This window comes from Anastrepha ludens, chromosome 5 (genome assembly GCF_028408465.1).
Source record: "Anastrepha ludens isolate Willacy chromosome 5, idAnaLude1.1, whole genome shotgun sequence".
NCBI lineage: Eukaryota > Metazoa > Arthropoda > Insecta > Diptera > Tephritidae > Anastrepha > Anastrepha ludens.
The window spans coordinates 89,775,653-89,847,741 of record NC_071501.1 but is presented as its reverse complement, the minus strand read 5'-3'; the positions used below and the strand labels follow the sequence as shown (position 1 = coordinate 89,847,741).

The 72,089-nt window shown below is 34.5% G+C and overlaps 1 protein-coding gene across 1 annotated transcript; it reads left to right on the top strand.

Moving 5' to 3' along the window:
* The first annotated feature begins 15,518 nt into the window (after positions 1 to 15,518).
* On the top strand, positions 15,519 to 71,476 carry LOC128865193 (uncharacterized). The gene is made up of 2 exons (XM_054105291.1): positions 15,519 to 17,250; positions 69,575 to 71,476. The coding sequence occupies exons 1-2, from the start codon at positions 17,151 to 17,153 to the stop codon at positions 70,741 to 70,743; spliced, it is 1,269 nt and encodes a 422-aa protein (XP_053961266.1). The 5' UTR covers positions 15,519 to 17,150; the 3' UTR covers positions 70,744 to 71,476.
* The last annotated feature ends 613 nt before the right edge of the window (positions 71,477 to 72,089 follow it).

Genomic DNA, 72,089 nt, shown 5'->3' with positions numbered 1-72,089 from the left:
AAGAAAATTAAGAAAAAAAAACGCGATGAGACTGTTACAACAGCAACATGAAATGTTCTATTTTTTTGCGAAATTTTTACGAAAATTTATTTAAATACATAAAGTTCCTCACAAATTCGCTTTTGCAATAAAACTTAAAACAAGAAAATAATATTTTCAAACATTTTCGAGATCGCATACTATAATTGTTTTTTGATTTTCACACATTTTTGGATACAAATTAATTGACCCATTTATGCTGAGGTGTTAGCCACTGTACGGCAACGAAAGCTGATTGTATTGTCTTTCCAACAGCTGATGCTGCAACTACAGATGCTCTCATGCCGACATTCAAACAATCATACAAAGCTGTTAACTATGGTTTGTTTGATGCTGATGCCAAAGGACATGTAATGTGTGCATACATACACACACACACCCATGCATACAAGTAATACATACAATGCAAAGCTGTGCCGGTGGTTGGTTGATGATAATGGCACTGCTGCTGATGGTGACGGTGGTGGCGCTGAGCTCAAGTGACACAGGCAGTCACAAATGTGCCAGTATTTACATATATATACGTATTTAAGGCCGTGTGAGTGTGTTTTGGATTGCATGGCATTTACTGAGCTCCATACACGTGTCACAAAAGCTTGCTACTTACTGCTCTACTCAGCCGCGACGGTCGAGCTGCTGTTGTTTGGCTGGTGGCATAAACAAATGCACGATTCTGGGTTGGGTTGGACAGCTAGTGTGGCATGCAATGTGACACAGCGCGCACATAGCAGCACAAACATATATAAATGCAAACACACATACATACATATATGTAAGTATATATTCAAGTTCGCTGGCTGAAGCTCTGCAGGCATTGTAAATTGCCCACTTCGTATGTTGCATTGTTTGCCTGTTTGCATATGCGTATACGTGTGTGTGTGTAGCTGTGGCAGGCGCTTTGGGAATTGCTGGCACAAATGTGCAGACAAATCCCTTATTGCTCTTACTCTGCTCGCATTCATCTCGTACATCTTCTGGTTGTTAGTGCTGTTGCTGCTTGTGTTTCTGCTTCTGTTGCTTTTGTTGTCGTTGTGAATTGTTGTGCCGCATGCATGAGCCCATCTTTGCTCGACAGCCATTTGGTTGCTGAAGCTACTGCGCGTATTGAGTGTGGCGCGCTGATAACTTTGAAAAGTACGAAAAGGTGGCGGCTGGCGGCGCGCGGTCGGTGGATTTGCTTGCTCGTGCGGCTGTGCTGTTGTGCTGCTGCCACAGCTGTGCCACTCAACGACTGTGTCATGCATGCTGCAGCACAGCCAATCTCAACCCTCATTCTTGTGGTCATGTGTGTGTGTGTATGTGTGTGTGTATGAGCTGGTAGGCGTTGATATACAAATAGAAAAAAAGAAATTTTCGATAGCATTCGTCGATTCAATTTCCATTTTCATTTCCATTTCCATTTAGATTTCGATTTTCATTTTCATATCATTGGGAGATGTGCGCGGTGATGAGGTGCAGGTTGGGTGGAGAGCGGTTTGCGGTCAGAGTAAATAAAGCGCGCAAGCGAGGGCAAATATACAACGAAGCCAACAGATGCTGCTAGAGTTGCCGGGTTTTAAGTTGCAAAGGGAAATTATCATCTTTAAGATGGATGGTGCGGCAAAGCTCGGGAAGGCCCATTTTGAAATTTCTGTCCCAAAAAAAAAAAAATTATTAGCAAACTTAACTTTGATTATGGGCAGAAATGGCGTTCCCAGAAACATTTAAAAAAAAAAAGAAACATTGTCTAATGAAGCCACTACTCTGAAATCTGAGCCGAACTTTCACTCTTTTCTGCGAATGCGTTGAGTGCTGGAAAACTTTGTTCGTCCATATAAAATATCTGCCATATTGAGAGCTCGTTTCGGGAAATATAACGATTTTTCGGCCAAGTTAAATGTCCAAGACCAAAACTGAGAAGCGATTGCTAAGTGGGATGCCCACCTACTTTTAATTGCTCAGCCAATTACGAGTCGTGTTTTTAAAGTAAGTACCGTTTTTAAATTACGCCGCCACAGCGCTGCGGTCGCCGTTTAGCGCATGCGCGTCCATTACGGAACCACCCGATCGAGCCTAAATCTGTTTGCGTGATTTTAAAATGCCTTCACTTATTGAGAATCCCGCGGAGTGTGAAGTGTGCGCTGTAATAGGGTTTCTCTGTGCTCAAGGCTTCAAATCAGTTGACATTCATCACCAAATCAGTGAAGTGTATGGTGAAAACATTATGAGTGATGGAATGATGCAGAAATGAGTTAGGGCCTTTAAAGATGGCCGCACAAACATTCATGATGAGGAACGAAGTGGGAGACCTTCAGTCATTACCCATGAACTGATTCAAAAAGTGGACTGTAAAGTGAAAGAGAGCAGATGATTCACGACTTCGTCCTTGGCTCAAGTTGAGTCTCCTGCTGTCTCAAGATGTGTTCTTTCGAAATTGTGTCCGAACGTTTAAATGATCGGAAATTGTGCTCACGGTGGGTGCCAAAAATGTTGACTGATGAGCACAAAACCAAAAGATTGGGCAGTGCCTCCATACAGCCCGATCTAGCGCCGAGCGACTACAGAAGCATCTGGCGGGGCAGCGCCATTCCGATGATCACAAAGTGAAAACGACTGTGAAGCAGTTAATCTTCTTTGACGATGGCATACAAAAGCTGGTCCCAAGATATGATAAATGCCTCAATAGTAATGAGAATTATGTAGAAAAGTAGAGTAAAGTATGGCCTTTCATAAATTATTTTTGGAAAAAATTTACTTGTTGTTTTTGTATGTAAAAACGACACTTACTTTAAAAACCCGCCCCTCTCTTTCTCTCTCTCTCTCTCTTTGCATATCCTCATGCAACATTTTTCACAGGTTGGTGCATGAAATGTTGAGTTGTTGAGTTCGATGGCTTGTCAATGGATCTGGAAGGAGTTTCGTACTCTCGACTACAACGCAGCAATGTAAATCCCAATTCCTGAATCAAAAGAAGAGATTGGAAACTTGAGTGAAACTTGGAAACTCTGAACACTGCAGTGCCACATGAGTGTTGTAACTGCGCATAGCGAGGTTAGGGTAATGCGGGAAGCTTGATTGGATGTGGCATACCGCGGGTGGATTTGTTCGTACTTACTTACGTGCAACGGCAAGCTATCCACATTGAATGCTTGAAGGGTCACTGCTACTGGACTCGACATTGTCCTTGTTGTTGCTTTTGCAACTGTTGCCATTATTGTTAAAGCTGCCGCCACTGTCGGCATTGAGTATTGCCATTACTTTTGTGATCTTGTGTTTGTTATTGCTGCTGCTGTTACTGTTGTTGTTTATGCCACAGTTGTTACAGTCACATTCACATTTGCTTCTGTTGCCGCATTGCCACTGCCAATTTATGCGATTGCAATCGCATAGTCCGCCGCCACTACTGCTGATGCGGCTGCTGCTGCTTCTTCTTCCTTATTATTATTATTTCTGCATGTGCGCCCTTTGTTTGCGCCCGCCAAAAGCAATTCCAATAACAATAACACTAACTGGATGTGCTGGTAGCTGCATCCAATAGCCAACAATCTGCAGCCAGCCAGCCAACAGCCATTTGGTACGTGTCTCTTTCGTGGCGGCGGCGGTGAACTGCCGCATCTGTGTCCAAATCCCAATTCGATTGATTTTGTGTATATTTTGTTTGATTTTTTTCTGCCTCACAGTGTTGGTTCTTCGCTTGTGGCAATGCCGAATGGCCGCATTGTCATTTGCAAGTGTGTTTATTGTTGTCGCGTTTGTGCGCGCCAAAGTCGCCACACCATCACGCCGTACCGATCGGAAGCAAAGCAAAGAAGTAGAAGCAACCAGCAGCAACAGTCGCAGCGGCGTGCCCAGTCACCAGCGGCAGTTTTGGAGCCAAAGTCGTCGCCATCACCAGCATCACAGCCACCGCCAACACCACCGCCTTCATCAGTTACGCTGTTTGCTTGGCTGCACTTGAATTTCTGTAGATTTTGGCGCTTCTCCGATACTCTTCTTTTTTCCTATTTGCGGGAGTTTTTTTTTTGTCTCTTTCTTCTGCTTTCGTGCATGCAATCATGCAAATCATGTTTTTGTTATTCCACAACTGTCAGCCCCAGTCCAGCAGAGCGCAGTCAAGCAACAAAAGAGTCCATCCAGCAGTCGGTTAACTGATGCGCCATCGAGAGTCCTTCGATTTGTCGACTATTGATCTACTCCGCACATCCCTGCATATCCATGCTTGCAACATTTGCACACAAGCGTGCAAGCGACGCACAGTTGCACGGGCTGCGAGTTCGATTACCCTGGGACACGTTCCAGAGTGGGTTGCTTGCTTGATTTGACTGACTGTTATTCGCATTCGTATTTAATCCATTTCTCGGTTTTTTGCTACTCTCATTGTTGTTGTATTTATTCGTGTGCTGCAGATGGTATCCATTGCCATTGCCTTGGTCGCCATAGAAGTTGGGAGTGAGTTGATTTTGAATGCATAAATGGGAAGTTGTTTTTGTCTTTCTTCTGTTGCTGGGAACAAAGTGTGAGAAATTTTGTGTGGGTAGCAGAAGTAAGAAGCAATTGGATTCAATGCGAATGGGCTGGGATATGCTAAGCCATTTTTCCGGTATTAAATCTATATTCAATTATTTCGGAAATATACTAGAATTGATGAGAAGAGTAATGAAGTATGGAGATCCCCGGAAGAGGAGGTTAGATAATGAACAATACTGGGATGCTTAAACACTTCATCCATATGCCAAACGAACGAACGATCGATTGATACCAACTGAAGCAAAGTTGAACACAGAACTAGCCGCCTCTTCAATGTAGATCGGCTTTCCTTGGAAAGCGTATGGGTCTTACCTCAAATGACTTTTGCCGCATCTGCAGAAACGAGGACGAAGTGAAGAGTTTTGAACACTTTGCCTGCCCTGTCATGATCTTTGACAGAACACATGCATATATATATAATTGGCGCTTACACCCTTTTTGGGGGTTTGGCCGGGCTCCTCCTTCTATGTGCGGTGCACGCCTTGATTCCACAAATGGCGGAACCTACAGTTTTAAGCCGACTCCGAACGCCACATATTTTTTACGAGGAGTTTTTTCATGGCAGAAATACCATCGGAGGTTTACCATTACCTGCCGAAGGGCGACCGCTAATAGAAAAAACCTTTTTCTGTTATTTGACGTTCATGCACTGAGACTCGAACTTATACACTCCCGAAAGGTGGTCATGCACCAACCCATTCGGCTACGAGATGGAGGCTCTATGAACCATAGAGGAGCGATCCCTCTCCCCAGTTGGCTTCCCAATGTAGCTTGGACCGATCAACCATATCGAGGGAGCTTTTTATAGCCGATTGCCTTCAAAGGTTTTTTCGGGCTTTCTCCAAGGACACTTTTTACGGAGTTCTTATTATTATACAAGTATATATATGAAAATATTCCCGTCGCTCCTAGGTTAAACATAGGACCTCAAGAAAAAATTTAAAATTAGATTTGTTTAAAGCTAGCTATTTCACTTGCCGCCAAGAGCCACCTGCTTGTAGTTATATTGGTTCGACTAGTCGTCCTTACGTGCTCGATGATCTGTTACATCTGCAACTTCCCTGCGTGTCTCAGCATAAAGCTGCTTTGGTGAGGTTTTTATTGGGTTTCCGTAGTGTATGGTCAATCTATTTCCATTTCCGATGCCGAATTTTAAGTTGGAGCCTTCTTTATTACTTGAAGAAATAGGCAGAAAAAATATATGAGAACCAGCTCGGATTCTAAACAGCCATCACACAGAAATTTTTTTTGTGAATTAATCGTAATGTTATATAAGACTGACTTCCATCAGCGAATCGCTGCTAAAATTAAGCCAAGACAAATTTGGAGAGAAGCTTTGTCTCACTACGGCGCAGAGAACTCAGAAGGTGTGGCCAACATCAGACCATTAAGGGGCTCCAAGCGGTTTTAAAGGAATTGGCTGAAGTAACAACGGTTTGTTTACCTTAAAACTGTGATGGTGTTTGTGATATAAGAAGAAGTCAACACAGTTATCACTGACATCACTTCGTTGCCGTCTGATTGGAAGTGCGTAAGAATACAAATGGAATTTGCGGACAGAATTCTGCTCCCGAATCCCCTACGACGTGGCAAGCGAAGTTATTCTCACAATTTAGCCTTCGATCTGACTACCTGCCCAGCACAAGGTGTACAGCAGTGGTCGCCAACCAAAAGTCTGAAAATCATACCAGTATTAGCAAATTTCAGAAATTTTCATAATAAATAGATAAACAGCGGCAACACTGCGGTAAGCGATTTCGCGCCGACAAACACGGCGCGAAGTCGCGTCTCCGTTCTAGGATCGGCTGGAACCGATTAGCGTGTTCGAGAATTTTTTGGCTTTATATTATATATACGCAATGCACGTCGACATTGCGCTCAGTTTAATACTGAACGGCATTATCAACGTCCTGCGTGCAGCGGTTGGGTTAGAGTTCGAAACATTATGGCAAGCAGTAGTAAGAAGACGAAGACATACCATTTCCATTCGGAATGGGAAGACCAATACTTCTTCACAGAAGTTAAAGGCAAAAGTGTTTGTTTGTTATGTAATACATCTGTGTCAGTTCCTAAAAAAGGAAATATTGAGAGGCATCATAAAACTGTACATTCGAATTTTGAGAAGGCATTCCCGTTAAATTCTGCCACCAGAAAAGAAAAACTGAAACATTTAAAAATCCAGTTAATTGGAAAACAGTCAATATTTTTGAAAACAATCGACAAAAATAATGCTGCATCTGAAGCATCTTATCGTGTTTCCCAGATAATTGCACAAAAGAAAAAACCATATGAAGACGGGGAAATCATAAAGCATTTTTGGAAGCTGCAGATTCTTTATTCGCCAACTTTAGAAATAAAGGCGAAATAGTGTCTGCTATAAAATCTATGCAACTTTCTGCTAATACAGTGATGAGGCGAGTAGAGGTAATGAGCAATGCTATTTTTTTACAGTTAAGAAGTGACTTAGATAACTGTATTTATTTTTCACTGCAACTGGATGAATTAACAGATGTAGTTGACACCTCACAGATGGCCATATTTGTCAGGATGGCTTTTAGTGATTTTACAATTAAAGAAGATCTTTTGAAGTTTATTCCACTCAAAGGACATACTACTGGGCTAGAGCTGTTTTCTCATTTAAAAGATCTCATCTCTTCTGAGAAAATTCCAATATCAAAAATGGTAGGCCTGACAACTGACGGTGCTCCAGCTATGGTGGGTTGTGTTAAGGGGCTCGTGGCGCTATGTCATAAGGATGAAAGTTTTCCACAATTTCTTTGTTACCACTGCATTATACATCAGCAAGCATTATGTGGAAATTTTCTAAACTTGAACAACGTTATGAAACTGGTGGTGAAAATTGTGAACAAGATTAGAGCTCAAGCGTTACAAAGAAGATTATTTAAAACCTTGGCTGATGAAATTGACTGTCAATACGGAGAGCTACTTCTTCACTCTGAAGTGCGATGGTTTAGCAGAGGACGAGTGCCCAAACGTTTCAATGATGTCCTGCCTGCTATACACCAATTTTTCAAAGAACGCGATGAACCGATTCCTGAACTGGAAAATTCGACTTGGCTCAGAGATTTTGGTTTTCTTGTGGACATTACAGAGAAATTAAATGAGCTTAACTTGCAGCTTCAAGGCAGGGATAAAGAATTAGCGAAAATGATTTCTGATATAAATGCATTTATTACAAAACTTGAATTTTGGGAACAAAACCTAAAAAACCGCGATACTAAGCATTTTCCTATTCTTTCCGAAAAGATATCCAAAAATCTATTAGAGTCCTATGACAGTAAATATTATATGGAAATAGTTTCTAACTTGAACGAAAACTTCAAAAATCGTTTTAAGGATTTCAGCAAAATTGCTTTAGTGACGCAATTTGTTGTTTCACCCTTCATGGACATTGACATAAACAGTTTGCAACTTGTGTTACGAACAACTTTGGCGAAGACATTGCTGTGACAGAAATGGAACTGATTGCTTTTCAAAGTGACTTGACTTTAAAATCTTTAGGTTCAAATACAAAATGTATATGGACTTTAGTAAGTAAAGATAAGTATTCAGTTTTATGTCGTGTTGCGTTGACAGTGAAAGCGTTATTCAGTTCAACTTATTTGTGTGAATCTTCTTTTTCCAATATGAAATTTATTAAAAATAAATACCGCAATCGGCTTACAGATGTACATTTGGATAACTGTATTCGAATGACTGTATCAAATTATACTGCAAATATTAAAAAAATTATCGATGAGTCAGAATGGCAACCTTCTCATTAAATATGCTCTTTTTATCTGCCCATATTTTATTTATATAATAATGTACTATTACTGTTTTGTTGTTTTTTTAAGTCGCTTGTGATTTGCCATTATGACTGCCAAAAAACTTTGTTACGATTGACAGGTGTGAACATGGATGTAGTTATGCATAAGTATAAGCACTATAAGTCATAAGTTTATTATATATATAACGTATATTAGTAAAATAAATACATGTATTGTATGTCGAATATAACTGTGTATTATTTAATTTATGTTGGCTTGTGCAAGTAGCTCGCTGTTTATTTCAAAATCTTGAAAGTAGCTCAACACATTGAAAAGGTTGGCGACCACCGGTGTACAGGATACCAAAGGTGCGACCTTCCGAAAACCGCTACTTGTCATCACATGGAATAATACAAAATAAAAGGAAGACAAATTAGATGATGGTTGTGGTTATGCAGTGAATGGCTTGATGATATTGTGAATTTAAGGCTTGTGATTTTTAAATTAAACGAACTAATAAAAATGAAGCGCCGCATGTTACATCTCGGCATGGTTAGAAGCATACTGAACGCCAATTATATCTAATTCAGTTTATGTATTATGGCTTGCATGTGAACACTATCTAAAACTTGATGTTATAAGCTTGTTGAGAATTGTAGAATATAAAGCAGGTGGTGAATAAATTTAGATTGAATTAGAATTTATATTTAGATAAATAAATTAAGATAAGAACTACACCCCATTTTGTTTCATGATCCTTATTAGTTATACGCTATTCTGTTGGGTCATCCAAATTATGCAACTACGTAGAATATTAATAATATGGTAGATATGGTTGGTTGGTAGAGGTGCTGTCTGAACGACACATCCCAGACTTAATGAGCACAAAAGGTTCCATTTTTTTACACCGCTGGTAGAACCACTGCCGTTATTTAGTCAAACCAGCTTGAATTGACTATAAACCTACGCCATTCTTTGCTGCAATTCTTACCAAGTTGTTCATTGAGAATTGCAGCTTTATATCTAAAGTTATACGGCAACCCCACCTCCCTGGCATGAGCTACAAAAGACCAGTAGCCGCTTATTGTTGATGTTATTTTGAATAAGTCTGCTTGTGGCTTTCTTAGCAACTCGTCCATTCTGTATTTGTTGAAATTGGGCCGCGTTTGTTTAATTATTTTGCAGGTATCCATGTTAGTCCATCTGTTAACAGGCTGCTTCTGGAACTGCATGAAAGTTTCCATTTTCTTGCCGCGCCAGCCAAACAGATTATTCATTTCTATGTTCCTATATTTCTTCCCTACCCAACGCATCAGCCGGCTTTTGCAGAATTTAATTTCTGCATAGTCAGCTGATGGTCAGGCCCCAGTTTTCCTATCACAGCCACAGGTTGTGGGCTAGCAGCCTTCTCGCTATAAGATGGCTTGGCCTTTAGATGTGCTTGGGCGAAGATCCAGCTTGTCATCCTCCAGTGACGAAATTTTCACTGGGCAGACAGCTGGGTTGGATTTGTTGCCGAGGCGGCGGTTAGACCGTGGCTCAGCAGAACCATCGCCCGCCACATTGACTGGCGCCGATATCACGCTCGTACCTTGGAGGGTCGTGGCGCGGATATCAGCATCAGCCTCAGGGCAGGGAGGTGTGCTGCTTTCAGGCAACCCTTCCTCCGCTTACGTCTAGAGCGAGACAATTTGGGAGTACCCACCGAGGACCCGTTGGCTTCTGTTGGTGTGACTTCCGCCGATTGAGGCCTTTTGGAGGACACAACCGCAGAAGGGCCGACAGAGCCGCATGAGGATTTCTCCCACATGAGCCTTGCCCGCCGCTTTCTCCTTTCCCTTCTTGCCACGCTCTTCGATTTAACGTCTTCTTTGGGAGGTCTCGCCGCCACCGAAGCAGCCTCACAACTCAAACCCTCCGAAACCGGGAAACTTTTTTCTGTCTCTGAAGAAGAGGGCATTGCGATAGCAACCCCTGTCTCCTCCAGTATGCGCTCTCGCTCATAAAGCTGAGAGACTTGGCTAATGGTTGGGGCCTCCAGAATCCATGCCCTTGCTGCCGAAGCGGGTGGATTGCCAGTTGTGTGGGTTCCACCTGGAGTATTTAATCCATCGTTTTCCATTACCTATTCGGTTTTTGTTCGGGACTCCCCCCTAGCCAGTTTGGTTCGCGGATGGCACCCTAATTCTATGCCAACTTTGAGTCATCACCGAGTGTTGGAACCTAACCCAGCTGGGAAGGCCACTATTATGATGTCACGGCTTGCCTATCCACCCTCTGGGACGCGCCCGATGGACGATCAGGCAACTCCAGACGGGATGGTCTGACGATTTTTGAATTAGTTTTTGGTGACTTTATAGCTAAGATGGCTGCTTGATTATCCGTAAAATAGATGCTTCTGATAGTTGTTGTAGATGATTTCTGATTATCCTACAAACTTCCCTTGACAAAGAACCGCTGCTTGAAAGATGCTATTCCAATTTGCCATGTGAAAGGACTTGGAAGTTTGAAGGTCTTTCGAATACACACCCCCGTCGACGCCGGAATCCATCTGGATGCATCGGGGTAAAGTGCGGTGATATCCTTCCATAACCTTAAATTCTAGTCTGAAGTCTAGGGTAGCAGTAATGCACTCTGATTTATTGCCGTTTAGCCTTCGGTTATCAAGAATTGTTTTATGATCAAACATTCTGGCATTCCAATAACCATCCCCTTTTATTGTTTTGGCGGTGTAACTGTTAGTAGCAAATCTATTGGTAACAGGTTTAGTAAGTCATTCAGTGCCTCTGCTGGACGCGATTTCATAACTGCAGATATTTCTGCGCAGGCTGTTCGTTGTGCGCTAGTATGTCAGACACACAAACCTGCATATTTTCCTGGCAGTGATCCTTTCATCAGGGGATATGTTTATATGTGCATAGGAACCTCCCATTAATAGGCATCTCGGCGTACTCTCACTAGACCTGCTATTTAAAATTGCCAAGTTATCCCTTTAGTCAGTGGCAGACGTTTTACCAACCGCTTTAAATTAAAAAAATGTCTATGTACATGTATGTCGGTCGCCGTGCGTACATACAAAAAACCTAAAGAATAAAAAAGCTGTGAAAAGTAGATTTCTAATTGAATATGAATAGAGTTGAATATGGCAAAATTGAAATATTTAAATATAAAAAATTCCGTTGAAATTGTTTAGGCAGCTGTCTAATCGGGGACTAAGCAAACTGTGGCAGACTGGATATTGTTATTTTTGCATTGAATAATATTTAGCTCTAGATTTACATATATTCATTAAACAATTTTATAATAGAGCTGTTTTCCTTTCAGATCATATGTACAAATATTGCTAAGGTAAATACATACACACATATATATGTGCATACATATGTATATCAGTGTTTACGTAGATACTTATATGCGTTAGGTATGTATTTACTTAGGTGCATTAAAATATTCACAGATACTTAGAAGGCTAAGAATCGAGACATAAACCTTGTTCGAGCAGTCGTAAGCTACCCACATCGCAGCTCAATTTTTTCATATAATTTTTATCACAAGAGTATTCATTTGGGCATTTCCACCAGAAGGTACGCCGCAGACGAAATATTTAAAGTTAATAAAATTACTTTGTTTTAGCGTATTTTCTTAGGGGAACAATCAAATTTTATGTAAGCCAATTTAATGTAAATATTCATAACAAATCTCGAGATATTCGAAAGCACTGTCGTGCTAGCGAAATATTCTTATTTGAATATTTCTATTGCATCAACGTTAGCCGATTCGACTAACACAGTTTATAATTCGCATCATAGATTTTCTCTCACTTTCCCGATCGCGTTCAAACATCGTGCAATCTCAGTAGCCGATGTTAGCATATACTGCAGGATGCCGTAATATCATTGCAGAAAGTGTTGTTGCTTTGTAGTAATGAAGCTCGTATTACTCGGTTCGTCTAATAATAAACATTTGTAACTTTCAGCCTTCTTTTTAGCAACATTGCTCTCGACTTAAAGGAGAGAGCTTGTGTTTCTGTGCGTTTGCTATTTCAAATTAAAAGTAAAGTTTCTTTTTTAAAAGAGATTGACAAGAAGTTTAAAAGAGTAAATCGGAAAGTAAAAATTTTTCACTGCAAAAGCGGCCAAGTGTGGCCACACCATTCGCAATACGCAAGTGCTCAAGTCGTGGTTTAACACACTCGAACAAAGAAATTTATAGCATGCGAGAAAAGCAGGTAATCTATTGAGTAGCAACAACAAAGCAGCTGATTTCATTCATAAAAACGAAATGTAAGACAAAAAAGACTAAATAGCAAATGTTGGAAGGGGCAGTGTTGATAGTGTTGCAACGTCTAGCGAACGAGCGAACATGTGTGAAAGGGCTGTTACAGACTGCAGTGGTATATGAGCGAACATGTATGATAAGGAGTGATACAAATATATGGGGAAAGTATTGAAATAAAATCAAGTCAAATAAAATGTAAACGAACAATAAATATGAAAACGAAAAACATATATGAAACTAAAAATATATCAATGAAGAATAACATCGTAGTGTAAGTGATTTTTTGAGGGAGAGGGTTAATTTTGAAGGGGTTTAAAGAAATTTGGGCGAAGAAAAAAATATTTAAAAATTTTTAAACCAAGTCACTCTATATATGCATATTTGTTTATTCGTCTACAGAGGTTCTTACTGATTAATGAAATAAATTATGAATTAAATAAATTTATCACCTTAAAAAATTCAATTAAAGTTCCATACATACCTACATATATATATGCACTTAAATTAATATTTATAACTTCGGAGTAAGTGTTGCAAAGTCCGCTGCATCTATTCGGCTCAGTTACATCAAGAATCATTCGGATATGCATCAGAACCAACTGTGAATTTCCACTTTCCATTTCTTTACGACTACAGCAACCTTCTATAACTCGAATCAGCATTACCTCATGAAAATGCTCGACTTATGAAGACTTCGAATCGCAGATTTTTTTTAATTTTTTTTGTTTAAATTACCATCATAAAAGATGTAACTTAGATAATGAACTCATTTATTAATTCAAAATCAAGTTCAATATACTTAAATACTTAAAAGTTACAATACATTAATCAGAAATAATCAAAAACTAGTGACTGAAAACTTTTTCAACTCTCAACTTCTTTTTAAAGTTTTCAATAAGAAGAGGTTATAATTTGTTAAAAGCTTTACTGAGTTTCGTTTACGACTATAAATTCAAACTTCTGAAGCAGTTTCTTACACCTTCACCGGAAGGCTGCTGAATAATTTCTTTCACTACACTCACATTTTCGCCACTCGACTCCGAATTTGCTGAGTTAGTGCTGTAGTGCCTGAAATGATCAATAGTCCTCGGAAAACCTGCAATTCAAATTGATTAACAAACGTTGCACAAATAAGAAACGTCAAAGGGAATAAAATCATTCGCTTTCCAAATATATAAGAACTTTCATACTCAAACACTTTCATCGCTGAAAAAAAAACTAGTACATAAATGCTTATACGAATTTTGGACAATTTCGAGTTAAAAAAATTTGAGGTTTTGGTGGAAAATTTCGTGAAAATATATACTTTTTATTGCTCTCTAAACGCCAATTAATTTAAATTGCGTTATAAAGGGCGATCAATTTAGAGGTATCGGATTTTAAATTGAAATAAAACAACGAAAATTCCCATTGATGTGGGAATCTTTTTTACAGTTTTATGCAGAACCATTCGTGACATTTAGTTTTTAAAGATAATCCCTTTCAAATGTTGGTTGTAAATGCGACCATCCCTAAACATCAATTTTGAATGAACACCAATTTTGAAGTCCTCCAACTGGGCGGCCGCCGTGGCCGAATGGGTTGGTGCGTGACTACCATTCGGAATTCAGAGAGAAAAGTTTTATCTAATAGCGGTCGCCCCTCGGCAGGCAATGGCAAAACCTCCGAGTGTATTTCTGCCATGAAAAAGCTCCTCATAAAAAACAATATCTACCGTCAACATCAAGACGCACACCACAAATAGGAGGAGCTCGGCCAAATACCCAAAAAGGGTGTACGCGCCAATTATATATATATATCTCGTGAATAACTTTAGTTGGCTGAATGTTAGCTTCCAATGCCTCATGCATTTAGACCTTACATACCTCCACAGACAAAAGTTCAAAGGCCATGACCTTGGTGGCCAATCCAAGACGAGACGAGAAAGAAGTTACTCACGGGCTGTATAGCATTAGAACAAAGTCTTCTAAAAGTCTTACCGACTCAAGGAATTATGGACGCAAGGTATTTTGAGTGCATCGCGCATTTCGAGCGGTGATGCAAAGGTGTTAATGTATTTACAGTTTGAAAGTGCTCGATCGATTTAAACTATATTGCCAAAAATTCGCTTATAAATACATTAAAGTATTAATTCCACCAACAAAACTTTTCAAACGTTTTTTTGCCCCCGAAACATGTTCGCTTCGAACATATCCTTCGCTCTAAAGTCAAACTCTTCACCTTTTTCCTTTCCCACGTAACAACTTAATCAACAAAACACCCTTTGCAAAGCCGCATCAACACTTTGTCCTTCAACACTCTTTGATGCTTGTTTGCTAGTTATCTGCAAAACCCGCTGATTACATATACAACTGTCTACGATTTGTCCAACTGCAGCTAGCACACGCGCACACAACAAACATACAAAAAGCAAAACATTCAAACTCACTGCAATTGGATAAATTGGTGTTGTTTTTTTTAGTTTACCTACATGGCGCTCCATGTGTGAATGAGTGCGTGGTGCTCTTTGCTATCATCATATCGCTTTATCGCAAAATACAAACGGCTGTCTACATAGTGGCTTTGTTTTTGTATGACGTATGCAAAGCGAGCGAACGAACATTTGTGCCGGCAGCAAGCAGCAACCAACTCGTTGCCAAGTGTCTATAGGCGCACAATGCAATGCAATACAATACAATACAACACAACACAACAATCATTGTTGCCGTAAGCGTGTTCACTTTTATTTGGTTTACCGATCACGACCACGACAACGACGAGGAAGACAACTACAACACCATGCATATGATTGCCTTTTGCCTGACTGGTTGGTTGGTTCGTTCGTTCGTTGGTTGGTTGGGTTGCTAGTTCTGTGTTTGCTTGCCTGTCTGTCTGCCTGAATATGCTGGATCGTTGTCGTTGTGCTTTCGTTGCCGTTGTTGGATTGTTGGATTGTTTGGTTGTTGTTTGAAATGCCTGAATTTGGTGTGTCATTCGGTTTGGTAGCTCGTTCATAAACGGATGTGAGTATTTGAGAGCGGAACGGTTTTTAAGAAGAATACATCATCAACACAGGAGTTCAAGTGTGTTTTCGGTGACAACAACAGAACAATTTGATATTGTTGAGAAATTATAACAAGTAGAAGAGTGACTGAGTGGAATTGTTGTTTGTGCGTGAAAAATAGATGAAGAGCAAACTTGTCAAAATTATTAGCACACAATTTGTATTGGGAAACATGTAAATACAAACCGTTCGGCATTAGTATAAATAATATGCAAATTTATATGTACATACAAATGCTGTAAATGAGAATTGTTTAGCTGCCTGAAGTTATTGAAAGTGTTTTTGTGACAAGAGCAGGTGGCGCATACGAGAAAAAAGTGCTGGTCAAATATGAAAGTGAAATTAGAAAACAAAAATATTTTTGGGAAAAAATTGTAATTGTAAAAAAAAATACAAAACATAATTTGTTTAAAAACAACAAGATTTCAATTATCTGCATATTTTGTAAGGCGACAAAATTTCATAACAAATAAATGCGTTAAAGCTGCAAAGAAAACAAACTTTGTTCTGTTAAAATAAAAACAAACAAATTTTTCCTAACTGCAGTCATTAAAACTGTAAGAGTGCTAAATTCTTCAAAATCAAGCATCTGTAGTGAAAAGTAGCCGCGTTTGTGCGCCTTGAATTGAATGTGAAAATTTTGAAAATTCAATTTTTAAAATCTAAAGAAATTTAAGCCGGTTTTGTGCATGAAAATACCCATAAACGTTAAAAGTGCGGACATTTTTAAAACAACAAAAACGTTGTAGCTGCTGTGTTGTTATGGAAGCACTAAAAACATTTACAAAAAAAGGTGAAACTGCTTTTATGTATTGACGTACTAACCAAAAAAGTTCAAATTTGCCATCAGCTTGGGAGAATTATTATATTACAAATAGTTAAAATATTCAAAAACAATAACTCACCCTCAAGATAAGCTAAAAAAGAAACACAAATATTCAACTAAATTGCTTTAAAAGCCAATAAGCCAAAACAACTTAAGCGCAAAAAGTGTAAAAGTGCAATTAAAAAAAAAAACACACACAGTAATAATTCTTCCCTCTAAACCTCAGAGCTCCAACAAATTTCCAATAGTTTGTTGCGGAAGTGCAGAAACCAATTAGAACAATAGCCAATTCATCTTACTTAATCATAATCAGCATAGCGCCCGCTTCACACGTGAGTTGAAAGACAGCGAGCGAGAAAGATACATAGCGGCTGCTTGACAGCGGATTAGCGCGCAACATAGCAAATTTGTGTTTTTAATACTGTTGCTAAACACCAAACACTACGAGCGGCGTGCAACCAACACAAATCGAACATTAACCCCACGCAGAGTGAGTGACTACATCCAAACCAGGATCAAAATCGCTTGCAGGCGTCATAAGTGGACTATTGCTAAACTCGCACACTCACACACATACACAAGTAACAGTAAAACAATAATAAAATAGCAAGCAACTAAAAATATTAGTTTGCCGACTAAAGTGCGGATTAATTTGCGCACACACGTAGCCATATATACCTACACATATATGGCCAATATAAAAACGGCAACTACAACAACGATTAGCAGCGAGAATCAATTCTGCATGCAATTAAATGCTTCAGAATTAACAGCAATCATTATGAAAGGTAAGCGAAGAGCAATAAAAAAAATGTATATTAAAATGTATGTATGTATGTATAAGTACATACATAAAAACAGTTATACGAACCTTAATACGCTTAAGCAAAAGTCCATCGGATTTAAATATTGAAATTTTGAAAAAAAGAGTCTATTAAAAAATATATTATTTTTAAATAGTGGAGCGCTTTTTGATTTTTTGCTACAATACAGGGCGGTTGCTAAATTTTCAAGTTGCTTGAAAACTGTTGAGGCGGTTTTCCAGCCGCCGGCAAGTTTTAAGCGCAAGTTCGATTATACGATAGGTCCGACCATTAAGGGCTATGACCAAAGCGCAGCTGGGGCATAGTGGGTGGGGCATAGTGCACTAAATAATCAAAATATAACTACGAGTAAATAAATAATTGGCGCGCACACTTCTGCTAGGTGTTTGGCCCAGCTACTCCTCCTGTTACGTGCAGTTTTGAGCCAACTCCGAATGACAGATATTTTTTATGAGGAGCTTTTTCGTAGAAGAAACTCACTCGGAGGTTTGCCGTATAGTTAAAACACTGAAAAACTGTAGATTTAGTGATATAGAAACCCTTATTTTGATTACCACTAAGTCAAGTGAACCGAGCAGAGAGAGAGAGAAATGGCAAATAGAAGAGGCCTATAAACATACTCGCTAGTGGAGAATCGTTGTTGGTGCTTTCAATAACTTTATTGTTGCTTTCATATACACACTCTTCGTGAAGCGGAAAAAGCCCACTCTTAGTGGGTAGAGAAGTGGCGAATTGAATACGGGCCTATTGTTAATGGAGCCGAGTTTCAAAGGAGCCGATTTAATGATTCTGGCAACACGCCATAAAATCCTAATAGACTTGTGTACACAAACAAATTTTCCAATTGATAGAGCAGTTCTGGCCTTTGGTTTTCTCCTTTTTTTAAGAAATTTGATGTTGAATTTATATTTAAGTCCTGGTTTTTGATCTTATCCATTTTTCAAGAATTTTTATGATGAGTTTATATTTAAGTTCAAACTATTGTAAATACCTGAAAATAATAAATGAAGTCATATACATATATATATATATTTATATTCCAGGAGGACTTGAACTTTTATGAAAAAAATTTTCTATTTCAAAAATTCAAAACAATCCACTCAGAAATCAACAGATCGATCCAAATTCATAGAAAAAGCAAAAAATTTATCCACAATTAGTTTAGATTTGAAAAGGTCATTTTCTAGGAAGAGCCAATAAAATGTCACCAATAGTTGCCTTTGAAGAAGTCTGGGGATGTATTCATAGGTTTGTGCATAGAAAAAATGTGCTGATATTCAAGTTTAGTTGCACAATTTCAGTAAAATATAAGGTATCCTTAGGTTTATGAAACTTACATTTTCCAGGTCGTTTGTGTTCCAATTTATAGAGCAGTCCTCGTCTATTTTTTTGCACCTGAACTAGCTTTACTCCATATAAGACCCAGTTTAGAATGCTAATGATTCGCTTATATATGGAGCAATCCCCGGTAAGATTCTTTAAGTTACCAAACCCAAAATATCTCAACATTCTTAAAATTCACTAGCATTACTTGAAAGAACTTTTGTGATTATTATCTACTAAAAGGAAGTCATGAATTGGTTGAGTTGCTTTCAAGAGAGTGAATGTGATTGTCTGCCCATAAAATATTAATAAGTAATAGCATTTAGGTAAACAATACGCGAGTACTCTAAAAAAACTCATTACAAAAGCTGTATTCATGCCAAATGATGCTCGTAGACGCATCATTTCAATGAAATGCATTTTATTTATTTTGTTTTTTTTTTCCTTTTTTTATTTTTTCTTTTTTCTTTTTAATTTTAAGTTTTTTATTTTATTTTATTTTTTTTTCTTATTTTTCTCTAACTATTTGCTAACACCATTAACGGAAATATCACATCTGTGCTGACAATTTTCCTGCTGTAAGCAGCTGCACAAACTTAACAGGCACAAACACAACTGCAGCCCTACTTGACTAAAACACACGCTTCCCATACTTACACGCGTCTATATGTGTGTGTGTGAGATTACCTACTGCCTGTATTACATATTTCTCGTCTTCTGTTAATTAGCAGTTTGCGACGTTTTGTTATTTTATATGAGGAAACAAATAGGTGTGACCTCTATACTATTACTCCTATTACCCCTAAACTATTACTATAAGCACGCGAGAACGAGTGTGTGTATGCGCTTGCATGCTAAATATTTCATATTACTGTCACTGCTCCTATCTAACTAGATTTAATCGCGTAATTTTCACGCACAAACCGACGAACATTCATGTTTGAGTGGCCACACACCTATGCATACACAGAGCATCAACATGTTCATGTACACAATACATAACTACTACAAACGCTAATTGATAGGTTTGTTTTTGCACAGGTGCCTAGTCGTAAATATTAACAGCAGTAAAGAGTAGTAGTGAGTGCGCAGGCATATAACTTTTCGGCTAATGCAGAAGGTGCAAGAGGTTAGCGTAGAAAAACTTGAAGGATTGATAAAATAATAAGTCGAAATGTTAAAAATAAATGTTAAAATATTCATACATTAATGAAGAACATAACATTTTTTGTTCATAAAGCTTAAAACGACTTCTGCAAGAGCTGTGAAGTTGAGAAAGAAGCAGAGTCCACGCACCATTTCATGTGAGAACGACCTGTGTTTCGAAGAATCTGCTACAGATTTCTGTGGAAGCACTTCTTCGAGAACCTGGCTAATATAAGTAGTTGCAATCTGGTTATCGGCCAGTCTCACTTATCCGTAGAGGGTTAGGATTTCAGAAATCTTTTCTGGGTATTGCAAAAAGTGTGTGCGGCTGCTCGCCTCACATGACCTATTTTAAAATGTAAATATTCCGAGAGGTTATCAGTTTATTTGCCATTTTAACCACTTTGAGAAACTGAAAAAAATGTATTTTGGCGATCTTGTAGCAACGCGCAGGCCTGTTATTTGAGAAGAAGTATTACTAATATTTATTCCATGCTTACGGAGCCAACAAAAGTTTTCCAAACATTTATATCTCTAGCCATAGGTCTCAGTTCATTAAACGATTTTCCAGTTTCATTGTGAATAGTCCTTTGCCAACAAGATGAATTATTGATAGCTAATTCTTTTTGAGAATCCTCTGGTGGTCTACTTCCATATATTCACACACTGCCGTGCTTACTACTATACTCTTAACAAAGATAAGGCTTTAATATGCCTGATAGGACCGCTTCGATCGCAGGAATAAGACTTTCCTCTCTCTACTTCCCACAAAGAGCAAAGTTCTCAATGAGCTGCGCTAATGAAAAATTCGCGGAATAAATGTGAAATTGCAAAAAATATGTAGAGAAAGGCAGAAAAAGCAATAAGTTTTGCTTTTCATGAAATGTGATGATGAATTTATATTTAAGTTCAAATTAAATACGTGAAAATAATTAATGACATCATATACATTTATATTCCAGCGAGATTGGAATAGCTTTTATGAAAAAATCTCCTATTTCAAAAATTCAAAACAATCCACTCGGAAATCAACAGAGCGATTCAAATTCTTAGAAACAGCAGAAAATGTATGCAAAATTAGATTAGCTTTGAAGGGTCATTTTCTAGGAAGAACCAATAAAAGATTACCGATAATCGTCTTTAAAGAAGTCAAAAAAGTCAAAGAAAATATTTTCTTATTTCCAAGTGGCACAATTTTAATGAAATGTAAGGCATCCTTAGGCTTATGAAACATTTTTGAGATGTATTTTTCTAGGCCAGAAAGAAGTTTAAAATTTCGAAAAAAATCTTGCTTAATCATCATTGCTTAGTATCAGATGAGTATATTAATTCATGAATGTGCATATTTATATATATACCGTTATTTGCTGATAAATACACACATCACTCCTATGTGCTGTCGATCTTAAGAAAGTAAAATTATCAATAAACTCAACTGGTCTTGCGATTTCTCAAACACACTCACACACACGCCCTCAAAGAGCGCACACATATGAAACTGTATCATCTACTACATCTGCATATTTAATATATATAAGTGTATGTATGTATGTATGTATGCACGTATAAGCGTACAAAAAGGTGGCAAGCAGAAAATTAGCTGATTAAATACAAATAAAAGCAGGAGAAATAAATAAAGCAAAATCTAACAAAAAATTTTTAGTTTTTCTGAGCCAATCAAAATTTGCGTAGGTTGTGGTACAGACACCGTGCGGTGCCAACAAATAGGCGGCTAAATAATTTGTTGGCCAATCAGCGGGAGGGAAAAAACCAACATGAAGCCAAGACAATAAAAAAGTGAAGAAAGTAGCAATTTTAGAAATGGATTTAGCGAAGTATTTTTCTTTTTTTTTGCATAAATTTGCATAATGCGAATTAATAAAATGTTGTTGTTTTGTGAAGGGTCTGAGTTTTTGAGTGAATATAAAAAAATTCGGAATATAAAAAATCTACTGAATTGGAAAAATAAAAATAATAACAAACTTTGTTTTTTGAAAACTTCAGCTGAGAACTTTTACTTATACCGAAAAAAATTGTTGTTGTTGTTTCGTGATTTTGAGAGAATTTAAAATTGAAAAACTAAGAATCATAAGAAATAAAATGTCAGCTGGGAACTTTCAGTTGCAGCAAAAAAAAATATATTGTTGCTGTTTTTTTAAGAGTTTGAGTTTTAAAATAGCAAAATTTAAAGCCGCTGGAGATGATGATTTTCTGAGATTAAGAAAGTAAAATAATACATTTTTCTTTTTTTTTTTAATTCTTAAAAACTTCAGCTGGGAACTTTCAGTTACAGCAAAAAGAAATTGTTGTTTTTTTAAGAGTTTGAGATTTTGAGTGATTTTAAAAAAATTTCGGGATTTAAAAAATTAAAATAACTGAGTTTTTTTTATTAATTTTCAAAAACTTCAGCTGGCAACTTTCATTTACAACAAAAAAAATTTTTGTTGTTTTGCTAAGAGTTTGTGATTTTGAAGGAATTAAAAATGTTTCTGAATTTAAAAAATTAAAATAATAATTAACTTTTGTTTTAATTTTGAAAAATTTCAGCTGAAAACTTTGATTTACAGCAAAAATAAAAATAGAAAAAAAAAATTTAGTTTTGTTAATAGTTCAATATATTAAGTGACCAAATTTAAAGCTACTGGAGTTGATGATTTTCTGCATTTAAAAAATTACAAACATTTTTGTTTGTTTTCAGTTGGTTACTTTCATTTGCAGCAAAAACAAAAAAAAAAAATTTATATAAATAAAAATGAATAAATAATAAGAAACACTTCGAAAACATTTAACACAAATTTCGTAAAATATTTACCAACTCCTTCTGCTAAACGCGCGCCCTTCCGCACAACTGGCATGCATGGAAAAAAGTAGAAACAAGATATGCATGCTTGTGTGTGTTACTGCACTCCTTGCCACAACTTGTTGCTTCATTTCATGTTGCACAGCAGCAATTTCGTGTTTCTTCGTGCTGCTTAAGAAAGTGCCGGCAAATAAGCGGTGCCACAGCAACACCAGCAACAATACCTACACCTTGCGACACACACGCATACACACATTTTTACCATACACAAATGAGTATCGAATTACCAGCGCAACAACAATAAAAACAGAATAAAAAAATACAGGTAAAAGCGCAGAGATTTTGTTGTGCTGCCGAGAAAAGTTCGTTTTGTGAGCTGATTGTGTTGTTTTTGTTCTTGCTGCCACCAAACTATTGGCCTGTCGCAATGTTGCTAACGCATTGCCTGACTGCAGGTTCTGACTGTCTAAGTGTCACCACCTGTTGCCGTTTTTTGGGCTGCCTGATTTACTTCAGCTTTTTTACTTTCATTTGCACTTTGCGATATTCTGTTGTTTTTTGCACACCGTCGCATTTGCCAAATCGTAAATTAATAAATTTTTCAATGCTTTGCTATCAAATCGAATTAAATTGGCACATTGACTTCTCGAATTACAGTTGAGTAGGCAGAATTTTTCATGCAGTTTACAGTTTCTTTCACGAGCACATTTTTTCGGCTTGAAGTTGGTGGCGTAGTATTTCTTGAGCTTTTTTTTCGGAATTATTTTTAATAAAGGGTGTGTTGGTTGAAGCTTGCACACACTTGTTCGCGGATTCGATGCAAAGGTGAAAAATCAAATGGTAGAAAAAGTATTTTTGCCGTTCACGGTAATGTTGAATCTCCATGAAAAACTTGGTGATAAAAATCATCTGTTTTTCGGGGGGTGGCATAAAAGTGTAAGTTACCTGCATTTCGAGCGGTCTATTAACAAGCAGTATAACGGGAAAGCGTCAGACGAAAGATGTATGCGCCAAATATAAGCAAATACTCTCGTCAACAAAAAAGTCCCCACGCAGGAAAAAAATTAAACAAAAAATGTATGTTTTTTTGAGCCAATCAAAATTTTAATTTAATTTCTTACATTTAACTTTTTTAAAATGAATTGCAACTAATTTTTAATAAAAATATAATTTATTCTTACAAAAGCCATAAGAAAATGTTACAAATTTAGTTCAAAATTCAGAAAAATTCATTAGATTTTTCATCAAAACTTTCTACTTTTTTATCGGCCAAATACAAATACAACAATTACGTATACAAATTGCCTATGGGATGGGAAAAAGCCGTAAAGTTGCTTACAATATTTTATATCATTTTCGAAAAATTTGCAGGATTTTTTATTAAAGTTTTCGGTTCAATAGGTTTGGTTTATTGCTGCAAAAATGTTGAGTTTTGAAATTTTTTTTTGTTTTTTTCTCCCACTTAATTCGATTTGTTTTAATTTTATTTTTCTTTAATAATTTACTTATTTATTGCTTACTATTTAGTTTTAGTTATTTTATAATAGTTTTGAAATTTTTTTAGTTCATTTTCTCTCCCTTAATTTGATTCGATTTCATTTAATTTAACTTTGCTAATTTTTCTAAGTTTTTGCTTTATTCCTTTTTGTCAATTTTTAATTATTATTTTATTTAATATTTTAGCTTTAGTTATTTAATATTAGTTTTCAAAAAACAGTTTGATTTGATTTAATTTAATTTTACTTTATAAATTTTTTAAAATTTATATTTTATAACTTTTTCTTAACTCTTTAATTTTTTTAATTTTCTTATTTTTTATTTTACTATTTTAGTTATTTTTTTTATTTTATATTTTCAAAAGAAATTTTTTCTTTTTTCCCCATTTTTCTAATTTGGTTTGATTTAATTTTTTTTATTTTTTTTAAATTTATATTTTATTACTTTATTTTTTTCTCGCTACTTTGCTAATTTTTTAATTATCCTCTCAATTTTATGTTTTTTTTTTTACTTTTACTAATTTTTTTGTGATTTTACTAATTTTTGCTTTTTAATTTTACTTTTTTTTTGGATATTACTTACTTTTGCTTCTTAATTTTCTAATTTTTTTTATTCTAAATATTTTTTTTTTACTTTTACTAATTTTTGTTTTTTAATTCTACTATTTATTTTTTAATATTATTAAATTTTTTAATTTTTTTTTGTTTTCAATTTTAATTATTTTTGTTTTGTTTTAGTTTTAGTTATTTAATATTAGTTTTCAAAAAACAGTTTGATTTGATTTAATTTAATTTTACTTTATAAATTTTTTAAAATTTATATTTTATAACTTTTTCTTAACTCTTTAATTTTTTTAATTTTCTTATTTTTTATTTTACTATTTTAGTTATTTTTTTTTAATTTTATATTTTCAAAAGAAATTTTTTCTTTTTTCTCCATTTTTCTAATTTGGTTTGATTTACTTTTTTTTATTTTTTTTAATTTATATTTTATTACTTTATTTTTTTCTCGCAGTGCATTATAATTTAATTTGACGTGAGTTATATTAGTTTCATTTTACTTTGCTAATTTTTTAATTCTCCTCTCAATTTTATGTTTTTTTTTTTACTTTTACTAATTTTTTTGTGATTTTACTAATTTTTGCTTTTTAATTTTACTTTTTTTTTGGATATTATTTAATTTTGCTTTTTAATTTTCTAATTTTTTTTATTCTAAATATTTTTTTTTTTACTTTTACTAATTTTTGTTTTTTAATTCTACTATTTATTTTTTAATATTATTAAATTTTTTAATTTTTTTTTGTTTTCAATTTTAATTATTTTTGTTTTTAATTTTACTTATTTTTTTGTTATTTTTACGCATTTTTGTTCTTAGGTTTACTTCTTAATTTTACTAATTTTTTTTAATCTACTTATTTAATTTTACTTATTTTTGCTTTTTAATTTGACTATTTTTTTAATATTATTAATTTTCTAGTATTTTTTTTTTAATTTTACGCATTTTTTCTTTCAATTTTACTTATTTCATTTCAATATTCCTTAATACAATTTCTCGTATTAAATTTCCACTCGCTCGATTTAATTAAATTCCCTATTATAATAATTCATATTTTTCCCCATATGCATCCACTCACTGTTTACAAAGCCAATAACGCTGAGGTAACAAATTCGAATGCGAATTGCTCAATCAGTATTACAAATAAAAGTTTAGCGCGGTGAAGGTGCGAATTGTTTTGTTGGCGTTATAAGAAATGCAAATTTAGCCGTCAATCGTTTGCAGACGGTATTTTTCCTTACGCTAATTTTTTTATATTTTATTATTTTCGCTGTTTCTCTGTGTACACTTAACAAGTGAGTGCCAGACGTTCACCTGGTTACACGATTTTCGTCGACTTTGACTAGCCAATTGACCTCCGCATGTAGACAAAAAAATTATTTTAAATACAAAATAATAAAATAATGTTTTTGTACTTTCGTGAAATTTCGATTGTTTGGCATTAAAATGACAACAGCAGTGAATTGGATTTGATTGGGTGACTGGGCCATTATTTGTGACAAGCGCATTTTTATCAAAAGTTAATCGAACAGCACAAAAATGATTACACAAAACCACGATACAAAGTAAAAGTTTGCAAATAAAGAAATAAAAATAAGAATTATGTATATAAGCGCTTACTTAAGTGAAAATCATTTTAGACAATATTGTTTTTATTTATTTTTTTTCCTTTTTTCATTGATTTTGTCAACCTCTCGTTTTTTGCCCGCACCTTTCGATCCTGCTGATATTACAATTATTATATTCATATTCATTTGCATAAAAAAAATAAAAATTAAATGTATTTTTCGCATAAGCAAATTTACATACATAAGCATTTATTTGTCTGGATTAAACATTTTTCATAGTTACTACTTTTTTCTCTTGCCGCCTGTGTTGTTGCTTTGCAAATTTGTAGGTCATTAAACGCTACACTTCAAATCCGTATGCAAGCTGCGTTACGCTCATAAAAAATTTGCACAAGCCAAAAGTCAAGTGAATAACAACAAACAAAAACAAGTTGATTGGAAAAAACTGTTCGCGCAAAGAATGCAAGGCATGCGGCGGCGGTAGGTAGCCACTAGTAGAAATAAATAAATAAGCACAATAAAATGTCATTTTCATATAAATAGAGGCATTAAAACATGTTCGGATGAGATGTATTATAATTTAAAAAATTTTCGTATTAGTTAAAATTTTTTGAGCACAACACAGAAGCTCTTAACTAATGGCAAACCAATTTTCATATTCATAACACTTTGCTGCGCATTTGATTTGGGTTTTAGATATAATTTTGTGCTTATTTATTGATTTGATAATTTTTTTTATTTTCGTTCAGTTTAATTTAATTTAAAAAATTATGTATAATTATCGCTTGTCCTCTTTATTTGGTATTTTTCCGAGCTCGTCCTCCTATTTGTGGTGTGCGTCTTAATGTTATTTCACAAATGGAGAGACCTACAGTTTTCAGCCGGCTGTGAAGGGCAGCTGGCTTTTTTGTGAGGAACTGTTTCATGGCAGAAATGCACTTGAAGGTGTGACATTGCCTGCTGAGGAGCGGCCGCGATTACATACAACTTTTTCTATCATTTGGTGTTTCGTGCCCGGAGTTTCGAGCCCATGCACTTCCGACTTGTAGTCATGCAACAGCCCATTCGGGTTATATAGTATTAATTATTGAATTCGAATTATATTAATTGAATAAATTTTTGGTGTATTTTTATTTATTACGTTTAATTTATTATAAATATTTAATTTATGCTTAAGTTTTGAATTTAACCTTTTTCTTAATTTTATTTATTTTTTTGTTTAAATTTTCATTATTCAATTTAATTAAATTTCTTTTTTACTTTTTTTAATTTAATTCATTTAATTTTATTTAATTTTCTTTGGTTTTATTTTATTTTGCTTCATTAAATTTTTTTCTTAATTCTATTTATTTTTTTGTTTTAATTTTCATTATTCAATTTAATTTAATTTTTTATTACATTTTATTTTGATTTTTTTTTACTTTTTTTAATTTAATTCATTGAATTTTATTTAATTTTCTTTGGTTTTACTTTATTTTGCTTCATTAAATTTTTTGGTTTTATTTTAATTATTTAATTTTATGTTTTTTTTTAATATATTTTATTTTATTTTGTTTTAATTTGGCCATTTATTCCTTTTTATTTTATTTTATTCAATTTTCTTTGCTTATTTTATTTCATTTTGTTTCATTTCATTTAATATTATTTTATTTATTTTAGTTTTTTGTTTTAAAATATTTTATTTTATTTATTTTTCTCTTTTTTATTTTAAACTTTTTCTTTTTATTTTGCTTAAATTAGTTTTTATGAATTTATTTTTTTAATTTGGACTATTTTATTTTTTTTTTAGTTTTATTTCAAGCAATGCCTAAAGTTTACTTCCTTTTTATTTTACTTGTATTTCATTTTATTTCAGTTTTTTTAATTTAGTTTATTTTTTTAAGTTTTATTTTAAGCAATTTTGAAATTTTACTTGCATTTATTTTATTCGTATTTTATTTTACGTAGTTTTTAAATTACGTTTTTCTTAGAATTTTTTTACTTTACTTTTTTGTTAATATATGTTTCTTAATTAAATTTATTTTATTCATTTTTTCATTTTTTTAAGCAATTTTGAAATTTTACTTGTCTTTTATTCCATTTCATTTTATTTTACTTTAATTAAATTAATTTCATTTTATTTCACTATCTTTCATTCCCTTTTTTCATTCCATTTGTTCCTTTTTATTAAAATTTGTATTCCTACATTCCTTACCTACTTTTTTTAAATTTTTTTTTATAAATTTCTCGCTTTCAATTAACCTTTCATATCCGTCTGACTGTATTATTTCGCACAATAGCGCAATTATTTTAACGCCAATTTCTTATTATTGCTCCACACCTGTTTTAATTATGTTTTAAATGCGCCATTCTTTATATATATTTATTTACATATTCCGTTTTTTATAACACTACAGGCATTTGTATAAAATTATTGCAAATATAAACAAGTGCGCAAAAAAACCTACAAATATGATGTTGAGTAGCGAATAATCGTTCAACACCTCCTACATATCGGTCCGGCCGCTCTTCCACACGCGGTTACACATCGGTTATCCACAGCCAGCGGAGCCGGCACCTCCGCCACCATCTCTACATCTTCTACATCCACTTCAACCTCAACCTCGGCCATCAGATCCACATCCACACCCACAATGGACGCAGATGGAGGTAGTCAAGCAGCCAACATCTGTTTTCATTCGCTTCGCTAGCCATCAAACAGAGAAGAAATCGCCTAGTCAGCACTTTAATTCCTACTTTCTGCTTTCATGCACCCCAGCAACAACTTGTGCTCTTTTTTTTAATTCTTATTCCCTATACTACCTCCCTTGCACTCATTTCCATGTGTTATTATTGCCGTTCGTTTAATGGCATGTTGAAAATTTGTTAGCCGATACGAACACAAATAATTTCCGATATCATAGCGGGGGTGGCATTTTATTATGAAAACACACGTCGAGTCTGTGTGGTAGCAGCCAGAAGTAAGAGATAGGGGCAGTGGCGGGGATGGAGGCGGCAAAGACAATGAGCAAAAGAAAATTGTTTCATTTGTAAAGTATGTGGAATTTTGATTGTTCAGTGGTTTTGGGTTTATACGCCTATTGGTATGCTTGCTTATGTGTATAAGCCTGTATGTGGATATGTGTGTATTTGCGTATATTTGTGAATAGGTGCATATTAATAAGCTCTTTGGGATTTAATTGTTATTCTTTTATATAGGGACTGAAAATACACACAGCCATGTGGGTATGAATGAGTGTGTGGATGTGTATACGAGTATATAATTTTATACATTCACATATGTAAATTTGTATCTGCATAGAGGAATTTGAAAATTTGGTGATCAGAAAGTACATGCATGCGTGTGGGTGTGTGTGCCAGTACACGCATTAGTTTTCCTACCCATTTATACTTTTTACACAAACAAGGTCAATGTGGGGTATATTGAGCGGTATATTTATGAAGGTGCGGGTATATGTATGTCTGAAGTGCTACATAGAAGGCAAATTATAGAAAGTAGAAAATGAATAAAATTAAATGTGCTAATATAAAATGCGATGAAATAAAATATAATGAAATGAAATATAGTAGAAAGAATAAAAAATATAAAAAATGTAAAATAAAATAAAATCAAATAAAATAAAATAAAATAAAATAAAACAAAATAAAATAAAATAAAATAACTTGCTTGAGCACGACATACAAACTCTTGACGAAAATTATCGCTAACCGAATATATGAACACTGTGAAAGTAACAGCATTTTATGTGAAGAACAGAAAGGTTGCAGGAAGCGCACAATGGGCTGTAAAGATCAGCTTATTATAGACACTGTTATCACAGGAGTAGCACTGAGAAGAAGACGGAATTTAAGCGTCGCGTTTATTGACTACAAAAAAGCTTTTGATTCAATGCCGCATGATTACCTATTAGAGATATTAAGAATATACAAAATCGATGCTGCCACTGTTGCCCTCTTGGGCCGCATAATGAGCAAGTGGAATACAAAACTGGTTCTAAATGGAACTGTTTCGAAAAACATTTCAATCAAACGTGGTATATTCCAAGGGGATGCCTTAAGCCCGTTATGGTTCTGCATTGGTCTCAATCCACTTAGCAGGCTTCTCACACTTAAACAAAATGGCTTTATACTCAAAACTGAAGTAAGAGAGCACACGTTCAACCATCTTCTGTTTGTTGACGACTTGAAACTGTACGCAAGCAAAAAGCATAAGCTATATGAGCTGATAGATGCCACTAAAGCTTTTAGCGATGACGTGGGAATGGAATTTGGACCAGATAAGTGCAAAATAATACATTTGATTAGAGGTCAGCTTGATGAATCCGAAGAAAACTACGCAGTAGACCAAAATATTATTATAGACAACTTGCATAGCAGCGAATCTTATAAATATTTAGGATTTCTGCAACTTAAAGGAATCAACCACACGCTAGTAAAGCAAAACCTCATTAAAAAATTTGAGGCACGACTGAAAGCTATATTAAAAACTAGTCTGAACAGTGGAAATAAATGCAAGGCAATCAATACCTGGGCCATACCCCTTTTGACATACTCGTTTGGAGTAATAAAATGGTCTCAGACAGACATCCTTCGGATTGAAACGCTGATACGCACCACTTTCACAAAGTTCCAAAGCCATTACCCTCAAAGCGCTGTGGAAAGAATATCGCTTCCTCGAAACGTTGGTGGGAGAGGAATCATTAATATAGCGCGCCTACACTTTTCGCAAACTTTGAAGTTACGTACATATTTTCTAAGCAGCGAGTCCCATCTATTTAAAGCTATCGCTATGGCAGATAATGGCTTTACCCCGCTAAGTCTGATGGAGCAGAATATCTCAGTACCTGAGGGGGTTAAATCCCCAGCAGAAATGATCGCAGCATGGAAGGCAAAAACAATACACGGTGCCCATCCGCATGATCTCGAAATGGAATGGATAGACGCACAGTCATCCAATTTATGGTTGAAAAGAGGAAAACTATTTTCTGAAACAGAAGGTTTCGCAATCGCTATCCAAGACCGAGTTATTCCAACAAGGAATTTCCGAAGGTCGATACATGGCGAGGCAATAGAAGATAGATGCCGAAGGTGCGGCATTTACGGTGAAACAATCGACCATATAATTGCTGGATGTAGCGTACTTGCCCCCCATGAATATATCTTGAGACATAACAATATAGCATGATCCTCCACCAACAACTTGCGATAAAACACGGTCTCTTACAAGCAGAAGTCTTATATTTTAAATATGAACCAAAGGCAATATTGGAAAATGCAAATTTTAAACTGTACTGTGACAGATTTATTTCTACAGATCAAACCGCAGCTGCCAACAAACCCGACATCATCTTGTTCGACACGATAAATAAAACAATCGAAGTAATCGATATAGCGTTGCCCCTTAATCGCAACATCCAAAGCACATACTCCACCAAAGTATCGAAGTATGCAGCTTTGGCCATAGAACTGAAACAGATGTACAAAGCGAGGGAAGTGAATATAATTCCAATAATTATATCGTCCACTGGATTAGTGCCTAAGCATTTAATAAAAAACTTGAAAAAGTATGACTGCCAACACCTCTTAGAAGACATGCAGAAGTCGACCATACTGGACACATGTGCAATAGTTCGTAGATTTTTAAATATTTAAGCAATAGCAATCGCATGGACGTAGAACTTGGACTACGCTCCACCAGAGCACATTCTCTTGCAAATTTTATCCGGGATGTGTAAGCTCCGGCAATAGCTGAGATGGATTAAGTTCAAACAAAAATAAAATAAAATAAAATTAAATTAAATTAAAATGAAATAAAACAGAACATTATGAATTAAAATTTAATGAATAAAATAAAATAAAGTAAAATTTGAAATAAAAAAATAAAGAATTAAAATAAGTAATGGATAAAACTATTATTAAAATATAAAATAAAAAATAACAAATAGGAGGCGAATAATGAACTTATTTGGCAATAAACAAAACATATAAAATAAAATAAAATAAAATAAAATATAAAAAAAAATAAAAAAAAAAATAATAAAATAAAATATAATGAAACAAAATAAAATAAAGTAAAATTTAAAAAATAAAATGTATTTAAATAGAACAGAAAATAGTACAATAGAAAATAATAAAAAATGAATAAAATATAAAATTAAAATAAATAAAAGGAGTGAAATACAATAAACAAACATATAAATAAAAAATAAATACAATGTAATAAAGTAAAATAAAATGAAATAAAAAAGAATATAGTGAAAAATGATAATAGAAAATGTATTGTAAAAATTAAAATTAAATTAAATAGCACAAAGTAAGTAAGCAAAAAGTTGGGTGCCGCGCTACTGAGTCAGTAAGTATCTTTAAGCCTTTAAAATCTTCCAAAGCTTGCAAAAAAAATCTGTATTTAGAATGTTGAAGTATACCAGCATAAGCGAGTTTTTCACAAAGCAACTATGCTGACCTTATCAGATTATGCTTTTGAATCAAAAACTTCTAACCCTTTACGGAAAAATTTAATATTTATTTGTATTTCAATAAAACTCACAAGTTTAGTATTTAATTCTCCGTTGGACACCTTTTTTAAAACCTTCATTCGGGCATACGAATCTGGCCTTTTTTGGTCCTGTTCGAGGATCATTTTTAAAAGTTTATAGATCGATAGAAAATTAAATTTTAGGAAGCCACGTGGAAGCGCAAGTCCTTAGCTATGACAGAAATGTGTTAAATTCACGGCCAAAGTCGAGAAAATTCTGCTCAGACTTGCCCAGCGGAGGGTTAACAGGTTTCAAATGCTAAGTCGACTTAAATTGTTTTGCCATTCGTAGATAGGGTGGCCGCCGTGGCCGAATGGGTTGGTGTGTGACTACCATTCGAAATTCAGAGAGAGAACGTCGGTTCGAATCTCGGTGTAAGATCGAAAAATTAAGAAAAAGTTTGTTCTAATAGCGGTCGCCCCTCGGCAGGCAATCTCAAAACCACCGAGTGTATTTCTGCCATGAAAAATATCCTCATAAAAAAAAAAAATATCTGCCGTTCGGAGTCGGCTTGAAACTGTAGACCCCTCCATTTGTGAAACAACATAAAGACGAACACCACAAATAGGAGGAGAAGCTCGGCCAAACACCTAAAAAGGGTGTACGCGCCAATTATATATATTGTATATATATGTATATAGATATGCACAAAATTAATCATCGATCGTGTTTTTAAATAGCTTTTTTGCTAAATGGAAAAAAATATCTTGAGTGCTGGAAATCTTTATTTCGACCTTTGAACATCCATTTTTAGGCTATTTGTATACTGCAGCGGTCTAGCTCATAAGTGCCAAATGTGTTTGACGTACAAGGCCATTTGTAAAGATTATAAATCTTCCAATAGAGTGATTGATTTTGTGCCACCTTGCATGTCCCATGTATGTTTGACCATAACTTTGTGCCATCATAAGTGCCATATTTGTATGCATATAAGTAAGTTTACTTGTTTATGTTCTTTTTTCTAAAAATGTTCAAAGTTATCTGCAGTTGCACATTTTGAAGAATATCACTAACTATATTTTCAAATATTATTTTCCCCATTTATTGCCTTAGTTTCACATTCATTCAATAATCTTATCAAAATTTCAGTAATTTGTTTTTCCAATTGCACACATATCACTCATCCAATCACGCAGCAATCAGTTAATGCGAAAAACTAGCATCCACACATACATACACACATTCAAGCCATCCACAAAGAGAACAAGTTTGTTTTACCATTCATTTTCAATGCTATCAATTGCTTGCGCAAACAAATCTGAACGCGTAGTAGAAGCAGCTGCTAACTGCAACGGGCGCTGTTGGTGGGAGACGGTGGCGCTATTTTCCAACAGTTATTTGTGGGTATTCTATTTTTGCTTGGGCCACCGCCACTACACAGCTGTTGGAGCTGCGGTTGCTGTTGCTGTGGTGGTTGCTGCGATTGGAGTTGTTGGCCCATTGCGTCACTTTTGTCTGTATGCATTTGTAATAAATCCAAAATGTTGACAAATAATTTTTCTTTGTTTTCCGTTGTAATTTTTTGCTTGCGAACAACGAGTGCCAAAGGCAAAGTTGTAAGGAAAATCCACTAACAATAGCAAATATGTATGTATGTATGTATGTAGATGTGTATACGTGTGTCTGAATTTAAATAAGCTGCACAAATGGTTTGCAGCAATTCTATCCCTTACATATCAATTTATGCGCACAGCTGTATGCGGTATACTGTGTGCGTGTGTGTGTGTTTGTGTGCGGTAAGCAAATGGAATGGAAAATGAATTCGAAGCGCAAAGTTGGACTGTCTGCATTGAGTCTTTGTTTTTTGTATTTTATTTTACTTCTTTTACTTTTTTATCTTCTGAAGTGTGCGAGTGTGTGGGCCATAAATGTTGCAAAACAACTGATGACAGCAAAATTTTTATGATGCGGCCAAAGGGCATACCTACAGTACAGTATGGGCAAAAACTGTTTTTATGTGTATGTGAAAGTGTGTTTACGAGATTGAGGCAAATACTCTAGCACCAGACCACCGATTGTTCGCACTGTAATCATTCACCAACTGGAGGGCGCAAGTTAGGGATGCGAGTGGTTGAAAAGCAATGGATCCCGATCTGAAGCCCGAAAATGAATCCGAAATTTTGTCATATTAAAAAAAAGCTCGCTAGTCTGACGTTTAACCGAATTTATTACGCCAACCAGCCTGCTTTTCGATGACTTAGTTTTGATTAGATGACTTGGTAGCGCCAACAGATGAACTCACAGACAGTAGCGGGCACTGAAACCCATTCCAACCTCTTTTTAAATTTGTGCACCACGCAATCCACGGATCCCGAAGTTCATGCGCATCACCAGCGCAAACATTTACTTTGTCAAATACACCCTGGCTGTTGCTGCTGTTGCTGCTGCTACTACTCGGCCGCCACTTGAAGTATGCTTTCATATTATCTGGCTGGCTGCTTTACGTCTCCGGGTTGGGTTTGTTTGCTAAGCCAGCGCTATGTATGTATATGCATGCATACATATATACGTGAATACATACACCCATACGTACATACATATATATACACACACATAGGTCAATACATATATACGTACATAAATGGGTCTGTGTAGAAAGAGAATGTGCGCTTGTGTTTTTTTGTATAACGGAGCTTTGTATGACGCTCCCAAAACATAGTTCCCTTCCACTCGCCTCTAACCGCTTCACCATTTCTGTCATACTGTCCGTCACAGCAGCGCCAAAAATGTGACTCAAAAACCGCCATACAATTTATTTGGGCGACGATAACAAATCTCGTCAACAGCTTGGCGGCGGCAACAATCACAACCGAACAAGAAACATGTGGTGAAAAAATTTGCTACCAACAATAAAAACAAGAAACATAAAATAGCAGCATGACATTGGCAGTTGTGGCAGCAGCAGCAGCAGCGAAAATAATGGCAAACAATTCTTAGCAAATATTGTTGGATAGCCCCCTTCCGTATGGAGGAGGAGGAGGGTGATTACAGAAATGAATTGTTTTTCTCTGCATAGCGCAGTGAGACCATCAAAAACGCAACCAACCCCAATAACCCCGATGGAAAAATCATGTTGGCCAACAAGCTGTTGTCACAGCTGCGTTGACTCGTCCGTTCGTTTGTGATTGCTTGCTGCTGCTGGCTCCTGCTGCTGATTGTTGTATTATTGTTGTTGTTTTTGCTGCCCAATTTAAGCTTGCCTTGCTGCTGTTGCCACAAAACATTGCCATTTGCTACATTTCGTTTTCGCATTGGTTGTTGTTGTTGTCGTTTTTGTTTTAGGTGCTTTTTTTTGTTTTTGCTATTTGTTCTTTTCATGGAGCGGGGGCATGCACAAATAATAAAAACGTCATGCAGTCATCGCCTGCCAGGCCAACTCGACTGAATGGCGACAATAACAATATAACTTTTTGCATAAGAGCGACAAGGGTTGCTCAGGCGTGGGGGGTGGCGTTGTTGGAACGCGCGAGCATTTGTTACGCGCGCCACAACTGTCATTGCTATTAAGCTGACGGTAGACAACTTACTCACAAGCAAGCACGAGCCACACACGTACGCACACAGCCACGTATAAACCCATTTACGCCGCATGTTGCTCATACGCAACGTCTGACCGTTTGATAGGAATGAAGCAGGGTACGTATGTACAAGTGCTCACAGTCGCACTGGCGCTGGCGCTGGCACTGATGGGTCGCTCATTGTCTAAGCTGTTTCTTCTCCGTGGCTATTATTTCAGTTGAACTACTCTGTTTTTTGGCACAATATTGATTTGCGTGGTTGTTTCGTTGGTTGGCTGGCATTTTCGTCTGATTTCATAGAATTTATGGTTGCTGGCAATCGGTTTGATATCGTTTGGTTGGTTGGTTGGTTGGTTGGTATGTTAACTGACTGTTTTACATGGTATGCGCATATTGTTGGCGCCAAAATAATAATCCATTGTTTGATGACTCGGCAGACAATGGGAACACACACGAACAAAAATAATAGTGACCAAACTGAATGGCTGTTACAGCACTAATTCAAATAAATTCACATACAAATCCGCAACTATCAGCGTATCAATTTTGCGCAAATTAATGAATTCACATGCCCAGCTGGATAAACAAAATAAAATATAAATATATTGGCATGGCGGAATGGGGTCACACAGTGTTTCATGAAGAACGAGCTAAGTTGACAAAATCGGTTTATTTTTGTTTTCTTTTGTCTTTGCTTCAAATAGTTTAAATGATTTTATAGTAATTTTTATTAAAAAAGAAGAAGTTATTAGGAAAAATTTATATTAAAAAAAAAATTTTAATAAAAAATTTTTCAACCTTTCTGAAACTGTAATTTTTTTAATTTTAGTTTATGTTTTTTTTAGTTTTGCTTCAAATAATTTAAATGATTTTATAGTCATTTTTATTAAAAAAAGAAGAAATTATAAGGATGAATTTCTATTAAAAAAATTAAAATAAACCATTTAAAAAAAATTTTCCAACCTTTTCCGAATAATAATGTAATTGTTTTTTTAATTTTCCTCAAATGTTCGTTATCAACTTTTGTACGAGTTGTAAACCACGTGACGACACATAATTTTCAAGTAATTTTTATTAAACATTTCTATTAAAAACAAATTTAAATAAAAAATTTTCCAACCTCTGCAGAAGTTGTTTTTTTTTTTAATTTTTCGTTCATTATCAACTTTTGTATGAGTAATAAACGACGTGAAAATATTTATAACTCTAATTTTTAATTAAAATTGATAACTCCAAAATACCGCAAGCTAAGTTTAAAGCGAAATTTTTCCACCCCCATCCATGCGTACAGTTCCCGCCTCCTTATGGTTGACTTTAAGTCCCTCGAAAGCAGATGGACTATTTTTCTCTCTTCCTCTTTCTTTTATACTTAGTTTGATGAGTGTTGCAATCGATTACCCCGCCTTACTACTGGCTATTCCATTTCTTATTCCTTCGTTTCAGTTTTCCTTTTTAACTCAAGACTCTCAGTACGAATTACGCAAGAAAAGCCCCATTAGTGCATTCACTTCGAGAACTCAATGGAATCGCGAATTCTATTTTGCTTGGTTTTTCCAGTACTTGTTTTCTACTTTACTCCAGAATTTGTTTTCTAAATTATTGATTTCATAAAATAAAATGCTGAGGGCCTTTCTTTTTACTTAGTAAAAAAGTCATTCAAACACAAATTGGGTGATTAATTTTGCGCCACTTTCATTATTTCAACATTATTGACAAGGAAAACCCAGTTTTAAGAGCACATCCTTACCAACACAAAAATTCATAAAAAAAATTGCAGTCGCTACTGAGCAGTTTTGCGCGCAAATAACTTCCTGTTAAGACGTGTATTAGCTTTGCCAGTCAAAGAAAAATGCTAGCTAAGCACTTCTGCTAAAAAGTCTATCAAAACCACCAATATAAGTACAACAGATATTAGTTGTCTACAAGTACAAACAAGTATTTTGCACGAAAACTCCACTGCCAACTAATATGACAATGCCGACAGGCTGTCTAAAGAAAAATACATATTATAATACTGTAAGTGTCATATTTCACTGTTAACTACAGCAGCAAACTTCCAGCTGGCCACAAGCTATACATTTACTTTACACTATGCTTTTTACACACTCACACATTGTTAACTAAGTATGTATAAGTATTTGCTTTAGCGCCTACAATGCATGAGTTATAAGGATTTATGGGATTTCGTTGTCTGTTTTTAGATTTTTTCGTCACACACAAACAGTGGCGACATTTTTATGCTCTACGCCATAAAAGCTTATAAATTTCATATTTATTTATTTGTGTATGTATGTATGTATAATATTTTTCTTTTGTTTTCCCGCTTGCAATTTAATAAATACGAGTGCCTGGTCATGTGCAGTGAGGCTTACTCATTGCTATGCCTACTTGGATTGATTGCATGCGTGAGTGTGTTGGTGGTATGAATATTCAGTGTGGGCGTGAGGGCTGTGTGAGTGCGTTTGCTATTGGCAGGGCAAATCATATGAATTACTATCAATAAATTAAATGCGAAATAGCATGCGATGAAATATTATTGTGAGTAATACTTTTTTGCTATAAATACTTGAATGAAGACAGCGGAAGGAAGAGTTGAAATATGAAATTGAAATAGGAAAAAAATAACTAAAACTAAAACTGATACATTTGAACTGAGATGTCTTAAATAGTTTAAAATTATAAAAAATTTTATTTTGAAAGCAAAAAATAAAAGTAAAATAAACGCCAAAAATAAATTTAATTTAAAAAAGTTTAATGAAAAGAAAAAAAAATTAAAAAAAACGAGTTAAAGCATCAAAGAAGACAAAAAGAAATAAATTAAACACAATTACAAAACAAAATTAAAATAAATAAATATAAAAAATAAATAAAATAAAATGGCGAAAAAAGTTAAAATTAAAATAAAATAAAATAAAATAAAATAAAATAAAAAAAAAGTTAAAATAAATAAAAAATAATAATAAAAATAAAAACGAATAAAAATATTATAAATAAAAAGCAAAATAAGTAAGTAAATTAAAATTAATATTTAATAATATTGAAAAAACATAATTTAATGTTGCTGCAGTTTTTATCCAAAATAAGATAAAAGAATACCAAAAATTAATATAAAAACTAAAATTTAAAAAAAAAATTTAATTGAGAAAAAATTAAAATGAGAATAAAAAAATTAAATAAAATAAATCAATAAAAATAAAAAAAATGAAATAAAAAATTAAATAAAAGATAATAAAACTAAAAACAAATAAAAATATAGTAAAAAAAACATAAATAAAATTAAAATTTAATAATTAAAGAAATAAAAAAAGTTGTAGCATAACTTAAAATTGCCAGCATAGCATAAAGTAACTTTAAAAAAATAATTCAATATCAATTACAAAAACAAAATAATAATAAAAAAACATAGTTAATTATTATAATTATTAATATTATTATTATTATTTATTGGGGATATATACAATATAAAACATAATTAAATTAAAAATTTTGAATAGAGAAGAAAAATTTAAATTAAAATATCATAAAATTAAATGAAATAGAATAAAATAAATAAATCAAAATAAAAATAAAATTATAGAAATATTAAAAATAAAATTATAAAAATAAAAACAAATTAAAATATTCCACATTTCTGTGCTGATAACTGTTTCCTCAGATTCCTAAAACCCCCTTACACCGCCTACCTCAGATTTCTTATAACCATTACATTCCAAACTGCCTCACACCCCAGTTCTCAGAGAGCTATCGGATACTCAAATCTCACCAAAAGCACTAATATTTTACTGTTGCTTAACTTTGGAATCGTTGACTTCGTGACCTGAATTATTTAGCACTCAGATATGCAACAGCATTTTGAAGCCGTCGCAGCCTTACCGAAAGTTTACAGAATGAAAAGGATAGAGTACATAACTAAATACCGAAAGTTCCGGGCGATTGAACCTTTAAACTTATTAGGCGTGTATGTATCAAACGTTCAGAGAATAAAAAGGAAGGGATTTTGAATTAAGTATGAAAAATTCCAAGCGACTATGATGCACTGAACCTCTTAGAGAGTGCTGCATCTATTGCGTGCCATATCTTATGGTATACGAGTATCACTGCTGCTACTCAGATTCTTAGTGTCATTGCCACGCAGCCTTAAAAGACCAATAACACAATTTTCGACCCTCTTCTCGCAACTCATAGCGCTTAAGGGCGAACCAATGAATGCGAAATAAAATGACTAGTCCAAAAATGGGAACTATGCACCCTTTGTTATGGAACTGATAACACAGATCAAGTGGATTAAAATTTTTCATAAATTTCTATTATTATTATTAAAAGCGAGTAAACCTGACTGACTTGTGTTTTCACGGACTTAGCTTAAAACATAAGCCTCCATTGTTAGAGTTTTCCTAAACAAAAGGAGGATTTTTTTAATGTGAAATTCGAATTTTCTTTTTTTATTCTAGTCACTCGTCTGGAAACTCCTGATCAAAGAAAATAAATGCATATTCGTGCTTCAGTTTTTTCCATTGCTTGTTAAATTTCAAAATTTTTATTTTCCTAAGCCAACAACCCTTGCTTTTTTTCAACAGCTAAGTACTTTGATCTCCACGTTAGATACTCGTAGTTATCCTCATATTTCAATTAAATACTCATTCGATATTCCATCGTCATCGTGGCAACATTTGTTTCCATCTTAAATGTGTGCGTAATTTGTAGTACTTTTTTCTTTTGTGAAAATTACTGTTGTTATTGGCAGTAGCTTTTTGTGATTTTCAAAAGTGCACATCTGCTACAGTCACAATGCTTGTACATAATTCACAAAGTTATCAGCATGCCACATCTTTATCCAGCAGCACTCAAGCACACACACACACACACAAGCAAGTGCTAATAGATGCACACACATAAACAAAGGCGATAGCTGTCTTGCCACCACCGCCTTCACCACCACAACACGCTACTCGTAACTAACTTTAGCCAACAATTCGAGCTGATTGTCCCAGAATGTGTTGGCGGCAAACGAGCAATCGTTGAAAGAGGCGAAGGCGAAGGCAAAGGCAAAGGCGACGACGACTATGACAACGTAAAGCGCCGCAGCAGTCTGGCTAGAACGTGAATCAGATGCTCGTGTAAAACAAAAACCAACTGCCAGAGGAATGGCGGTGGCGGGTGCAATGTGTGGCGGGGTTCGGGGTTCGTCCCCGTTGGGAAACACTCAACTTTGAGTTTGGATTTTAATCGAACAGATGGCGCCAAATGGTAGCAACAAAAGTAACAACACACACAAAGGCAGGCAAGTGCGAAAAGGAAGCGGTAAAGGAAGGGTGGGGGAGCGTAGCTATGAGGCTGCAGAGTTGGTTTGCATGGTTCGAGCGATGTGTAGGTGGGCTAGAACATGAGCGCCACACAACGCAACGCCCTGCCGAGCAAATTGTGGAAAATTCAAATTGCTAAAAAGGGCGAAAAAGTATAGAACAACTAACACAAATAATAAAAACCAGAACAATAAGTGGAGCGGAGGAAGAACAGCTGCTGTTATTTGATGAAAAAACAAAGAAAAATACGAGCAAACCTTTGACAGCAGCAGCAGCAGCAACAGTGAATTTAACGCCAACACCCGGGTAGCAAATGGGTAGCAGCAATGAGTAATCGGCTAGCAACCCACTGCTGCTGCTGCTGCTGGCAACACCAACTGAGCAGCAAACCATGCAATCGCCCGACTTGACACAGCCAACACAAAATATCCAGATGATCTCAAAGCAGATTTCATTGCGCAGTTCGTGCCACCAACACACACAGATAAAGGCATAGCACTGGGTTGTTGTTTTTGGGGATAACAATCAAAAAAACAAACAAATAAATTTTTATCACTACTTTGAAAAATAGAAAAAAGGCGTAAGAATAAAAGCAAATAACATAGAAAATCTTGCAAAAAAGGAGAAATAAAAAAAATCATTTGTGAAAAAGAATTTTTTTTTTAAATTCATGCGCCTTAGAAATTTGAGTTGCCGTCACTGCAGCAGCAGCTGACAGCAGTTAAACTTGCATATTGAATGGCGAGACGAAAGTCTATAAAACTTGAATTCAAGTAGGTATGGAAATAATTTAGGCACAGCAGACTGGTAGCCAGAGAGGAAGCACCAAAGTCATAGAGACAATTGAAGCGCGTAAACGATTGCTGTAGCAGAAGATTGTCAGCTATACTGACTGACGGGAAAACAGGCGGAAAACTGAAAACTGGGTAAATGCTTAACTGCTGAAAGGATCGGGCAGCTGTGCAACTATGCGGTTTTTAGGGTTTGGCGCTCAGAGTGCGATGAATTCTTGATACGGACGGTAGGTTTAAAGGGGAATAAGGATGGGGGGAATACAAATTAAATTAAAATATTAAAAAGTGATATATAATAAGGGTAAAGTTAAAGCTGGAGTTAAAGTTAATGCTTAAGCTAAGGAAAGGTTTAAAGTTAGAGATAAAATTAAAACTAAAGTTAAGGCTAAAGTTAAGATTAAAGTTGTAGCTTAGGCTAATATAAATATTAATGCTTAAGTTTTAGTAAGAGTTAAAGTTTAATTTAAGGGAAAGTTTAAAGTTTAAGTTAAAATTAATGTTGAAGATAAAGTTAACTTTAAAGTTAAGTTTAAAGTTAGGGTTAAAGTTAAAGTTTAGGTTAAGGATCAGGTTAAAGTTTAAGTTGAAAATAAAGTGAGAGTTAAAGTTAAGACTAAAGTTAGAGCTAAAGTTAAAGTTTGGGTTAAGTTAAAAGTTAGAGTGTAAGTTGAAGATAAAGTTAACTTTAAAGTTAAAGTTAAGTTTAAAGTTAGGGTTTAAGTTAAAAATTAGGTTAAGGACTAAGTTAAAGTTAAGTTGAAAATAAAGTGGAAGATAAAGTGAAAGTTAAATTTAAAATTAGAGTTAAACTTAGAGTTAAAGTTTAGGTTAATATTATAGTTAACGTTAAACATAAAATTACAGTTAAGGAAAGGATTCAAATCTAAGTTAAGAATAGAGTAAAAGTTGAAGTTCAAATTTAAGTTGAAGATGAATTTAAAGTTAAGGTTAACGTTAGGGTTAAAATTAATACTTAGGTCATTAATAAAGTTGCCGTTAAAGTTAAAGTTGAAAGTAAGTTAAAGCATGAGATAAAAATAAAGTTAAAGTAAAAACAAAATTAAAATCAAGGTTAAAGTCAAGGTTAAGGTTAAAGTTTAAGGTAAGTTATTTGACAGAGAAATAGAATTCTTAATTAGAGGTAAAATGAAATTTACATTTAAAGACAAAGTTGAAGATAACTTTAACTTTTTAAAGTTAAAGTCACGGTTAAAGTTTAAGGTAAGTTAAGTGTTGTGCAAATAAAAAAAAATTAGTTCGATGTTAACTTAAAACTCAAGTTAAAGATAGAATTAAACATAACCTTAAAAATAAAGATAAAGTTAAAATTAAAGTTAATGTTAAAATTAACGGTAAGTTAATATTACAGGAGTTAAAGTCGAGGTTAAATTTAAATTTTAAGTTAAAATTAATTTTGAAATTAAAGTCAAAGTTAAAGTATAAAAAAACTTAAGCTAAAGAAGAGGTAAAGTTAAAGTTGAAGTCAAAGTTAGGGTTAAAATTAAACTCCAAAGTTAAAGTTAACATTAAATTAAAAATCGAGAATGGCTTTGAAGTTGTGCAAGGAGACTTCGCCGAACTACTGTTTTTCAAAGTATTCGGCATGCATTATCCTATGCGTTGCACACACAAAGTCAGTATTCGGTGGTGCATTAGGATTATGCACTCATAACAGGCAACGCAAAAATAACACTACCTACCAATAACATTTTGCAACTCCCACTGTCAGCTACTCGTACTTAACTCGACTGTCTAAAGTTGATATAAAAAGCGTGAAATATGGAAATATCTGACAGCCACTGAAATGTTCATGAATCATCGACGCTGGATAGCGGGAGAGGAAAATAGCTGTCTAGTAACTGAAAACCGGCGTTTGGCGAGCTGTCTGCCCAGCAGTATGTTTGAATGGCTCATTTCACGTGAAATGACAAAAATAGCAAGAGGCGTTCGGGGGGCGGTTGAACACAAAAGAAACATAAGCAGGCAAAAACCTAACAATAGGAAATACAATATGAAAATAGATAAAAGTAAAACTGAAAAAAAAGCCTTGGTACTTCGTTGCACAGCTGGTGGTTGCTTGGTCGAAGCGACTTTACGCTGATTTTTATTATGGGGTTGTTGCAAATGCGAACAGCCAAACATGCACACACACACATACACACACAAACCAAGTGTTGTCGCACTTTGTCATTGATTGCTTCTCGTGCGACTTGGCGTGCGCGTGCAGCTGATGCGCGCATCAATTTAAACTTAACTACAATAACAATAGCAACAAAGGCAACTAGCTGGCGCATATCAACCACAATGAAGCTTGAAAGTTGAGTAGAGTTGAGCTGTGTTGAGAGTTTTGCGTTGGCGTTGGCGTCTAGCGACAGCAGCCAGCCAACAGTTGGTAATTTGGGTAGCCAACAGAAGGGCGGTTGTGTGAGAGCGCGCGCGCGCCCCACAGGGGAAATCCCATTAAGTGTTTTGTGGTGCAACCAGCATCAGCGGCAGTGACTACTAGCGCCGCTCATCATCGCACACACCACAGCAGTGTGAGATTTGTAATAATATTTCAAATTACACAAAACATCAAAAGCCTCAATGCGAATCTGTAGTGCCAGCCGCCGCCACAAGAGCTGTAGCAATCAGTTACTGGTGAGGCGTTGAGTGGGTTTTTTGCCTTTGTATTTTAGTAATAGATACTCGAATTTGGGTTTAAGAGCTTTGGGTTTGGTTATATTGTGGGCTGTTGTTATTGTAATATGAACCTATGCATTTTTGCTTTTCGTCTTTGATCGACATTTTGAATTATAGTATTTCTTTAATAATATAAAAAGTTTGCTGGTGGGCGGTAATAAATTGAAAAAAAAAAACAAAAAAATATTATGGCAAATGCTTACAAGAACTTAAGGGGGCCCTCTAGTTTCTTGGGTCGAAAATATCGAATTTTTGTTTTTTTCATAAATCACATTTACAACATGTGTTAAAAGTATGTGCTGAAGGATTTTTCGATATTCGAAGTGGCTCACAAGTTACGGCCTTGAACGGAGCAGGTATACTTAGCGCGCTCAACGCTATAAATCACATGCGCGAACTTTGAAACGCGTTTTTCTCGAAACACTATTTTTCAAAATAGTGACCACGATATTTCAAAAACTACTGAACCGATCTTGTTCAAATATATACCTCATCTTTAATATATTATAAGCCAGCGATTGAACTAGGATTATCATGATTGCTTCGATAGTTTTTTTCCTATGAGCGAAAAAATTAAGAAAAAATAAGTAAAAAATAGAATTTAATTTTCAAAAGTGTATACAAAAATTAATTTTTGTAATTAAGAATTCATTCTAGTTCAATCGCTAGTCTTAAATATGAAGATTAAAATGTCGTTTGGTTTTTCGATTTCAGGTAAGCCAAACAGCCGCAATCTTGGTCACCGTCAAGCACCTCTTTTACTTTATGTCTTCTTGTCGGCCACTATAACTTTTATTCTATTATATATTTTGTCTTCAAAAAATTTGTAAAGCTCATTTAAATGTTACTAAAGATTATGTGAACACAATGAGATTTATTATTTTGATCGTTTGCCCGTTAAAAATTATTGAAAAACCCGAAAAAAAACAGACGAGAAACTAGAGGACCCCCTTAAAGCATTGATGGCTTCTAAATTATTTCCAAAAATTTTTCGATTAAGCTTTTTCTGAAATTAATTGATTTTAAATTTTAAAATAAATAGGTAAAAAATATTCAAATATGTCACTCTTTCAAAAAGTTCTTCTGTACTTTTGTGATTCTTTTGTTTGTAAGTTTTTGACTTTTCAGAAATTTTTTAAATTTGTGAATAATTTTCGGAAATTTTAGAAGTATTCAATAGTGTCAGAAAGTTTAAATTTTACTAAAATCTTGTTTCAAAACTTTCAACTTTTGAAAAATTTAAATTTTTAATATTTATTAATTTTTTTCAAGAATTTTTTTTCTTCTTCTTAGCGGTTTTGGCCGAGTTTTTTTTCTACCAAAATTAGGTTTTTTGTTTGAAATATTAGGTTTTTCAAAATTTTAATATAATTTTTTTTATAGCTCAAAAGTCTTTTTTTTACTTTTCAGTTACTTTGGAGTTTTTTATAGATATTTATTGTACATTGTAAAATTTGTAAAAACTGTAAGATTTGAAATCGGCACACGCACTGTGCTAAATATGTAAATAATTTTCGAAAATGTTAGATACAAATATTATTTACAATAATTTCAAATGCATGTGTTTATTTTAAAATTTTTAGAAATTTTCATTTTTTTTTTAATTTTAGTTTTGTTTTCAAAAACATTTTTCACCAAATATTTATTATATCTACAATCACTTTTTACAAAATTTTAGATTTTTTTCAAAAAACATTTTCTCCAAATATTATATTATATCTACAATAATTTTAGATTCATTTTAAACTTAAAATTATGCCCAATGTCTTAAATTGTGTGAATTTTAAAATTTTTAGAAATTTTCATTTTTTAAAAAATTTGGTTTTTTTTTTTTAATTTTTTTTAGCACTTTTTAAAATTTTTTACTTCTTTCAAAAAATTTTTTCACCAAATATGTTTTCTTCTTCGAAACGTTAGTTTTGTTTTATTTATTATTTTGAGAAAATATTAATATTATATCAAATTAAATTTTTTAATTATTTTTAAGGCTTCCTTCTGCGTGCTTTTTCATTGCAATAATACAATAAAATTTTTGTCATTGCCTCCTTACGCTGGCCACTTTTAGAAAATTCATTTCTATTATTTGATCTTCAATGCTCACAACGCACTCGTTAAGGCGGCCGCGAAATTAAAAATTTTAAATTGAAGCAAAAAACTTCATAATATTTTTTCGTAAACTTGCTGAGATATGCAATTTTTAAAAGGCTTTGAAGGCGCTGAATATACCTTTTTTTGATGTCTGGCTATTGTTTGGGCATAGATCTAAATTTACTCTTAATTTGCGTCAGATACGTAGATACGTTTGAACAAATATTCAACCCCTTAATGGAATTTTTGTATTTTGGTTTGTAATATTTTCGAATTCTAAAACGACATTTTCCGGTTATCGATTATTAAAAGCGCAACATTCTCCTTACCGCACTGACTACAAAGGCATTTCGAACCAAATCCAGACAACTTAAAATGGTTAATTGGCAACAAGCGGCGTGTCCCATTGCATTGGCCGAACAGCAAGAAAATTCCAACAAATCAATGCAAACAAAACAGCAGAACTATCACGTCACGGATATCAGTTAACGATATGGATACACTGGCGTACAATTACCAGCAAACATGCAAACAAATATAAGCAAATACTCATATACAAACATACACACATACACACATGCATTTAAACATACTTAGTTGGTAACAAAATGCCGAAACGGCTGGAAATGTAGAATTCAATATGGAGAGTCGAAAAATTGCAATGGGAAATATATTTGCAAACAACAGCAAAAACAACGCACGGTGAAAAATATAAAGAAAAATCAAACAAGATCGAAAAAAATAGCTAAAGAGACAGACAGATATCAAACTGTCTTCAAATCGGCACATTTGATAGATGAACGCAGCTGAGTGGTATGCTGCAAGTGGCTTGAGGAGCAGCAGCAACCATTGGGGCACGTGGTGCAGCAACCATTGGAGAGGGCAGCGCTGAGTGCTGAGTGCTTTCAGCAGCAGTTCAACGAGTCAATGTGCATTACACGAAATGCCCATAATTACCTGTAAGCGAGGCTGAAATGTGAGCTGCCTGCCGACTGCCGCTTGCCAATGAAGCTACGTTATGCCACGCCAACAACTCACCAACGAACCGAGCGAACGACCATTTCCATGTTCCAGAAATAAAATGTTTACGCTAAAGAATGTGTCCATATTCCAATATGGTGCAGCATGAAATTCCAGGCAATGGCCATTCAAAAAACGCCAAATGGCAGCGGCAGTAAACAAACAAATGGCAACAAACAAAACAATGCCACTGCAAAGCAACAACAGCACGCAAGTCATAAGAAATGAAATTGGAAAAAAAAAAATATTTGCTCACAGCAACAATAAAATTGCAACGCATGCCACAGTCAACAGAGATTATCAATAGCAATCGTGCAACAGCAAGAATAAAAGGATCCATGCTTTGCATTGTGTCGGGCGGCAGCAGCAGCAGCAGCAATCACTGCTATTGTTGCATGCTTAAGTGGCATGCGTCCAAGTGAGTGAGCTGGCAATGCATGCTGATTGCATGCACCTAACTTTGCTGCTGCATGCAACGCGCATTGTGGTTAAGTGGCAGGCCGTCAGGCCGTCAGGCCACCAGTCAGCAATCAAAGCAGCAGCAGCAGCAGCTTTAAATTAAGCGCAAAGGCGCCAACCAAAGCAGGCAGCCAGTCAGTCAGTCAGTCAGTTAGCCAGTCGGTTAGTCAGTCAGTAGTCAGCGAGTCAGCCAACCATTGAAATCGCATGCGCATTCGCATTCGCCTTCTCCGCTTTGTTGTTAGCTTTTGTTACGCATATGGCACGCCACTTTTGGCCAGGCAGGGTTGCGCGCGCGCGCGCACTTATCCGGTTACAAGGTGAAGTCATCGCTGCTGCAGTTCAATTGATCATTGGCAGTGATAATAAACGAGCGCGCCATAACTGATCGACACGATTGCGATTGATATGCCCTTATACATATACACATACATGAGAGGATGTATGTACTATATAAATGCAAAAATTCCATCCAACTTTGCTGCTTTAATTGCGAAAGGTTCAAATTGCGATTTGCGTTGAAAATTTTCATGGCGGGGAAATAACTATTCGCATACGTCGAAGTGTTAAAAATAAATTGTCAATCACAAATATTTTCTTGATTCTGTATGGAAGCAAAGTAAGCATACTTTTAGAGGACTTAGGGTGAGTTCAAGGCGAATCTATGCAAGTTGGTGTTGTTTCTACAACCGATAGAAGCCCGATTGTCAAAAGTGAGAGTATTTATATTTTCTTTCGCTCTCCCTTGAGTTGAAATTTGGCAAGAACCCACCAAATGTTTGTATTTGTAATATTTACATCGTCTTGTATTGGTTCACTCTAGGATAGTTTGCATACATACATAGTCACTATAGGGCCATATCTCGAGTAACTTTCAATATTAAGTGAAAAAACCAGGGCAGGAAATCGAATAGGGAGACCAATGACGTTTTACTAAATCAAAATTTACTTAATACAGTAGGTACTCAATGCAGTTCAAAATGTTCAATGGTGTTCAAAGCAGTAATTTATTTAAAGCGAAATTGTTCAAATGATTGGCCCTTCAGTATTTTATAGAAGTCATATCGAACTGGTACAAAACCAGTGAAAAATGCGTTGGGTGATAAGAGTAAGGGTGAATTGGCAGCGCACTGAAATGCGGTGGATCTGCAATTGTCTTAAAGCAACTCGATCTGGTATTTTTTGAGAAACATTTCACGAGGGTCGCTTGAAAAGCCCAGGCAAAAATAAAAAGCACTTAATTACATATTTAAGGTAAACCTTTTTTTATTTTTCGACTTAGCCCCCTTTTAGGCTTATACACTTCGTCCAACGCTGTGCTAAGTTATTGACTCCTTCCGTGAATTAAGATTTGTGCAAGTCTGAAAAATAGCCAGCCATTCGGCTCTGCAATCACTTCCTCGTTTGAATAGATGAAAATTGTGGAACAAATAGTAGTCCAACGGATCCGAGGGAGCCCAATCTGGAGAAGAAATGGGATGTGAAACGAGTTGGAACCCTACTTCCATTAATTTTGCGACCGCAGCTGCTGAGGCTTGAGTTGGTGCGACATGGTCTGATACACACCAGTAGTGTCATCTCTCTGACAAAGAGTGATAGAATACAAGATTTGGCTGTCCAAAGTAAAATTGTGAGAGTAACTTCGGCTGCGTATACTTACACTCTTAGTTCAGTTGTTGTTTCTTACGCTCAATTGTTGTTCAGACGGCAAGGAATATGAATAATAGCTTTCGTTGATCTTTTCTTATATGACCAACACAATCTCAATACTTCCTCATATAATTTAATATTTGAGCGAAAAGAGCCAATGATGACTGAAGTCATTTCGTCTCTTGGTATTTAAATATGCAAGTAAAAGCAGAGCTAATAGGTGCTATAGGAGATTCATCTCATTGCTAGCGCTTCTTTGTACTCTTGAGAGAATAGAAGTGCACTGTAAGATATAGGCTAACTATCATACGATATTTTTGTTTTGGTAAGCAAATAATGTCTCAAAGTTTTGAATAAAAGGCAAAAACAAAACGTTTCCGCGAATTCAAATGAATATAAAAAAAGTAAATAATTAATACCCCTAAAGTTATGCCTATAAGTACATAAGTAAACAAATATTATCTCGCCGACCGACACGTGCCCCACTTTCGTGAAGTTTTTCTTTTTTGTGCACTATTTTTGCATAATTTGACGATTGAACTGTAAGCAATTAGTGGCTGTATGCGAAAAATTACATCAAATTAAGAAGCACAAAAACAAATCAAAGCAAAAAAACATTGAACCAAAGGAAACACAACCCATAAAAACAAAAGGCATAAATATTGCAATAGTAAATAAGACAACTGCCAGAGAGAAACAACAACAAATAAAAAATGGAAATTCGAACAAGCAGCGGCTAGTTGAGACGATCTGATCGACGTTGGACAGCTGAAAAGAGTTGAATAATTGACTAGACGAATAGTGATGGAAAACATATGTACATACATGTGTTGAAGAGTATACCATGCATACACATATACACACATACATACACATGTACAAATATAAGTAGCTAAGAAATTAATTGCAAGCGCCGCACATAATTAAGATTCATTAAGTCTGCATTGGCTAAAGGCAAAAATGCGTAAAAGGTGCACAACAACAGGAACAACAACAAATGCAATCGTACAATTGACAATCGAAGGCTAGCATAGAGATGTTGCAACGTATTTTATTTATGTATGTCTGAACGTCTGCTGACATGCATTTAAAAAAATATTTTATGCATTGCAACGTCGCGCGACTTTGACGAACGACAAATGACGTACATGTGTTTGTATGCATGTATGTATATGTAGGATGTGCTGTAGGCAAAACCAATGAAAGCAACAAAGAAGAAACATGAAGCAATTCAAAATTCAGTGCAGCAGAACTGAAGGAGTGTTGCTCTCAATCGAAAGATGGGGTGTAGGAGTGGAATAAAAAAAGGAGGGAATATGGCATAAAATAAAATAAAAATATTGAAAAAATATAATAAAATAAAACAAGTAAACTAATACAAATTAAAATAAAATTACTTAAAGTGAAATAAAATAAAACAACATAAAAAATTAAGAAAAATAAACTAATTTAAAAAATATATAGGTATAATTTTTAAATAATTAAAAAATAAATAAAATAACGTAGATATAATAAAATAATTTAAATGTAAAAAAATGAAATAAAATAAAATTAAATAAATTAAAATAAAAAAAATTTAAATTGAATTAACTAAATTAAAATAAAATAAATTAAATTAAAAAAAAATTAGATACAAATCGAAATAAAATAACATAGCAAATAAAGTATCATTCAATGGAATAAAAAAAAGTAAGTTCAGGAAAAAAATTAAGCAAAATAAAATTAAATAAAAAATAAGTTAAAACAAAACCAAAAAAGAAAACATCATAGAATTCAGTGAAATAAAGTAAAATAAATTTAAGTTAATCATAATAACTTAAAAAATGAGTTAAATAAAATAAATAAGCAAAATAAAATTAAATGGAAAACAAAATAAAATAAAAAAATAACAACTAATTGTAAAATAAGGAAAAACAAATGAAATAATTTTAGTAACAGAAAATAACATACAAAAACATAAAAGAAATAAAATAAACTAGATTAAAAAAAATATAAAAAACAAGTTAAAACTTAATAACAAAATAACGTAAAATAAAGTAAAATTAAATAGAATTAAATAAATTTAAATAAAATAATTAAAAGTGGAATAAAACGAAATAACATAAAAAATAAATTTAAAAAAATAAAGCAAATTCAAAAAAAAAAAGAAATTAAGTGAAATAAAAAATAAGTTGAAACAAAATAAAATAACATAAAATAAAACAAAGTAAAATATAATTGCACAAAATAGAAAAGTGAAGTAAAATAAATTAAAACAAAACAAAATAAATAAAAATTTAATTTAACCAAAAATAAAGTCAAATAAAATGAACTAAATTGTATTAAAATAAAATAACATAAAAACAGCAAAATAAAATAAAAATAAAAAAAATAAAAAAATAAAATAAACTAAATTAAGAAAATGAAGTTGAAAATAAGTTAAAACAAAATAAAATAAGGTGAAATAAATTAAAATAAAGTCAAATGAAATAAAATAAAATATTATACAATAATTTAAAGTAAAATAAAATTAATTAAAAAAAATTCATCATATGAAGTATGAAGTTCAAAATAATATAAAATAAAATAAAATAAAATAAAATTAAAATAAAATAAAATAATTAAATATTTTTATTTGGGCGTGTGAAATTAAATAAAATAAGCTCAAATAAAGTAAGCTTAAATAAAACAAAAAAATAGCGGATAGTTAACCAAGATACGGCTTATACAATAAAATAAAGTTGAACTAATTCAAGTAAAATCGTTTTGAAAAATATATAAAACACAGTTCTAAAATCGTTTTAATTAAAATAAATTGAAAATAGGGTGGCCCATTAAGGCCAGAAATTTTGAAAAGTGAAAAATAACGCGCTTTTCATTTGAAAAATGCTGATGTTTTCGTTGCAATATAAATAATAATATCAAAACATAAAATATGTAATATAAAAAAAAAAAAAATAAAATATATAGTGAATAAAAATAATATATAAAATAAAAAAGTTTTCCCACAAATGACTACTGCGTGTGTAGTACTACGCTTTGCTACCTTTGAAAAAAATTTAAAAGACATTTCGACATAGCGAAGGCTCAATTTTAACAATGGCGTATTGAACCTCGTCTTCCACTTCAGCAATGGCTTTTGAGTTATTGATATACAATTTTTCTTTAAAAAAAAAAACAAAAACCAGAAAAACAAAAAAAAAAGTCAAAGTCAAAAATCAAAGTCAAAAATCAATGCTTTCTAATCATCTCAGAGCTTTCACAATTTTGAATTTTGAATTTTTACAATTTTTAACGTATAGGTTCATTTAGTTCTAATAAAACAGCAATACCGAGAAAATAAATGACGCTAAGTTTTTTAATGGAATATCTTAATAAAACAACCGATCTAAAAATATATATATATATATCTATAAAACTTCTGTTTGATTTTTTTTTTTTTAGAATTTTTTTCGTTAAGTGCTTATTAAGCAAGACATCTTAATGAAACACCCATTAAAAAATATGTACATATATAAAACTTCTTTTTTGTTTTATTTTTATTTTTTTATTCTAATTTTTTGTTTTAAATTGCGGTAAGTGCTTAATAAGACATCTTAATGGAACACCCATTAAACAAATATATATGTATTTATAAAAATTTCCTTTGCTTTGTTTTCTTTTTTTAATTTTTTATTTTAAAATTTTTCAACCAGACACTCATTGCCTCTTTTGCAGCCCATCGTTTTACTTTTTCTTTTATCTGCTTTGCTTAAATGGAGTTTTCAAACGTTTGCCAACAAGTCAACAACAAGCAATAGCTGCTGTATTTACGCATAAATATTTAGTAAAAGTCTCGTATGCTTGCTTTGGTGCCAAAATTTAAAACAAAATAAAATATGAAAAATAACAACAACGAAAAATCAAATAAAATAACATGAAATATTAAAAAACATCTGAATAAAGAAAAAAGAGAAAAAAAGCAAAGGGAAAAATTGCTTTGAAAAAATATCCAAAACCTTGTGTGTGCACAGATGCGGTTCCTCAAGACGCCACGCTGTAGCGCGATTAAGTATGTACATATGCTTAAATATACGTCTGCACATGTACACATGCACATACATATGTATGTGTGTATGAATATGAAAATTGTATAACCTTTTTTGACACACGATTTCATGAAATGCCGATCTCTCAATACCACCAGCCAACTGCTGAGCCTGTAAAACATGTGTAGAAATGTTTGTGTGTGTATGTATCCACGCATATTGGCACCGCACCTTTATTTAAATATTCGTTAGCATTTTCCTTTCATTTCGGCACATTCCTTCGTTTTGGATAATGTTTCTTCTGTTGGTGCAACTGTCGATCGCTGATCAAGAAATCAGAAAAATGCGATCAACATCACTGCCCTGAGATGGCGCGTGATGCGAGGAAAATCCAGAAGCAGAGGGGATAAATAGCTGAGCAGCGAGTTGTGAGTTGCAACAGCCCAGAATTCAAACAGGCCCATCATACACTCATGCACACGCAGACATACAGACGGACAGACTGACAGGCCATACAGACAGATAGTTCAATATTTAAACAAGCAGCCATTCAGTCAGTCAGTCGACCGATCGAGTATTACCGCAGCCGATCATTTGTGTGTAGGCAGTCCATCAGTCTGACACACAGATCGGTGCATGCTGGCAGCTCCTGTTGTTCGGCAGCATGTTGCCGATAAAGTTGTTTGTTTTCTTTGATTTTTTGGCGTATTTTTTGCAATTCAGTTGCACCCTAAGCGGCGGTGGTGGCAGCCACGTTAAGGCAATCAGATGTAGCCTTGACTGCGGTTACTGCTCAGAACAGATGTGCAAATCTGCTTCCAATTTCTTCTACGGAATTTCACACTTGTTGAAAGATGAAGAAGAAGAAAAACAACAGGAAGAAGGCCACTCGTGAGCTACATAATCTCTGTGAGTGTGTTTGTGTTTTTTTTTTCAATATTTTTTGCGTTTTATTGCCCACTTCTTTTTTATAAATACTTTGCTCTTTGCTCTTTTTTTGCAAAACATTTTTGTACCTACCCCACCTTGGCGTATAGCAAAAGATGTCTGAGTCCTTCCTCCCATTGCTGTTTGTTGTTGTTTTTTACACACTTGTCTATATTTAACATTTCGTTTTACTTTGGCAATTGCGCAAAAAATATGATTTTCTGATTGATCTGCTCAATGGATTTGTTGACGCAGGCGTTCGAATGTTTATATCATGCAGACACACGCAAATGTGTACATAACAGCAACAGCAACAAAAACAAAATGTTTCGTTCAACTATTGCGTGTTTTCACTTTTTCATTGTGTCTATTGGATCAGTTTTGTTTTTATAGTTTTTTTTGCGTGTTTTGTACCTACAATCGATGTCGAAGATTGTTGCTTTTTTGCTAATGTATGTGTGCATGTACATATGTGTGAATAGTTGTCAATGACGCTGGCGCCAATTGTAATTGAAATTTATGCGTATTTGGTTGTAAGCAATTGATTTTGTAAAACAGTTCAATAGCTCAATTAGCAAATGGTACGGAGTGCTAAATTTCAGAAAAAGACTGGAGGTTTTTGATTTTACATATTTGAAATGGCATTGAAACGGGCAAAAGCGGATTTATTTACAGATTTTGTGTTGAAATTTTGGAAAAATTTTTAAATGACTTTTAATGAGCAAAATAAAAAAATTGTGCAGAGTTCAAATTTTGGAACAATTAAAAAAAAAGGAATTTGAAACCTAGAAAAAAATTAAAAATGAGAAAAATAAAAATAGCGTGCGATAAAAATTTTCTATGTCAAAATTTTGGGACTTTAAAAACAAACACTAAAAAATCAATATTTAAAACTTAACAAAGAGTTTTGGAATTAAAAAAAAAAACAAAAACCGCATTTGAAAGCTAATCAAAATAAAAAAAGAAAAATAGCAGGCCAAACAAGGTGCAATGTTGAAATTTCAGAAATTTTTATTACGAAAAATCAGCATTTTGAAACCTTGGAAAAAATATAAAAATGAGAAAATAAAACAAATAATTCAAAATAAAAATAGCGTGCGAAAACAAATAATAAAATTTTGGAATTACAAAAAAAAATAAATAAATAAAAAATAAAAACCAGCATTTTAAAACATAAGAAAATATAGAAAAATAAAAATAGTGTGCGAAAAAGATTATCCATTGTTAAACTTTTGGAATTAAAACAATACAATTTTAAAACCTAAAAAACCAAATACAAATTTAGAAACATAAAAATAACATGCCCCAAATTTTTCAATATTAAAATTTTGGAATTAATAAAAACAGCATTTTAAAACCTAAAAAAAGCAAAAACTTGAAAAATAACGTCCGAAACAAAAATTGTATGTTGAATGTTTTGAATTGAAAAACAAAACAAAAAACCCACTAAAAGCCAATAAAAAATTAAAAAAATTGAGCGGAAAAAATGATTCCATATTAAAAATTTGCGAAAAAAATTGTGCTTTGTTGATATTTTGGAATTAACAAACACAAAAACAAAACGAAAACCTGTACATTGAAATTAAAAAAAAAAAACAAATTTAAAATTACAAAAATAAAATTAGCATGCGAAAAAAGTGTTCTATGTTGAAATCCCGAATTTTTTAACGAAACAAAAACATAATTTTAAAACGTTTATTGATTACCTTTACGATTTAAGTTTCCAGAATTAAAAAAAATGGTTTTTGTTCCAGATTTTTCAATTTTTTTGTTCGCAATGAAATGCAATTATTTCGATTCGACCTAAAAGAATTTTAATACAAAAATTTTATATGGCTTTTAAGTTATAAAGATTTTTTTTTAATTCCAATTTTTTACTGTAATGGCTCTTAAGCTTATTACAATCGATTTTGAGCATTGCACATTTGGGTTGTGCGCAGATAATTTTTATTCAAAAATCCAAATCCGAATAATTCGGCACCATTTCTCACATTTTTACACACCACATCCTTTTCATTCCACATTTCATAACTTTCCCTTCTTCCATTCTTCCCTTTTTGCTTAACTAATGCTCAGCTCTGTGCATTTTTTTATTTTTATTTTTGTCATCAATGTAAAGTAAATTTTCGGCTCAGCATCAACTCTTTGGCGCTCATATTTCATGCAGGTCAAAAATTTTGTAAAGCCTGCAGCATCGCCAAGAAAACGTACAAATATATTTAGGTGCTACTCGTATCCAAAACACAAACATTTTTTGATGTTGCAAAGGGAGCTAAAAACTGCTTAGCCGCGCGCACAAGTGCCAACGAAGTCGGCAGCGGTGGTGAGTGAGGCAGGTTATTTCGCTGGGGGGCTAAGCTGAAGCACACAAAACTCCAGCAAAAAGATGTGCAAGTGTTTTTATAGTGTTATGCATGCAGATGCGTGTGTATATGTGTGTGCATGTATTTGTTTTTGCTTTATGCCCGGATCATGCGCAACAGTTGGCGATAGAGATCGCTAAAAGGGGTCACGTTTCGTCGTGGCTATAATTTATGAGTGCGCTGATTTCCGACACAAAAAAAAAAAGAAATGAAATAAAAAAACTCAAATAAAAAAAAACGAAGCAGAAATAAAACGATTAAAAGGCGAAACTGAAGGATTTTAGGATTTTTTTTTTTGGCCCCCAACAAAAGTATTGACTAATTTCCCAAACCGTAGAGAGGTGCACTGCTGCTTGGATCGTAAAAAAAAAATGTTCGCTTATCACGGCGACACAATCACGCTACCAGCGGCACAACAACAGGACAAGTGTAATAAATTTAAAAAATTGTATATTCCTCGAAAGAAAAAAGAAGAACAAAAACGAGAATAATCTTCACGGACTTCAGCCTTAAGGGAGAAATTTACTTTTACAGAACCGCGCAACCAAATTCATTGTTTAAAGAAAATCTAAAATGAAGCATAGAAACACCTGTAAGGGATAAAGTCACGTCGTTGCACGCTCAAACACTAATCAACCGAGGAAAAGTGGCATGTGAGGGGGAGAAAGTAGTTATTGTAGGTACAACTGATTTTCATAGAACTCAGCACAAATCTAATGGGAAAGTAACTGCTTGTGTCACAGCAATCAAAAATTAATACGAAAAAATGGAATATAAAAAATGAACATAAAAAGTAACACAAGTAGGGAGACCAAAAAAAAAAAAAACAAACTAATAATTACACAATGAGTGTCGCGATGCAGGAATTTCCGAATAATAAAAATACGAGTGATTGCATGAGAAAGGAGCAGCAACCCCCAAGCATACCTATTCTCAAAACAATGAAAACTCCAACAAGAAAGAAAGGCACACTACAACAACTACAACAACACTTTACAATCAAAGCAAAAACATCACATTTTCAGAAGAATTTCCCTACGCCGCCACACAGCTGTGGCTAAAATCCGAAATCTGTTCACACAAGCAGCAGTGGAAAAACGCAACAGCAGCAGAAGTGCCAGCCGTAATAGGGGAAAAATTGTTACCTTGGAAATTACACAAATGCAGATACAAATGTATGTATGAGTAGGCACATGCATACACGCAGCCACGCAGCCATATGTGACTTGAAAGCAAACAAATTGTAGGACAAGTGCTGCTGCTGTTGCTGCTGCTGCCGCTGTCGCTGCTTATCTTTGGCTAGGCTGGCAAACACATGCGCGCTTACCTGCGCTACACCCCATCGCACCTTTGCTGACTCTGTCTTGCTGCTGTACAAACACACGCACACACCCATTCACTCAGTTTTGAGACTGAGACCTTGCCGCCCTTTGAGCTGGCTTTCACGCTGGACTTCACTTTTTCACACTCACTTTTATTTTGCTTCACGCATCCAAACACACACACACACACACAGATGTGCATGGCATACTCAAATATTTTTCTTTTATTCTATTTCTCATCATTTCTATTTATTATTTTTATTGAAACGGTTTATATTTGATCTTAATGCACCACCTTAAACTTAAGAAAATGTACATTTGTCTACTCGATACCTTGCGCGTGCAACATAATCTTCTACCTTTTTTAAGAATGAAAATTGTGTTGATAAATAAATATGTGTGTGTATGTGATTTAAGAACCTTAATGGCATTCAAATGTCTACCAAACAGAAATTCATGCTTTGTGATAGGGAATTATAAGGTAAAAAATAGAAAAATAAAAATATGCTTTGATTCAAATTTCTATGCGCTTGGGAAAAATTATTTACTCCAGAGATTTTAAAAGTCCTTTCAAAATCAACAAACTGATTTTCTTTTTCTAGCGTCAGAAAATAAATAAAAAATATCAAATTGATTGATATTTGATATTTGAAAACAAAAATTTGTGAAAAAATATTCAAACTTAACATCGAGATTATTACGCCATCAACATAACACTTTGGTCATAAGCTCTTGCGTAAAATTAAACGCATAGGTATGGCAAATCGAGCATATTTCTGACCCATTTCTGGCGTATATTTTGGAAAGTCTCAGTTGCGCAGAGTTAGTCTAAAATTAATAACTAAATTTTATATTACTTTACATGCGTTTTTTGAAGTGAATTTTCTTTACAGAAGATGTTCAATGTTTTGTATTCCTCAAAACCTGGTCATTCCAAAATACCTATGCTATATTTTACACCCGAGGATATCATAGAAAAGGCTTTAGGCTGATTTGAGCGATTAAAAACAAAAGATTTTTGTGTTTTTTACATATTTGAAAAGGTTAACGCTTCCGTCATTTTGTGTCAAAATTGCATGCAAATCAGAGGAAAACTGAGGGAGTTATAGAACTTTGCCTGAAAGAATTTAGTAAGGGCAACTTGGCACTAGTGAGGATTTAGGCTCATTTAGGCTCTCTGCCTACTTTTGCCTTTTATAAAGCTTTGACAAAAGTGATCGTTAGCAAAAGTGAGTGCTAACAAAAGTAAGCGTTAGCAAAAATGAGCGTTAAAAAAAGTGAGCGTTAATAAAAGTGAGCGTTAACAAAAGTGAGCGTTAACAAAAGTACGCGTTAACAAAAGTGATCGTTAGCAAAAGTGCGTGTTAACAAAAGTGAACTTTAACAAAAGTGAACTTTAACAAAAGAGAACTTTAACAAAGTGAACTTCAACAAAAGTGAGCTTTAACAAAATGAAGCTTTAAAATAGGTGCCCTACCATTCCCCTGCTCTTTTAGTCATAATATGAGCTTCAGCTCAAAAGTGACAGTTAACTAAAGTGAACTTTAGCAAAAGTGACCATTAACAAAAATAAGCTTTAAATTGCGTTCCATGTGTTAAGCAAAAGTATTTTGTCATTCCCCAGCTCTTTTAGTCACAATAAGTATGAGCTTAAACTCAAATACTACGTTTGAGCTCAAATGCTGAGCTCACCTAGACAGATTTTTGAGAGTGTATTAGGTATTAGTGTTAGGAACAAAATACTTGCTTTTAACTCAGAAATTGTTTACTAAATGTTGGAGAATTAGTTCTAATATTAATTACATAGATTTTCGTGAACCGGTTTGAATCGGTTATGAAACGGTTTTGCCTTTTTGATTTAAATTAGGTATAAAGTAAAAAAAAATTATTTAAAATAAACAGATGTGCTGAATACCTAAACAGTACTGGATAGCTCGATGTGTTCAAGGAATATTTTTCATAAATTCATTCAAAATTATTACAGTCGGTTGAAGCGAGGGGGAAGTAAAAAAGTGATATACAAAGACCAGTAATTGAAGAGATGCAGGGTGAAAAACTAAGTCTTGATCTAAATCGAGTAAAATACAGTAATATTAAGAGTTTTCAACTCAAGTATACGTTTGTTTGGGGAAAAAGAAACCCATCAGTTTTGCCAAATGGCTTAAAACTGTTTTAAGGTCAATCTTTAGCTCTTAGGCGAAGCTACGGCTACTAATATGCTGGTCAGCTTTGATTCGGATCTGCCAGTGCAAGGTGCATCTTCAACAACTAAAATTCCTAACGGAATGAACGAAATAAAAACTGCACGTAATTACAGTATAAGCACCATAAATACTACTCACACTTTCAGCGGCTTGGTTTGCATTTTCGCTTTTATCAAAGAAAAACTGTGAAATGTGTGGAATTTTTTCTTTGTCGACTTCCGATTGTTAACACCCTGTAACTCACAACTGAATGGAACAAACAAGAAACAGCAAATTAATCGCTTTGACAACGAGTATAAACTTTGAAGTGTTTGATCGATGCTTTACGAGATATCGATCACTACAGCCATCTACCGCGAAAATTGTGGACATCCTTCAACTGTCATCTGGAGCATGGGGCGTCTATTCCTTTATTATTCCACATGGGAAGATAGGGCTTCAACAAAGCATTTATATCTTATTCGATTAACTGCTGTTCTCTTTGCGGCATCCCACGTTTGGATAACTGCATCTAAATAATGAAGGTTAAAACGCCTCCAAGAATTTCGTGGAGATCGTCTGTGTACTTGAGGGTTCCATTCCAACGCTGTTTTCTTATGATTTCCCTGTGCTTTCTGAGATTGTGTGCGATCCATCACAGTTCAGAGTAATACACAGAAAAATGTGTATCTACATATTTTATAGTGAAATGTTTTTATAATTTAACATTTTCATTCATTCAAAAATCGTTTCTCTGTTCACTCCTTCGAAGAACAACCAGCAAAAATTTATTTCCGTACTAATTAGTTCAGTTGGTTGAATTAGTTCAAACTATAATACTAATTGAATTAGCATTTAAGTGTCGTCGCTACATGCAAAAGCTCGCCGCTTAATTTAAAATTGTGCGCTATTTCTGAATTGAGGCATACGTATTTTTGATACAAGGGGAAACTTTTTTTAAATATGTATATATTTTTTTTTTTACATTTCTCAACAATAACAAATTTTTCTTGATCAACACTCGTAATGTATGGAATTTTTACTATCAATCGGTAGTCAAGCCAGCCAACCAACCAGTTAGTCACAATAGCGCCTTTCGGTGATTTTCCCGCATATGTCTTTGCCGAAAGGTTATCAGCATTCGAGTACGTGTACTCGTATCATGTAATGCGCCGCCAACAGTCATATGGCTTGACGAGATTAGCGAGATGTACTTAGACGCACGTCCTAGTCGCAACTGATAAGCGAGAGCATTTTTTTGTTTTTAAATTTTTCGTTTAGTCATTTGGTATGAATTTGTGTACGGTACTAGGGAAGAGACTAAGCTAATTACTATGTAGAATCTCGCTTATCAATTGGCACTTGATAACTACGTACCTACGCTTATGAATGAATGTTGTAGTGAATGAGTGTTCGGTGAGTGTAGTGAGTGCGAGTGATCAGTTGGTGCCTTGGCAATTGATTATTTTCACCATCAATGTGAGAGTTCAATGGCGCACGCATTTGTAGATATATTTTTGTTGCGCCTCCACTCCATAAATGGCACTGAAGAAAAATTACTGCAAGTGCACATCAAATGAGTGGAATTTTGGGTTTTTTGTGGTTATAATTTTATTTAATTTTTAGTTTTTCCTGTCTTCCGCTGATATGTTTTGCGTATTCGTGCTAAGTGGATGTTATCGCCTACTAGAAATACTGAAATTTTTTTTCAAAAGTCGTCATATACTCAAGATTTGTGTTGTATGTATGTGCAGATGTGTTTTCATATCGTTAGCACGCGGCGCATCATATTTCTATTACCCGCATGAAAATGGTGTGCTTTCATTAAATGTGATGGGCTGTTGTTGAAATGTGTTTATGCTAAGAAATAACAATTAAAAAAATGTTTTTTTGCTCAATAGCAGAAAATATTGCGTGTTACCTTCACAACTGTTTTGTATTTAATTGTGTGTTCTGACGATAAGCATAAAAAATAATTAAAAATATTTGCGTAAGAAGTTTTGCTATTTTAGTAGTGCAAACTGTTTTTGTTGAAAAGGTACAAAAACTGATATATGAATGAAGTGTAAACTAATCATTAGGAATAAAAACAACAGCTCGAATAAGGTATTTGTCGATTTTTAAATAAACAGGAGTGCGCTGAAAGCTTTTTACTACCTAAAATGCGCGAAACGGTTTGAACCGGGTGAACCGGTTAAGAATTTTTTTTACAAATTTGGCAATGGCGTTGCATAAGAAAGCTAAAATAAGTAGAAAATTTGAAAGTATTTTGTATTTAAAGTACAGAAACTATATGAAATATGTCTAAACTAAACGCTAGGAGTGAAAAACAGCTCGAATAACATATTTTTTCGATTTTTAAATACACAGATGCGAGCTATAAACATATTATTACCTAAAATGCGCGAAACGGTTTGAACCGGGTGAACCGGTTATGAATTTTTTTTGCAGTTTTGACATCAGCGAAGCATAAGAAATCTAAAGTAAGTAGAAAATAGACAATTAAGGTTAAAAAACAGACAACTAAAGTGACAAAATAAACAACTAAGGTAAAAAAATGGCCACAAATTTTCAGTTTACAGAGCTAAATCCAGCTATTAACTTGATAATTTAAATTTAATCAGCTCCATTGTAAAAAAATTATTATTGAGAAGGTTTCAAATAATGTGAGTTAGTCGAATCGGTTATGAATGGCATTTTAAGCACCGTATGAGCGTAAATAACGGTTTATACTTAGAGTGAAAATTTTTATAAAATTTCTTGGATTTTTCGTAAGCTTTTCTAAAACGTTCGCCAATCGATTGATACTACTTTACACTACACTTGATAATACAAGGTGGCGCAAAATTAAACACCCTATCGGAAGATTTCTAATTTTTGCAAATGGCGGCGTATGTCAATTTTGCAGCTAATCTGCTATATGTGAGCGGTTGGATTAATTTTTGTGGATTTATTTATTTTTTATTATTTTTATTATTTGCTAATCACTGCATATGCGGACGTACTTTAAGTTTCTATCAGTAAAAAATAAATAAAAAACATCAATATTCCTCATTTTATTCTAATATACATATATAAAAATTTATTTACAATATAAAAAAAAGTTTCAACTCAGTGAAAATCCGTTCCCCAACTTAAATGTGAGCATTCCCTTATTTTCACAGCAACTTTATTAGGTTATTGTTTCTTTTTTTCATTTCGCTTTTAAGTCAAATTTAATTATAACCATAAATCAGACAAACTCACACCCAACTTACACTCACCGACTCAAGAGTTTTCAGGCCTCATTTCATTAACACTAACTCATCACACACGAACTCGTGCATGCATCCATACTTTGTAACAAAACAGCTTTGCGTTATGCAAAAAAAAAAAAAAAAGCGCACAAAAATGTCTCACAATTAATTGCAAACAAGTAAAGCAGAGAAAAATTAAAACAGTTGTATTATTAAAATATTATTTAAAATAACAACAATGAATTATTATTGAAGCAGAAATTTGTAGTTGCACGGTGCTGGGTGTTGGCTAGCACCACTCGGAAGAGTCGTAGGTTAGGCTCAAGCAGCGAACACTTGGCTAGAGGCTGATTTTTCTATTGATCGGAAAATATGCAATAATGAGAAGCAGCTGAAGGGATTGCTGTTGAGTTGGGCCAAGTGAACTCAATCAATAATGGAGAAAATGTTATAAATTAAGTCAGCGGCGGCAATTAGAGTGACTTGCAACCAAGGCTATAGAAAATTAGTTCCTAGAAAATTGCATCTGTAATTCTCTAATATGCCTTCATGCAGCCGTGCCTACTTTTGCACTTCAATCATTTTTTATTATTATTATTATTTTTTTTTTGCAAAACATAAGCACCTCTACTACCTGCTCTCCCAGCTAGCGCTCGTACGTAGGCACGTGTAATTCGCACTTGTACGTACTCAGTTGGTCTACAGTTATGCAAATTCTTACATACATTAACGGCAAGCGACTGTTGGCGGCTGGTGACGATCGTCGTCGACGCCTTCGGTCATTGCCTCAAAGCGTAAGTTGACATTCAAGCAAATGTGTGCTGGGTGGTGTCGTTTGGTTATGTGTGCGTTTGTATGTGTGTTTGCGCATAAATTGTGACGCATTTGCGTTTTTATTGAATTGCCTTTTTGTTGTCATTTTAATAAATATTTAATTTTATTCACCTTTTATTTATTTTACATACTTATAATCTGTTTTTGGTGCTGATTAACTACGCAGCACACTGACATACTGCTGGAGGTGGGTCGTTGCTGTGGTGGCTGCGCTGGCTGGCCTGCTTGTCGGGCTGGTTTTGAAATTTTTGCGGCTTTCGCGATTGTGACATTTTTTTCTGCTAAGCTGCGCTTGTTCGAAGTGTCACAAATACTATGCGCCACTGATGCCTTTAGTAGCAGTTCACAGTCGCTTGTTTATCAGTCTCTTGCTTTTATACTCGTATTACACATTTGTGTTGTAAAAATTTATTGGGCGATGTGTGTATGTTTGTTAGAGGAATTACATACCGCTTTGTTTATCTCGAGAAACTTTCACTGCATGCAGAGGTAAAGAATTACATTTTTGATGGATGTTACTAAAGGCAACAAATTGTTTAAAGGTGCATATGTTCAGCAAAAGACAGCATTTCCGTTCAAAATTTTCTCAGTTTTAAGTAGAAATAATCAATTCATAAGCAAAATTATTTAATTGTCAAAAATTCTGGGGTAAAACACACATTTTCAAGTCTCGTGCATACAATTTTAGTGAACCGGTTCGAAACCGCTTGAACCGGTTGAATCGGTTATGAAACGGTTTTGACATTTTAACATTGGACATGCATATAAGGCCCATAATAAAGCCGAACATTCTCAAAAGCTCAAAAATGTGACAAAAATTAGAAAGGAGTAACAGAAAATTATGTTTTTTCAGAACTTCATGCATTGCACATATAATTTAATGCATTATTTTCGAAAAACTTTCAAGCTGTTGAAACGGATTTCTAGTGTGAGTTTTCCAACAAATAAAAATGTGAAAAATAATAAAAAAATAGTGAACCGGTTGAATCGGTTATGAAACGGTTTTGACATTTTATCATTGGACATACATATATCTAAAACTTTCGAAATCGCAAAAATGTGCCGAAAATTAGCAAGGAGTAACAGAAAATTATGTTTCTTGAGAATTTCATGCGTTCTGGGCACAATTAAATGTTTTATTTTTCAAAAACTTTCAGCCATTGAAACGTAGTTGCAATTTTGAGTCTGCCAACAAATGACAGTGAAAAATAATAAAAAAATAGTGAACCGGTTGAATCGGTTATGAATCGGTTTTTCCATTTTGACATTGAGCATGCAAATATACAGGCTTCTGAAGTTAAATACATATATTTAAATTTAGTAAATCTAAAATTCAACCAGCATTAACGGAAAGTTATATAAAAAGATTTAAAAAGCAAATCTCGCTGAAGAAATTGTATGCTATTTATAAAGTCTAAAAAATGGGAAAAGCAGCAAAGAGTGAGTATTCAAACAGTGCTATATTACGAATGCCCATTATAAAATGGCTTACGCTGATTTTGGAACACTAAAAATTGGATTTCTCTAAACCGCACTCGTTTGAGTTGAGTTGGTCATCTCTCTTTTGCCCTCTTGTAAGCAACAAAAAAAGGAATTATTTTAACAAGTTAATTTACTAGACCGCCAATTGGCTGCTTCATTTACTTGTTTACTCATTGCAATTAATAAAATAAAAATTCAATAGCCTATTCGAATCGCCCGAAAAATGAGTGCGTGCAACGCCCATCATCAGCACAATTACCAGCCATGCAGTTAGCACAGCTGTCTACCGCACGACGAAGCAGGTTGCACCTGTTTGCACTGAATGCAAAATGCGCAAAAACCCTTCACTGCTGTCCTTTCATTTTCATTAATGGTCATTTATTTAAATTTTCTGGTTTTTGTTTTTGCACAACCCGCCTCTCATTAATTCAGCTACAAAACGTGGCAAGTGAAATATTTCGAACCGCAAGCGATTTGCATACCAAACACATTATCCTTAATTGCCACTGTGCCACATATGGCGGTGACTACGCATTTGTTACATGTTGAGCGAGTTTCACGTTTTCGGAATATGAAATGCGAAAGATTTTCAAAAAACCACCGCGAAATATAAATTAAAGAAATATATATGAATATTTTAGGCACTCGTCATTTTCGCTCTTTCGTCCTCTTTGTTCGCCTTCGAATGCGATTTCGCGATTTTTTTTTTGCGAGGTTATTGCCTTTGTGTTTTGAACTTGAAAACAGCGCCTGTGCGTTTCTCCGCTACTCACATTCGAGCATACGCTGATTTATGTGTTTTTACCAACATTTAATTCTCTGCTGCCTGACGTTTGCCAAGCCAAATCGAAAGACTGCGGGACACAAACCTGTTCGGCTTTGGGTAGGGGCGAAGAGCGACAATTTTCAGAGGATAAAAATCTGGTTGGTACATGAAAATAAATTTACAAAAATACGAAAAAGCAAAAAATATTCCAAATTTTCATGAGCAATAAAAAAAATGTATGTGCGTATAATTTTACTAAAAAAAATGATTTTATTTATTTGAAAAACGAATATACTTTTTTTAATAAATAATATATAATTTTTTTCAATTAAAGAAATTTTAGCCCCAAAAGCGCCTGTTGTATTAGCTAAACAACTATTTCGAAGCCAGGCATAGTATTTTATATGGTTTGTAGCTATTTTTCATAAAAGGAGGCGAAACGGTTGGAGTCGGTTGAAACGGTTAAGAAACGATTTTTGAAAATTTCCTTTGGAAACTGCTGAAATTAGGTTTCTGAGGTTGTGGAAGGCACAAATTTGGCTAAGTGGTGTTTTTATTGCGCTTAATTTGCGTGTGTAATACAGTGAGTCAAACAAGTTTTGGCACAATGAGTTTTTTTAGAATATTCGATTTGTTTTTCATGCCAATTTTTTTCTTGTTGTTAATTTTGTGCAAAACTATAGTTCATATTAAAAGCATTATAGCAGGTTATTTTTAAGTTTCAAACTTATGAAATAATAAAAAAAAATCATTAAATTTTCAACAAAATTTCAAATTTTTTACGCAGAATTCTTTTGTTTTTTGTTTTTCACTCTCAGACACCTAATTTCCGCTGTTTCTAAACGAAATTTTCAAACATCATTTCTTAACAGTTTCAACCGATTCGTACCGTTTCGCCTCTATGCCAATACTTTTGTGACTGACTGCATATAACATGCAAATTATTGCTATTAGTGCTATATAAGCTCTGATGTAAGCGCCGCATTTCAAGTTTCTAGGCATTTTTGGTATCGTATTTACATAAACGGCGCTCCGAAAATGTCAGCTCGTTTGTTAGCAGCGCAATTTGCTTAAAAAGTCAAACTTCAATTTGATTTAATTTTTTCAATCAATAATTAGTTTCAGCTAAGGCATCTACTACCCGTTGTTGTTTCACTTGCAGTCTGCGTGTGGCGGAAATGGCAACCCACAATTTCCTGCCAGGAACTAAAAACCACTAACTGGCGCAACTTTAAAGGCAATGACGAGTATTCAAAGCACAGAAAAGAGTATAATTTTAATTGCAAAATATCTTAAAAACAATTATAAGATTATAAGATTGCGTAAAACAATGAAAGAATACAATAAACTTTTAATTAAATTACCAAGTTTTTCTTCTTTGAATACATTTCAAATTATATTGAAAACAAAAATATATTCACGCATCTTACGTCCAACGAATTGCAATAAATTATCTTCCCATTCCTACCCACCGCTCGTTACTCGTAGTATCTTAAATGAGCCGTCACCTGCTAAGCTCAAACGATTAGCAGCGCGTTAAAATGCATTAATTTCTCGCTACGGCCACAGACGCCTCCTCTAGCGCTACCAAGTCGCAACTGCTAATGGCCCATTGAGCCGTTAATATGTAGTTAAGCGGGAGTTGGTAGTGGCTTTGAGTCATGGCCAAGCCCTGAAGCCACAAAGCAATAGACGACGAGTCAGCGGACGCGTTTAGCTAGTTTCAAAACGTTTAAGTTTTTATGATTTTATTTCGGATTTGTGTTTTTTTGCCTTCTCACTTCTGGTGACGCCTCGTCAGCCGGTTTGCGGTCGTCGCTTAGGAGACAATGTGTGTGCGCAGACGCGTAGGCGGCGCAAACAGGTTTGAGCACATTTTTTTTACTGTTTATTTTTCACTCAATACATTTTCACTTTTTTACCTTTTGTTGTATTTTATTAACAACTAAATAATTTGGTTATGCAAATTAGTGTCGCAGTCATACACGCAGGTATGAATTGGCATATGAAACAAATCGTTCGGATTAATTCGAAAGGCGAGAACCAAGCGAATTACTATCATTAATAATAGCCGCACCGTTAGTGCGTTAGCGAGCGAACTTTTAACAATTTTCGCCTTCCCTCAGCTTGCCTTCGCATTAGTTTATTTATAAGTATTTGTTGCTGAGAGCCCGCAACGTTCAGCTTGACTTGACTAACTCTTTATTTTTTCACTTCTTCCACTTCCAGGTTCACCCAATTCCAATGACCGCGATGCCGGCTTCTGCTCTGGCAGCTCTGAGGGTGGAGATGATCTCGATCGCATTGATCAGGTGCGTCTCGAGTCCAGCAATCCCACCAGTCCCGCCGATGCCACGACAGAGGCCTCTGAAGATTCCGTCGAAGTTAAAGTGACACCCATTGCGCTCGTGCGCAATAAACGCAAAAGTTCCGAACCCTCCAAAGTTGTGGACGCCACTGTGACCGCGACAGGAACACATGCGACCGCGCTCGCCACGGCGCCCCTCAAGAAACGTATCCGCTATACCTCAACCACAGATTCGGCTGTGGTATTAACACCACCCGCACTCGCCACACCGCCACCGCACGGCATCTGGGATCCTAGTCAAGTGCTACCTCACGAGTTGATGCCCAATCCCGCACAAGTATTTGTGCGGCATCCGGGCGTAACAACTCTGCATCGCATACCTGCACCCACTGTAGACGAACAATTGGAACCTTTAGCGCTGGTAGCGAAAAAACCCATTGGCGGCACGAAGGAAAACGAGCATACGCAAGCATACACGCATGCGTCTGCGACAAGCTGCACCTCCAATGACATAGCATCACCCGTTTACGTGCCAAAGAAGCAACAGGCAACCGCAAATAGCCAATTAAAGTTCCATGCCACCACAACAGAGTCCGTCCCTTTGGCGCTAACGACGAGCGCAAATCACTTAGTTCCAACCAAGCAGGCGTCCAGCCACGACGCACTATGCGCATCAAACGTCGCCGAGCAATACAAACCCAGCAACGCAGAGGAGGCGCCCAGTGGCAGCGGCGCAAGCGGTAGTGGCGGCAGCACTGGTAGTGCCAGCGCGCGTCCCCAGCAACGCAACTACAAGAATATGACACGTGAGCGCCGCATCGAGGCGAATGCGCGCGAACGAACACGCGTGCACACCATTTCGGCCGCTTACGAGACGCTGCGACGGGCAGTACCCTCCTACTCGAATGCACAGAAACTTTCAAAGCTGTCCGTGCTACGCATCGCCTGTTCCTACATATTGACGCTGAGTCGCATGGCGGGTCACGATTACAGCGTAGATGGCTCAGAGCCAGCAATTCCCGATTGCTTTGATTCGGTCACGGATACCATACAGACTGAGGGCAAGATCAGAAAGAAGAAGGATGAGTAAGGGTGAGGGTGCGAGAAAGGGAAAAAGCGAGAAAACGTACGGCAGTATGCCAACGGAAGGTTTCAGCGTGACGCGTAGCACTTAAGACTTTTATTTTTTAATTTTTAGTTTTTATTTTTAATTAGGCAGTAAAGTAACAAAAATATGTTTATTGTGACTGAAGCTTGTACGCGCAGGCGCATTAAAGCAGTTGGAGCTTTTGCATATGCGCATAAAATGAAAGCCAAGAGTGAGAGAGTGCGAAATACGCGTGAGCAAGCGTAATAAAGCTTTAAAAGCGTTGATATGGCTTACAAAAAAAAAGATCAGTTAAAACTTTACGGTTAGCTTAGAAAAAGCGCTGACAGGTGCAAATTTGAGTGAAAGCTAGAACGAAAGTTCAAGTGAAAGCTCAAGGAAAACTCCGGTGAAATGTCGAGTGAAAGTTCGAGTGAAAGCTCAAGTTTTTTGATGATATTAATTAAGCACTTTAGGTAAGAATGAAAGAGTGATGTAGTATCGCTTTGAAAATGAAGTGATTTAAAGAAAACTATTGATTAAACTAAATTAGTTGTAAATTTATTTATATGCTAAGCCAGTACTTAGACGAAATTCGGAGCAGAGTATAATAAAGAAAAGTATTAAAGGCGTGTTGTCAAGCAAAATGAGAAGGAAAATTAATGAAACAGTACAAAAATCGTAGAATAAAATTAAAGCAAGCAAATGAGGGTAGAGATTTTGTGTCGACAAATAATTGGAACTTAGCAAACCGCAGCAGAAAAATTATATAAAAAATAAATGAAGTAATGATAAAGTAGCAAACATTTTATACAAGATAACAAAAATAAAAAGATTTTTCTAGCAACTGCAAAATAAACAAATATTTTCAATAAAAATTTAAAAAACAAAAATGAAGTAAGTTTTTGCAACAAAAATAGCAAATCTTGAAATAGAAATCCAGAACTTTTGCTTGCTTTATGAGCGTATTCTAAAAAACAAGAAAAACAAAAAGTATTGATAATTCGCTCGACTCTCAAGACAATAATTGTAATTTTCAGCAAATAATTGTAAAGAAATTTTTAAATTTTTTACACTTCAACAAATAAAAACAAATCGAAAATAAATTTGTTGCTACAAAAAATACTTAGGTGACAATAATTAATAAACAAGTAAAAAACAAAGATGGATTATACAAATTTTTTCCTAAAGTAAGCGTCATTCAATTTTGAAAACTTCTTTAAAGCAAATACAATTCAACAATGACATAATTAAATAATTGAATAAAAATTATAAATATTTAACTCTTGCTCTTGTACAAATTACTGTAATTATTGCATGAAACGGCAGGGCAAATGCCCGCAGTCCTA

Excerpts from the sequence above, each read along its gene's own strand:
- LOC128865193 (XM_054105291.1), top strand. The coding sequence starts at position 17,151 with ATGGCCAATATAAAAACGGCAACTACAACAACGATTAGCAGCGAGAAT. Across the intron at positions 17,251-69,574 it reads AACAGCAATCATTATGAAAG|GTTCACCCAATTCCAATGAC; the intron begins GTAAGCGAAGAG and ends TTCCACTTCCAG.